Below are 72089 nucleotides of genomic sequence, written 5' to 3'. Positions count from 1 at the left end.
TGCCTAGCTATTCGAGAGGAAGAGTGGCTACTTCCGGGTTCGCTACACGGGTGTGATTATGCCTAGCCATTGGGAGGAAGGATTGCCACCGTTGAATTTCATGTTCTGGTGTGATGCGCAACTATGATTAGGGAACCTCAAAGGTCATCCCTTCGTTATGATTGATTTTTGGGCCTGTATTGGCAAGTGTGATATTCCTATCTTTTAATGGAATTGTTAATAATCATGATCAACTTAAATGGCATATTTGAAGGTTGGAACTTGACAAGGACTTAATAACCTGTTTTTGATAATTGTCTTTCATTGAGATAAACAAAATTTGAATAAGTTTTCCGTATTGTGTCACGCTATCCCTCGGGCCCGATTTCTTTATATGTTATTACACTTTACTTTCATATCAGCATTTGTCCCAGAGGCATTCCGGCAGTACAAAGTACTCGGGCGTTACCGTGTTGTTTTTTATGGTATGTTAGGTAATGAAGAAGAGCAGGTTCATGACGTTCAGAACGTTTAGGAGAACCTGATGATGATGCTGATTTGGTGAGCCCACATGCTTATTCGTGGGACACCCCATTTATTCATTCCATTTATTTATATTAGTTTCTGGGCTGCGTCCCAATGAGTTAGACGTTTATTCCTTATTCTTAGAAGCTCCTTTGTATACATTTGTATGCGGGTAGAAGAAGAGTTGTTGTTTAACTCTTTCAGGCACAATATCATGTTTTGATTGAGTTATTTAAATTATAAAGACTTCTACTAATTTTATTCTTACATCATGACTTGTTTAGATTTATTTTATAAACTGTTGGAGGTGATTATTGAACCTAGCGGGTTCAAGTGTTATTGTGTATCTTTTAGGTTCTTCCGATGTTGTTCATGACGTCGGATGCCGGTCACGTCTAGGGTGGGTTTTGGGGCATGACAGTTGGTCATGGTCTGACATCATTGTCTCAATTCCCTCCACTGAACCCTACAACAACAGTTAACCCTAATCCAGTGCTAAACATAGACAAAACCCTATCATATGCCAATCTAATTAACCCAAAACTCTTGAATCGTGACATACAGACGTCCAAAGAAGACATTGAACCTATTGAGATAAAAAAAAAAAAGTCGAGCTAAAGGATGGAAAATGTATGGCTAGATGGACAGAGGCTGAGGTTTTACGTATGAACTCCATTGAAGAACTAGACTACACTGTGGTGGGCAAATTTTCGTATGGGTGGCTAGAGTTGGAGGAACTGAGAGTGCAAATTCCAAAACAATATGGTATCAAAGGTAGATGTAGGGTTGGTTTATTTAGAAATCTTCATATTCTAATGAGGTTTGATCTATTGGAAGATTTTATTACGATGACTTCTAAAGGGGTACTTAATATTAATTCAAAGGATGGTTACTATTATCCCATGAGACCATTGATATACGATCCTATGTTTAAAGTTGAAGAAGAAACCACAAAAGCCTTGGCTTGGATCTCTTTTCCACATCTATTTCCAACATTCTTTGTTAAAGAATCATTATTCTCGTTGGCATCAGTAGTTGGCAAGCCATTACAATTGGATACGACTACTATTAATAAAACTAGATCTAGTTGTGTGAGGTTCAAAGTGTTGGTTGATTTGGTTGATGAATTCCCTGATGCTGTAATAATGGCTATTGTTGATGAGGACAATAACAAGTCTAGGGAAGTGGAGGTTAAGATATAGTACGATGTTTTGCTAAAATACTGCAAAAAATACAAGCTACAAGGTCATAATGAAGAGGGTTGTCGAATTCTTCATCCTGACTTAAGAACTGTTACAACAGCTGATAAAGAAGTGGAGGATGAGAAACAGAAAGATGAAGTGATTTTGAAAACTGATAGTAGTACATGGAATAAAGTTAGTTATGACAAATATTTAACTCGTGGGAAAGTGTTTGGAAATGCTGTCAAATTTAACCCTGTCAAAGACAATAGAATGCTGGCAACGGAAAATGTCTCAGGGAATTCCAATGAGGAGGTTCATGATCAGGTTGGGAATGTGATAACTACTCAAAACAAGTTTGATATTTTAGACAATGAAGGGGATACAAAGGATGATGGTGAAGAAGGCATCAAGGACCAAACAAGGCCTTATCTTGTTGATGCAAATGATCAAACAAGACCTGATTTTGTTGTCAAAATAGTTAAGGGATTGATAAGTGAGGTTACTCAAAGACATGAGCAGGAATGTATACATTTAGCTACTAAGGATGATGATTTGGCTGTTCAAAATATGGATCAGTTACCAGAGGAAGATAAGAAGGTGGATAGACTAGAGGTTACTCCAGTTGTTGATACTTTGGCAAGAAATACTCTATCTCTCTCAAAATGGGGTGATAGAGTAGAACATGAAATGCTGGAGGATAAGGAAGATGGTGAGCATGTGGAGGGTCTGATTAGTGCAGACAAGCAGATTAGAGAGGAAGATATTAAGGAGGGAGATGAGTTAGATCCTCCTGCAGATGTTTTGGTAAATCGGCAGTCTCAGGAATTGGTGTAGTATCATGATAATATTGGAGGTACCATTCAATCTGAATGGTTTCCTCCTAGATCACCGGAGGCTCAATCAAAAGATATTATCTCCTTTAAAGGAAAACTCTCCAATGAGAAATTTGCATGATTTGGTTTCTCATAATATAGCAGAGGAGTTCAGGCAGCCATCAGAGAGAATAGAAGATAATGTGATTAAAGACAAAGAGGCAGACTCAGCACCTGATTCTCCTTCCAAAACAGCTGTAAAGGGAGGAAAGAAAGGAAAGAAAAAAGGTCCAGCACAAGTTCAAGCACCAGTTAGAGTGCTTTTAAAGAGAACTGACTCTAAAGATAATGTTAAATAATGAAAGCTTTCATATGGAATATAAGGTTTGTGAGAACTCAACAAGCTTTTCATAGATTACAAATGTTGCACAGGCATCACAAATTTTCTTTTATTGCTTTGATGAAACCTTTTCAACAAGCAAGATGTATTGATAAATATAGAAGGAAATTAGGAATGACTCATGCTGGAGTTAACAGTTTAGGAAAGATTTGGTACTTTATAGAGGACAATGTGGATGTAGAGGTGATTTATGATACTGTACAACAAGTTTCTTTGAAACTGGTGTTTCTAGATCTTAATAAAACCTTGGTCATCACTCTTGTTTATGCAAAGTGTGATGAAGGAGATAGATTGCAGTTATGGGAGGACATTTATCATGTAGCAGGTTCCTTTAACTTTCCATGGTTAGTTGGAGGGGACTTCAATGTTGTTTTGCATGAAGATGACAAAATAGGTGGGATTCCTGTTCAGCCTCAAGACTATGAAGACTTTGCCTTTTGTGTGAATTCTTGTGAACTTTTGGAAACAGGTTTTAAGGGGAGTCATTTTACTTGGTGGAATGGTAGGGGAGGTGTTGATTGTATTTTTGAGAGGTTGGATAGAGTTTCCTTTAATCAGCAGTTTCAGCAGTGGTTTGCTGACATAGAAATAGAACATTTGGCAAGAATTGGCTCAGACCATGCTCCTCTTTTCATCACTTTGAAGGAGGGTCAGGTACTAATAAGGCCTTTTAGATTCTTAAAATTCTGGACAGACCATCAAGACTTTCTATCTGTTGTAAGCAATAATTGGGCCTCAGAGGTGATAGGGAATCCTTTTATTTTGTTTAAACAAAAGTTGAAGCATCTAAAAGGTGTTCTTTCTGCATGGAGTAAGGAGGTGTATGGGGATATCTTCAAGCAGCTGATGATTAGAGAAGAAATAGTCAGGCTCAAGGAAGCACTGTTTGAGTCTGATCCTTCTCCTATAAACAGAATGGTTCTCCAACATGCTTAGGCTGAACTCAAAAAGTATTTACATTTTGAGGAGGAATTTTGGAGGCAAAAAGCAAATGTTACATGGTTTGCAGAAGGTGACAGAAATACTAGATTCTTTCATAATCTTGTAAATGGTAGGAGAAAGAGATTACAAGTAAAATGAATTCAGGATGCTAATGGTGATTGGTTAGAAGAAGTTTCAGCTATGGCTAGGGAAGCAGAAAGTTTATTTAAAAAATAGTTCTCACGGGAGGAGGAATCTGCTGATTTTAGTTTGTTGAACCACATTCAGGCTTTGGTAACTGAGGAAGATAATTCATCTTTAGTGGCTTTGCCTGACATAGAAGAAATTAAAAGTGCAGTTTTTACAATGAATGGGGACAGTGCATGTGGTCCTGATGGTTTTTCAGGTACTTTCTTCCAAATCTGTTGGAATATAGTAGGGACTGATGTGTTCAATATTGTTAAAGCTTTTTATGAAGGTTTCACTCTTCCAAAGTCAATTACATATACTAATCTGGTGTTGCTGTCTAAGAAGAATGATGTAGAGACTTATGCTGATATGAGGCCTATAAGCTTAAGCAACTTTATTATTAAAGTTATCTCAAGAGTTGTGCATGGAAGACTGGAATCTGTACTGCCTAAGCTCATCTCTGCAAACCAATCAGGTTTTCTGAAGGGAAGAAGTATAATTGAGAATGTTTTGCTTACTCAAGAAATGATCACAGATATTAGAAAAAGGGGCAGACCTGCTAATGTGGTAATTAAACTTGATATGGCAAAGGCCTATGATAGGGTATCTTGGTTGTTCTTGATCAGAGTTCTCAAAAGAATGTGTTTTGCAGATGGTTTTGTTGACATAATATGGAGACTGATTGCTAATAATTGGTATTCAGTGATGTTGAATGGCCAGCCATATGGTTTCTTTCACTCTACTAGATGGGTTAAAAAGGGTGACCCTTTATCACTATCACCTTTATCACTATCATTGTTTATACTTGCTGCTGAAATACTGTCAAGAGCCCTGAATAGCTTATTTGAAGATCCTATGTTTAGAGGCTATGGCATGCCTAAGTGGAGTGTTGATTTGAATCACTTGGCATATGCTGATGACACTATCATTTTTGCATCTGCTGACAAGTATTCACTAGAATTGATTATGGGAGTGTTACAAAGATATGAGATGCAATCAGGTCGAACATGAATAGATCAAAAAGCTATTTTTATATGCATAGAAACTGTTCTGGCAGTTTAGCATTAGAAGTAGCTCAGATTACTGGTTTCTCAAGAGATGAATTCCCATTCAAATATTTGGGATGTCCTATTTTCCATACAAGAAAGAAGAAGATTTATTATAATGATTTGATCAAAAAAGTGAAGGACAAGTTGCAGAATTGGAAAGGAAAATTGTTGTCATTTGGTGGTAAAGCAGTGCTCATAAAGAGTGTCCTTCAAAGCATGCCAATGTATTTACTTTCAGCAATAGTTCCCACAAAATACAATATCCAAGAACCTACAGAACTTTTGCTAGATTTTATTAGAGCACCATGGAGGAGAAGAGGAATAGGCATTGGACATCATGGCAAAATATGTGTTTTCCAAAGGAGGAAGGGGGCATGGGATTCAGATCTCTATTTGATGTTTCAGAGACCTTGTTTGCTAAGCTATGGTGGAGATTCAGGACTAGTTTCACATTATGGTCCATATTCATGTGGAACAAACATTGCAAGAAACAGATTCCAACTCTGGTTAAATGGAAAGGAGGTTCACAATTGTGGAGAAGAATGTTGGAAGCTAGAGATGAAATGGAACAACACATTTGGTGGGAAACAAAAAATGGTTCATCTAGTCTATGGTTTGACAACTGGACTAAACTAGAACCATTGATCAAACTTTTACCGGTTGGCTATCAGGTCAATGAAGATTTAGAAGATGTGGATACTGTTTTATTAGAAGGAAAATGGGATTTTGATCAGTTGCACACAATAGTTCCTAAGGAAATTATAAAACACATAAGGTCAAAATTGATTCTTACAGAGGGGGAAAGACAATGTGACAAATCATGGTGGATGCTGACAAGCACAGGGAAGTTCACAGTGAGCAGTGCATGGGAGGTGATCAGACAGAAAAACAGCGGCAATGGTTCTATAGAAACATATGGATCAAAGGTCTTCCTTATAAAATAGCTTTCTTTTTATGGAGAGTATGGCATTGAAAGTTGCCTGTTGATGATGTTTGGCTTCAATGGGGATTAATCTAGCTTCAACATGCAGATGTTGTATGATATCTCAACAAGAGACTATGGTTCATCTTTTTTTAACTAGGGAATTTACAGCTGAGATTTGGCAGGTTTTTGCAGCAACAGCAGGAGTTAACGGTCCTTTTGTGTAGATCAATCAAGCTGTCACTAAATGGCGGGCAGCAAAGTGCAACTCCAAGCTGAGGCCTCTTTATCAAGCAGCTCCATCCATCATTATGCGGCACTTGTGGAAAAGGAGAAATACTATTGTGCATGGTGGGAGGATATCTAGAAACAAAGTGTTATATGGGATTAATCAGCAGCTGGCTTAATTTGCTAAACAAATATATCCAGGTTTGACATTGCCAGATAATTGGCCACAACTGGTGCAGGTATTAGAAGTGTATCAGCCATATATTACTTGCACAACTGTGCAGTGGTTAGTTCCTCCAACTGGTTGGTTTAAGTGTAACACAGATGGGGCTTATAAGAGCAGCACTGGACTGAGTTCTTCAGCTTTCTGCATAAGGGATAGTTCAGGGGACTTAGTGTTTGCATGGACATGTAAAACAGCATAAACATCATATCTTGAGGCTGAGGCAAAGGCAATTCTTGAGGGAGTAGTATATTGTGCTAGTAATCAACTATTCCCCCTTATTATAGAGATTGACTCTCTTGTCATGAGAAAGGTGTTAGATGGGGAGTGGAAAGTGCCATGGAAAGTCTATATGGAGGTTAATAAGATTCAGGAATGAAGACAAAAAGGGCAAATTCAAATGGCTCATGTGTTCAGAGAAGGCAACAAACTGGCAGATTATTTGGCTAACATGGTTGTTCATTTTGCAGGTGTTATTCAATATCATTCTTTTCAGGATCTTCCAGCTGAGGCAAATACTATTGTCTTGGTCGACAAAATGCAGATGCCAAGCTTTAGATTCAAGACTCGGAAAACAAGGGAACTGTTTGAGCACGAAATAGCGTGATATTTCGACACCATGCGGTAAGTTTGGAAATGCGACGACGAAGAAGCGAAATTAGTCTCATGCCTAATACTTAGTTACTATGGAAGTTCTATCCAATGTGTGGTATCAACCTGTTGGTTCATTCTATTAGAAGAATCTCCTTAGTAGCTTAGTTTGTTGGTGTGACACTGATGCATATTCAGAAAGCATTGTCAAAAAGGAGTTTAGCAGCAAATGCAGAAGCAAGTTGTAACTTGAAGGATTCTTCATTTGGATTTTTGATTCCATAAGCATCTGGTGAGAGCTTTGAGGTGACTTGAAATGGCATCAATCCAAGGTTGGAGCATAAGCAGCAGCATGTTATTCTTTGCTTTTGCATTTGTTTTTGCTAGTCATATTGTAGGCACTTTTGGCCAATTTTCCTCTGTACAGACTATTTTTTATGAATAAAACTCAATCAGCATCATGCTGGTTGTTTTGATTAAAAAAAATGCTATAGATAAAAGTTAAGTAATATTTCTTATATAAACATATAACTTGTCAAACATTAACGTTTTGTTTTTTATAATTAACTTTTATTTTTAAAATTGAAATATCTAACTACGTAATTACACTTGTGAACCAAATAATACACTTGTATTACAATGTCATTATGTTATGACAAACAAACGGTAAAATCGTAATTGTAATTACTAGGTTGTGTAATTACTACCTAGTACCAATTCCAATTACCATGTGGCTTTCCAAACAAAACATTTCCAAGAATTACCCGCAGCCGCACTCAAAGAAGAGACGTCCTGCAGCATGCGCTTCCATTTTCTTTGTATTTATCTAGTATGATTAATATGGTCCTTCCTTCGGTAATTCTATTCTTAGATAATTTCTCTCGTTTTAATTTCTATGATAACGATTCATAAGACACATTTTTGACAAAATTGAAAGTTATGAAGTAAACATGCCGTGATATTTTAGTTTATAAAATTGATATTATTAAAAAAAAAAGTTTAAAATTAAATTAATTTGTATTAAAAAAATGGCAATTTAGAATATACCGTAATAAGGAAAGATTAGAGGATTCGATTCCCCTCTGCCACTAAAAATTACTCCCTCTGTCCCAATTTATATGGCACACTTTCCTTTTTAGTCAGTCCAAAAAAGAATGACTCATTTCCTTATTCGATAATAATTTAACTTTAAACTTTACCTTTTACGCTCAATGAGATGATCTATAAACACACAAAAAAAATTTGGCTTATTTTAGACCACAAAATTCAAAAGTGTTCTTTTATTTCTTAACCTCTGTGCCCAGTCAAACTACATCATGTAAATTGGGACTGAGGGAGTAAATAATAAGGACAGATTATAAGATACTCTTAGTAAGGAGAAAAGGCCTAAAATAGTACATTATCTTTGGGCTTGGACTCAAAATCATCCATGTTCTTTTACTTGAAGCACTAATAGAACACAATGTTTACTAATGTGGAGCACTTTTAGTCACAATCCAAAGATTCCGTTAAGTTTTAACAGACACATCACCTAAGCAACAAAGGATGAAACTCATTCTCCTTGGGAACACGTACATTACCCGTATATTCTTTTCCTTATTGTATTAGCAACAAAATTTCTTCTGAGATAATGGATCAAGATTTTCAACTAATCGAACCATGCTCCACATCGAATGCGGTGGACTAGTAGTATTCATTCCCGAGTCATTCATGTTGATGAGCTCTTGAGATGTAGTCAAGAAAGTAGGTTTCTTCTATACCCTAATTAGTTGATTCCAAGCCACTACTCATGCATGCTTGTTTCTACCGTCAAAGAATAACCAGTCCAATGAAAGATCTGTTTCCCTTAGCTAGCAAAGATTCTGTTTTAAAACCAGTCTTTTCTTTAGTGTTGGACTTTCAAGTAATTAAAACCTTTTTAGGCGTATTGCAAATTCAACTTATCAACAAAGGTTTAAATCATTAATTACTCTCAAGTGTTGGGATTAAAATAATCAGGGCATCATACGGAAGCTTAACAATTGCAAATCTTGAATAACGATAAATCAGACAACAATGAAAATATACTAAAAAGACATAATATTATAAAACTTATTATTCTAATATGGTTTGGCCAATTGGCCTATATATGAGAAAACTAATAAAAAGCATAAAAATTGTTGAGAGAGATTTCCCTAAATAAGACTCGCTTAGAGACTACATTGTGGATGTTATTGTGTTCTGATTGAGAAGAACAAATCTTCTGTTTATAAAAGTCTAAATCTTCTCATACAAGAAAAAGAATAAATATGGTAGAATCATTTTCCCCAAAGAAAACCTTTTCTACCAAGATATCTCTTTTGAATTAAAACACAATTATGGTAAAATTCAAATAAGGTAAGAAATTCAAAGCAAACTCTAACATCAAGAACTCTTTTTTCTCTTTCTTTTTCTTGGGTAAATTAGGACTGGTGACCAGTGTTTTATGGAGATGAACGCTGGGTTTTGTTGGAAAAATATCTCACGTGATGAGCACGTGTCTCCATTTTCATCTCTTTTTAATTTTAACGGGGTTTTTGGAGTGTAACTAAAAGTGCACCACTTTAGTAAACATTGTGTACTATTAGTGTTCCAAGTAAAAGAACATGGATGATTTTGAATCCAAGCCCAAATATAATGTACTATTTTAGGCCTTTTCTCCACTTTGACTTCATGCTTTGTTTCTGAATTTTGTTGGTTATGAGCATTTGAAAATGCAAATCGTAGATCCCTTCCTGAATTGAAGATTTTTAGTGCTTCAAACTTTCTCTACTGAGTTGGGTCTTTGGTGGTTCAAATTAGTGGCTTGAAATTTCCAAAGTTGGGTGAATTTAGTATTGAAAGATAAACGTTGCTTGGAACTATGTCTAGTTCTCCACTGATTTGAACTGATTTGCTTGAGCAAAAAGCTAAAAGTTCTATTCCAGCCATTGACTTTTTTCTTTGAAGAAGAGAAGAGGAACGTAGAAATGAAAGAAGAGCGGGTCTCTATTTTTGTTAGACCTTTTGTTCTGGTGGGTAGTATTTGGGGCGGGTTAGTTTGAAAATGGGTGGGTTGGGTAATTTCTATGCACTTCTGATGATCATTACTTATCCGTTAATGCCTACATGATTACATAAGACTTATAAGTACATTTCTGGGCCATTAATACTTCCTCCCGATTAACTAAACCAGTCAATTCCTGGATGCATCATAAGCCTTTCTTCTAGCATTAAGTACCTCATTAGGGATCCTATAACCAGCATACTATACATGTTTTACAAAACATTCCTTGAGAACACATTCCTGAATTCATCGAAGTAACGTAAGGTCGTTATACCTCCAATTATCCTTATGAATCTTTCATCGTCGGTATATCTGTCACGACCCAACATAGGCTCGTGCGGGCTCCTACCTTCCCACCTTGGTAGCGTACCCTCTCATTTATACAACGCTTCAATCACATAACTTTCCTTTCAAAAGCATTTGAAAATTAAGAAAAACAACGGAATTTTATTTATAAATACTAACTCGAATGTTACATAATTTAACAATACATTTTTATAGACTCGATACAATTTTCCCATGACCTGGTCTAGACTAATACAAGAGCGACTAAGTAAATTTCAGAATGACATCATATTCTAAGACTCAACCTCCAATCCTAGAATGAAATGGGAGGAGGCCTTCCAGACAAGCACCGCATATACTTCGATCAATCACCTGAAACAATCTACACCCAAAAGGGTGTAGCAAGTGCAATATCAGTACAACCACACGTACTGAGTAAGTATCATAGGCCGACAACGGTTAGTAGTACATATCGGTAAAGAATTTCACGAATAATGATGGTAAACACTAAATCAAATCACATATTCCAAAGCAGTACATCACAACTTCAATAGAACTTAAGTCACAACTAATCTTCAACGAATTATAAGTGGTCCAAACACCTATACAGATTCTCAACATCTTTATGCCCACCTTACTTGACACTATACACTACAAGTCTTAGGCTAAATTAGCAGGCACAAGTCAACAGTATAAGTCACAAGAATCGAGTCCAAATGTTCATTATTGCCTATGTATAGCACCTAAAACCCCATATGATAAATCTGAGTATATCCGATACAACCAATCATATGCTACAGTCATCACAATACGATCATCGCAACTGAATCATCACAATCAAATCATTTCATACGTCTCGATCAATCATAATGCAATACAATGCGATAATGGTATGAATGTGATGCGATGCCATGCCATGCCAATGAGGTGGACATATGCACTCCGGACGGAAATATCGACGTCTCGGTAGCACAACCCAGCGTGACTCGTGAAGTCGAAGTGCCACCCGTCCCAGATCTTTGCCAAACAGAAAGACGAGACCCGGGCGAATTGCTCATAAGGGGAGCCTCACCAGCACCACCCCGGGGGACCCGCGGAGCCCATGCCCTAACAATCGATTCCGGAATAAAATTGAAATTAGCCATGCAACAACGATGAGCGAATATAACCATCGGACATCGACCTCCTCATAATCACTCAAATGAGTTGTCAATTATCAGTTTCATAAATCAACAATTCCGGAATTAAACCTCGGATATCGGCCTCCTCACAATCACTCAAGTAAAAGAGTTTATCAAATGTCAGTTTCATATAAACAACGATTCCGAAATGGATCTTTGGACATCGGCCTTTTCACAATCACTCAAGTAAAAGAGTTTATCAAATATCAGTTTCGCTCATCAATGATATCGGATCAACACCAGATATCAGCCAAGCATGATAAATATGAGCGAATGCGTGCAATGTATATGCCAATCACCAACAGTCAAGCGCAAAATCATAAATACCACAACGGTTATGTCAACAACGTATCATATCACAATACCAACAGTGGGTATGGCAACATATATCAATAACGCAAGTACCAACAGTGGGTACGTCCACAATATATCCAAGTACAAATACCAACAACGGGTATGTCAATCCTATCTGAACCAGGACAACAAGCAACATTTGATATCTACCAACTACACATGGCATCAAGCCAACACAATTGAACAATCAAACACACATAACAGTGTGGATAGCCCCAACACACATCAAGTCAACCATTTAACATACGGTATTACCATTTCCCTAATCATCATAGTTGCTTAGGATAAGAATCTCACCCTACACTCGAGTCACTCGCCACCATTTAATTAGGACATCATTCACTATCGTGATTCATTTTATATTCCCAGCTAGCGCTTAGATTCAATACAATAATCTCATCGAGAGGCACAATTAGATTCCGTCCGCTACTCCCAAATCACATAAATCCACCGATAATCAACAAGGCCACATCAATACCTAAGGAGTCCCTCAGGCCACGAGCCCGAACAAACATGTCACACATAACAATACCATCCTAAGATTCCATCCCATATCTCCGAATTCCTATACATGCATTCTCCGTTTCTTCTACACAAAAATAGGAAAAACTAACCGGAGTCTACCGAAAGGAAAGCCGTAACCTTCCTCATGGCCTAGCAGGTGCCACAAACATCCAACAACGCCTCAATTAATCACCACCGCGTAATCCATCTGAAAAGCTCGGAGACAACCATGAGGCCCAAGAGTAGAATTCACCTTAAGGGTCCTTTTTTAGGACTTCAAAATTGCTAAGGTAGATATGGAATTTTATCCTACCTAAAAGTTCACTATCACAATGCTAGTTGGTCAACCAACCCTTATTTAGGACATTCATGACCATATCCAAGTCACTAGTTTGGTCAAATTGCCATTTTAGGCTTATTTCAAGAAACCCATTTCCAAGATCTAAAATAGAGACCCATAGGTATTTTAATGGGATAGATGAAGGATTAGGTTGAGAATCATGTTAGGATGATGAGCATAGGAAAATATTCCAAGGACTTTATATCAAGAAGGACAAGGGTTCATCATTTTAGAACTTAAGAGATTTGGAATTCCCATTTGTGACTCTAGGCAAGGATCCTTAATGAGAATCAATATTGGGAGAATGGATGGAAGAGGTTAGGAAAATAAACTTTCCCAAGGAAGTATCATTTTTTGCTCTAAAATTACTCCAAAGGCGGCTGGACTCTCTAGGGTTTTGAGAAATGAAGTCACTTAAATAGGTGGAATTCATCATGCGAAACCGCCCCCGACGTAGGTGTACGGCAAGCGTCGACCGGGGCGTCTAACATGCCGCTATGGCGGTTGAGCAGTCACGTGCGATTACCGCTACGGCTGTTGGTATACCGCCACAGCGGCATTGCTGTCGCGTTCACTCGACCGCTATAGCGATCTGGCTCTATTTGTTTGCTCACACTTCTATTGCTTACGCGATGCGGATGACGATCTTGGTTTGGCTTGAAAGGTTTCCAAGATGCGAGAAGTTGGAGACGTCGTTAAGCCCCATAGTTGTCGCCTTCCTTAGAATTTCACAGTAACGACGAAACGGGTCGTTACATCAGATACCAATTAAATAATCGTTCGTCCCCGAATGGTAAGGGAGCGAACCCATGCTAACGGTGATACGTCCAATGGGCTGGACTTACTAGTATCATCTTACCCTCATGTATTCGAGTCCGACCGAGAGGGATATGTCAAATAGCGTAGTCGGGGAACTCCTTGTAACTTACATAATTTGATGGAATTGTCGGGTCCTCATGGCAAGGTAATTCAAATGCTGGGGTGACTTGTGAGAGGTCCACTGCGGGACGTAATGCTTGAGTATACCCCCAAAGTTTTAATTTTTTTTTTTTACGGGAGGAAGTCGCAATCGCCTTAGTGGCCATATTACCGCCAGGACGGCACCGCTATGGTGCCATATTGGTCATTACAGCGGTACCTCAACATATCAAGGGCACCGCCATAGCGGTCCCTATACCGCCCTGGCGTAGCCGCTGCAGTGGACCCGTCACCGCAACAGCGGCCCTGCTACAGAATTTTAAGGGACCTCAGTCCTTCTTCCTTTCATTAACTCCCGATCCCACTTCAAAAACCCCTCTATATTCCTCAAAACTCCTACTCCCATTTCACTCCTAATCATACCACAACTCTAGCAACCATCCCCTCTCCCTACTTAACACAATTTAGCCTCCCCAATCACTCACTTTTTCGTACCCACAAGAAGAGAAGAAAGAGAAGAAGGAGAGAAAAAGAAAAGCCAACACAAGGGATCTATCTCCCCCTACCATTGCACTACAAGATCAAGTAAATTTTGTACTCCCCCTTGTCTCCATTGTTAATCCATCAACACTGCATTCTAAACAATAACTTAAGGGTTTTTTTGGTAACACAAGTTGGGTTTCTGAACTTTAGGTAAATACACAATTTGGATGAATTTTTGGAGTAATTTGAACTAGTTAATCATTAGGATAGCTTTCCCTTCGCACTTAGCGTGATTATAACACAGATTTGAGGCGCAAAACTTGAGCATAGTAAAAAAACATTCTTGAAATAGATTCTAGTGTTTATCAAGAATTTTGGGCTAGTTTGTTGTTAGAATGGCACCTAAATGGGTTTTAAAATTCATGCATATTGGTTTTCTCCCCGATCCGTGCTTCAAAACACATTTTTAATCCAAAAAGTATAACTTGAAATTTGAGAATTTCGGTTCATTGCTCGGTAAGATGATACCGCTGCAGCGGTACACTGGCCGCTACAGCAGCACCACCGTGGCGCTCGAGGTTGCAAATCTATATTCAAGATGATTCACACTAAGGTTAAGTCGTTAAAACGCTTATAAGATCAAACTAGACTGTTAGGTGGGCTAACGAAATTTGGGCAAAGATTTCCCCTATATCACGTACTTCCATCAAACTCCAAAATAACTCCCAAACATCATTAACAACATCACAATAACATAGCCAAGAGATTACATTCAAACTAGATTCAAATCCTTCCAAAACTTCCTTTCAAATTCAATCCATAGCCAAAACTTCAACACAACATCTTATGACCATTCCACCATAACTCTTTTCACTTTTAAGACTTGTTAGACCTTCAAAACAACTCAACATAAGAGATCGAGTGAAGAACATACCTTATAGATTGAAGAACTTCAACCCACACAACTTACTCCAAAACTTAGTTACCATAACTCTAACTAGAAGCAAGAACCAACACCTTCTATGAATTAGTTGAGGATTTTAGAGCTTGATCTTCTCTTGCAATGATTTGGGATGTTTATGGATGATGGAGAGAGCTTAGGGGGTCTCTAGGGTTATATTTTGGTGAACAAATGAGCCCCAAGTCGTGGGCAATATATTTATAGTCCAAGAAAAATTTTCCACCGACATAAAGTGCGCCCAAAATGTTCGGGACGTACTTCAATGTACGTCCAATATTTTCAGCCCTTACTTGGTTCTGGAAAATGAGGTACGGGACGTATAATTTTGTACGGGTCTTTCTTTATCCCTTATTTCTCAGAATTGCGATCTATAAGTTGCATTGGAAAGAAGACTCGCTGAACTTGAATTTACATAGGTTATGCATTTCATAACTCCTCATATTATAGGAGATATACCTCTCTCAAGTTGGACCAAAAATCCTTTCTAAAATTCTGCCAAGTTTTCCCAAACTTTCGACAAACTTAATTTCTTCGATTCACTTGATCCCGGAACCTTTAGACACTTGCTTAGCACTTTTTAAAAGTTTTCCTTAACCTTATAAGGGTTCCATGACCTCTCCGGCTTATGTTAGTTTACCTACGACGCAAACGACCCGAAAATTTTCGAGGTGTAACAATAGGTAAATGAAGGACATTTTTAAAACTTTTAGAGTAGTCCAGGGGCATTTTTGGCCCTTTTCCGAATTTGCAAAAAAAAACTTTCTTACTTTTAGTAAATGAACTTCTATTACAGTTTAACTAAATTTTAGTTATGATCTTTTGTTGACTATATTTTTTGTTTGTTATCAACTTACAGTTTGAGAACCAAGAAAGCTAACCATTGTTGTAAGTTATTTTGGATGCAGAGCAAAGCATAAAATAACGAGATGCAAAACAACGAGATTGATTGGTAAGTTTGAGGCGAGTCATAAAGAGATCAAGACTGTTGACAATGCAAAATCATGTGAGTAATCATGGATTTTTCGGTCTTTGCAATTTTCTTTCACTTCAAAAGTGAATGGACATGTAATTTAGTGGTCATTGTTCCTCGGATCCAATTACATATGGATTAAATATTATAAACTTTTTTTAATATGATTTTTTGAAAGACAAACTAACGATAACTTAGTTTAGGTTTCGAAAAATATACTTTGTGATTATTTTAGTATTTGAATAACTAAAAAATTTACTCTGTAAGTTTAAAGAAGACTTACGACAACGCGAAGTGCGGACAAATTGACTAGTTGAATTATAAAGTTGGATTTACAAACTAGTTATGCAAGTTGGTAAGTGGTGAGATAAAGTTGGCAATTTTTGCTCACAAGGAGATCACTTCTTCCTTTTCTTTTCAATCAAAGCTTGTGCAGTGATGAATGGAGAAACTATTGCAGAATCAAATTAAGTTTTCTATTTTGTGTTGTAAGAAATTCGTGAAAAAGAAAAAGAGTTATGAGAAAACAGGTGTGGCCTAGTGGTCAATTATAAATGATTGAGAACTATGAGGTCTTAGGTTTAAATACTAGCTGACTTCTTCCCATTTGTCCAAATCTTAGTGGACAATGTTACCTAATGAAAGTGTTACGTAAACTTTTGGGCCTTAATTTTTCTATTGTTATCACTATCTTATTTTGTTATTTTAATCAAATGTATCAATTGATTATGTTTGTGGGGGAACGGATTTCATGCGCCGTTGTATCAATGTTTTTCACAATACAAGAAATAGTTTTGTGACTTTACTAATATAATGCATAAATTTCAGTGATTAATGATATGTTTTTTGACTTATACTAATAGGAGGAGTAAAGTTCAGGCTTGAAATTAATCTATCCCTCTAACCACTGGAACTTCATCAATCAAGAGAAGGCAATGGAAAATGTCCAAACAGATTTTAAAACTGCCTTCAGAAATCAAGTCAAAGTGACACAGATTTGTTACAGAATTCTTGCCAATATCTTACATATAGATTCATCCAAGAATATGACTTAAGGAATCTTGCAGCTTGAACTATTTATGTGTATATATATTTATGCAAAAGAAACCATTTAAGATGTATAACTTCAATCTGAACCAGCGCTAGGATTTTTAAATCATGGATGCTCAACTACTTTGATGGGTTACTACTGATCAGATTGCGTGATCAGTCAATCGATCTGTATGCATTACTAGTTTCAGAAAAAAATAAATAGTGTTTGGGTCCGAAAACAATGGGTGTTGAGCATCCAACACTGCCAATGTAGGTCCACCATTGTTCTAAACCGACTGGCTTTAGATCTTGAATTCGCATATAATCTTGACAGACCACATTTGCAACCCACCAGATTACATCTTCAAAGATTAGATGATCCGACTGTTCACTGCAAAAAATACATCAGGAAGGGAAAATCTTACCATATTCACGATCTGCAAGATAATCTGAATCCAAAAAGACCTTAGATAAAGACTGTACCTTGTATGGAGGCTCATTAACACTGGGAGTAGAGATTTAAAGAATATCAAGATGCATGGCATGTAAAGCAGCCACTCAAAGAACCTAGTTGGCGAGTCGGATGGAAAGACAAGGCCGTATCAGCAGATTTTGCAACTTCACTTCCCTGGCTAGCTAACATTGAGTTTCTCATTTCTTTGGCCTTTCTTTGTGCTGATCTAAGTTTTTTCATAATTTTATCCATAGACGACGATCTCTTTTTCTCCAGTTTCATCTGCATTATAATTCAGAGTTAGCATTACTTGAATTTCAAAGAGAAATCATTTTTCTTTTATTGGTGCAACCGCAAATCCCAGAGAAATCCTTCAGCAGCAAGATTTCCACATCATAATAATGTGTCACCTGATCACTTCAGTTATTTCTTGGACACCCAGAGAGAAAATCCATCGTTCACCACCAATTTTATCTGTTTTTAACATAATTAAATCATTTATAGAATCCATTGCTCATCTATCAACTTGTAGGTATAACCATAAACCTTCATTTCTACTAGCCTAGTTCTCTAGGCCAACCAATCTTTGAATGCTGCTTCACTTCTTGAAAATAGAACTTATCTCACACTAGGAAGCAGTAAGGTTTCACTTGAGCAGACAACGGATGGTTTAGTGGTTCAATAAATTGCCTTTCCCAGTTTACAAAGTTAACTTTTAACCTTTCAGACACAACTATTATTTATACACTAAATGGAACCATAGAAATATTGATGAATCGTGAATGTAGAAACCAATATAAGAAACTTGCAGTATTGAAAATGCATCAGGGTGGTATGAAATTAAGACCAACCTCTAGTTTCCTTACTGCTGCCTCTGCTTTTGCCTTTTGCAGGTTCTCCCACGCACTAATTTTGGCCTCTTCCCTCTTAATCCTTGATTATTTTACAGGAGAGATAATAAATAACAAGAATAGCTTAAGGATATTTTTGATAAGGACAACAGATTGGGAAATCAAATAGACTGAGTATACCAATTTAATGGCAGATAGAAGATAACAGTTTTAGGACCCTTGTAATATTTAGTTGACAAGGAACTGCGTACTCATCCCTTCCTATTTTTGAATACTAGTAGCATTTTTTATACATAAGAATGATCAGATTTGAAACTTTTCCTATTTTAGTTTACATGAAAAATAGCATCACTTACTTTGAGATGCTCTTCGTGGTGTCAGAATCTTCCCAACTTGAAGAATGGATTTCCCCAGCTTTCAGTTTCCAGTCTTCAATTTCGAGTCTTTTTGACCATGAGGTCACAGTAACCTGTTCATCAACTGGCACATCTCTCACTTGTGCTTTGGAGGAAGTGAGGCTCTGTGATTCTTCAATTGATAGCACAGATGGAGTTGAGTGTGAAAAGGATGATTGTCTCAATGGAGATGAAGGAAGACTTTCTTCAGGGCTCATCTGCGTGGCCATATCCCTCCTTGAGATCACTCCAGTGGCTGCATCCTCCGTAACACCACTGGCCTCATCTACAGAAAGAAAAATTTAGTGACAAACACTATTAAAAGGGATTATACGACTCACAATTCTCAAGATTCCAATAACAGAATAGCACATGGAGGGAGAAAAACGGCAAACTAAAGAATAGGAAATTGCTAGTGGCATAACAAGTTCCCACAGTTCTAGACCAGCTTATGTTATAGCAAAGCTGATCATGTTGAATTACACAATGTTGGGTGTGTGTGAACAAAGTCTCACATGGAAAATTGAAAATAAAACTAGACTACTGATAAAGTGTTTGATACTCTTAATGGTGTGAGGCTTTTTGGAAAACAACATGCTGGTTTGGCCCCAAGCAGACAATATCACACCATGTTAAGAATATCTTTGGGTTGTTTTAGCCCAATAACTAGTATCTAATATCACGTTGTGGTTTTATGATTTACAAACAGATGGTGCAGAATCTATAGTCTGGAATATATGAATGCTTGGCTGGCAATCTCTCTCATGTATCTTAGTAAGTGGTATTCCGAATAGCAACTCTACACAAAGGAAGTTGATGTTTAGCTTGATGCAAGGTTCTAGAACATATTCTACACAAAGGAAGTTGATGTTGAGCTTGATGCAAGGTGCTAGAACATGTACCATATATAATTAATGAAGAGCAGATCCCCCGGACCCCAACAACTTCTTAATTTATTCGCACTTCTTTGATAAACCATAAGACTTCAATTTGGATCAACTTCTCAATCATCACTTATTTTCAGTTCAGCAGTGGACTACAACTTCTTAATCAAGGAATCTATTAGATATAGCTAAGTGATCGTTGAAGCAAATAATAACCAGATTCCAACTCAACTTGGTAATATTAGTATTCCAAATACTCAACAAGGAATTACAATAAAACTGAAAGTAAGGATAGGGGAAACCATTGAAGGTTTAACAGAGGGATGAGAAGAAGAAGATTAGAAAGGGGGTGAGAGATAGACTAGAAAAGGGGATGAGGAAAATAGAGAAAATACTCAATACAGCAATGATTCCTACTGCTCTGCTACTAACAGCTATTTGTAACAAACACTGTCTTCTCATGCTCCTCCTCACGTTTTTGCCCTCTCAGTTGTCACTATAAAATCTGCTAACTTTCTAGAAGGAGCTTTTACACGTGTACTTCTTCGTAATTCAATTGCATTGGGCTGAATAGTTTTTTCCACCGTGGCTGTTGAGATGTCACCCACGTCATCCTATAATTCATAACAATCGTTGTCGAAGATTTTCTGTCTCAAGGCCTCAATTTAAGATAGATAATTATGAATTTCTGAAGTAACAACAGAACAATACTTTTCCTCTTTCAATATCTGGTCACTGTTTCTTTGGATTATTATAGGCATACATTCAACAAGACACCTTCCTTCAGACAAAATTGTGAAATCCCTTCAACTATGACTCTTTGAAACAAGGAAACTGAACTTAACCTTTTAAAGATTTCATTAAGAGCCTTCAGATGTAAACCACCTTCCATTAGTAGAAATGCAGATCCTCTATCCTCCACACAGAAAAAAAAAAAAAAGGCAATCTAGTATTATAATCAATTAATCTGTCTGTTCTGTTTGTTTCTCCTGCCATTTGTTCTTCCTTTTTCCTATTTCTTTTGGGTATTAACACATCATAAATTATGATACATTGCCACAGGCTTAGCCTGACAAATGGTGATGCTACTGTTTAAATCAATTTTTAACTTTCTAATGAGATTTAACAAGCACCAAACCAACCAAACAATGGTAAATAATACCTTGGGGTTCCGACAGTGCTGATAGACCGATCAGTTCAGAACATCCATGTACAGTAGCTGATCTTGCAATGCACGGCTCCACATTTGTAGGAAAGTTTCCACCACCTAAGTTGCTTCCAGTACAAATTGACAAACCATCAGTAGCCATCACTCCACTTGAAAATGGAGAGTCGGCTAATAAGTCCCCGCCATTTCCTCCCTTCAAAACAGGAGGTGCTGGAGCATAAAATGAATAGTAAGCACGACCAGGGCGAATAAGAGGTCCACTTTTGGATTTAGGCCGCCTCTGTGGCTGCTGAACAGAACTATATCCTGACATTGGACTAAAAATCCATCTCTCTGCATCTTCCCATTTGAAAGGTAATGCCCTTCCAGTATTATTAGGCAACAATGCAGTATTGCGTTGACTCCAATTATTGGAAGCCGAATACAATGGCACACGCTCCGAACTCCAGCCTTTCTGAATGCCAACACTGGAATGCCGATAATTTGGTGTTCCAGGACTAGGAAATGTACCAGCTCCACACATAGTAACAGTTGTGTTCTTCATGACTCCAGTACGCGGAGAAGAAGAGTGTTTTGCGTTAATCACAGCATTGTTTAGATCTAGCAAATACTTTTTTCGCCTATCTGATTTCTTCAATAGAGATCCGGACCTAGACCGTCGGTCTTGACATTCTATTCACATGAATACACAAACCACCAAATGAAAAGAAAAAGTAATCAGAGTTCCATTTTGTTATTGGCTTGCTTTGATCGAATTACATGATGCTGAAGAAGGAGACAAAACCTGAATTAAACTTTTCTTTCGAAAACCTTTATAGGTTTGAAGTACCTTTGAGAGCTTGTGAGAACGACTTTCGTGCTGAATTTAAAGTCAGATTTTCATCCACTGTCTCAGCCCCGCTGTTGTACACCTTTTGAACTGGAAAACAGTGAATGTGTGAATCCTTTACTGAAACATTGAATGCCTAATCTCTAATTCTTTTGAAGGAAACTATACTGAGTATAGCAGCAAAAGTACCTTTTCTATTCTTGTGTAGCACGGCTTTGTTTAGATCTGGAGCTGGACCACCAAAAGCTTCACAAAATTCATACCCTGCCAAATGCTGCTACAAATCAAAGATTTCAGGCTCTTTGAATTGGATAAACTTCATACCTTGGACTAGTGCAGTTAAACACCAATTATTATTAAAAGAACCAAAATCAATTAATCAAGTAAAACTCAATCCCAAACTAGTTGATAGTGCCTGGCTATATGAATTATCTATATCCGTCTCTCTCAACTCAGGCCTTATTCGTCTTGTCATTTTCCAAGAAATAACATTTTTAGTACTTACTCAATCGTTTTCTCTCCATCAACTTAATAGGAGAGTATATTACTAGAAACATCAAATGAAAGAGAGACCAATTATTTGCATGATCCAAACTCATAAAAGAAACACGCGATGAGATCTGAATAGACGATTCATAGCTCTCCTTAATTCAGACGTATCTTTAGCTCTTGTATAAAAAGTAGAGAATATATAGGAGTAATAAAATTGAGAAAATGGTGAAGAAAAGTAGACGAGAAATTAAACCAGATAGTGAGATTGAGAAGTGAAGCAGTCGGGGCTAACATCATGATTATTAAAGATAAAAGCCAATCTCTGATCCTGAAATCTTAGCTCCGACATTGTCACTTGCCTTCACTTCTTCTTCTTCATCCCCATTAGTTTACATCATATATAGTGTTTATTTCTGTCATCTACATCTAGTACTCTACTTCTGTAGACTACTGTGGAAGATTTAATGACGTGTTTGTAAAGGTCGATGCCATGACTATTAGTATGTTTTTAACAATGGAATCGTCAAGGAAAAGACAAAGCAAGCTTAAGTGGGAATGTGACTTCATCATCATCTTTATGTTCTGTTCCCACTATTAAAAAACTGCGATTCGTTTCTTTCCATGCAGTGACCTTTTTCCCTTAATTTTAAGTTTCTTTCTGACTCTAGTGGGTTGTAAATATGGGACTCTGCATTGAATTTAAGAAAAGAAATTCTTAATATTTGTGATCTTAAATATATCATACTCTCTTTCCATTTATGCAGTATTTTTGGTTTTTCGAGATTAAGAATATGTAAATTTTGACTAACATTTTAAATGGTTTTTTTTTCATCATGTTAAGATAAGGAGAATTGCACCTAAATTAATGAGTTAATCTAATCTAATTTAGCTTAAAAATTAGTCAAATCGACTCTCTGGAAGCGAAAAGTGTCACATAAATATTGGGACAAAGGGATTAGTGTCTACTTTTTATATGACTATTGTGTTAAGTCTGTGGCCTGATCGGCTGCGAGGGTTGCAGGGGGCAGCAAGCCCCTGCGATGGACGAAGCAAGAGGCCGAAGGCCACGATAATTTCCAAAAAGTGGTTTGTTTCCTACTTGGAAAATAGCTTGGAGGACATCCGATTTCTACTGGGTTTAGGGTCTTTCGCAGCCTATATATACATGGATTTTCACATAATTATGTATCCTGTAAAAACATCTTTCATTGAGAAATAAGAGCTGGTGATGACCATGGTTTTCTTCCCCTTGAGGGTTTTCACGTAAAATTGTCTCTTCTTCTATTTCGTTATCATTGCTTTAATCTCTTTGTCTCATAAAAACTAGTATCAGAGCTTGGTTCGAGTGGGAGTAATGGGAGACGAAGAGAAGCAACGTATCGAGAGATTCGATGGAAACAATTTTGGCTTTTGGAAGATGCAGATAGAGGATTACCTCTACCAGAAGGATCTGTACCTGCCGCTCGGAGGAAAGAAGCTAGCAGACAAATAACAAAAATGTTGTCGGATGCCTTCAACATCTCCAAGGAGAAAACATCGAAGGATCTCATGGATGATTTGGAAAGGATGTATGAAAAGCCATCGGCTTCAAACAAGGCATTCCTAAAAGCCTATTTAATATAAAGATAAGTAATGACAAATCTGTGGCAGCGCACTTGAATGATTTCAATATTGTCATGAGACAACTGGAGTCGGTAGGAATAACCTTTGTGGCTGAGATCATGAAGTTATTGATTCTGTCAAGCTTACCTAGTTGCTAGGATAGTTCGGTAATGGCCAAAAGCAGTGCAGCAATTGCAAGGCTAAAATTTGAAGATGTTGTGGGTGCTCTATTAATTAGGGAGTCACAACAGAACATTCAACCGGATAATGATAGTCTTGGTATTTCATAGGCATAGAGGATAGAGGCAGATCCAGTTAAGGAGTGACAATAACTGAGGGAAGTCACATTCAAAATTTAGAAATCGATTGGTAAAGGAGGTCCTACTTTATGTTGGAATTGCCGACAACCAAGTCACAAGAGGCGCCAATGCAGGACACCTCCTAAGCAGAGAGAAGAACAACAAAGGTTCATCATCAAGTTTGTTTAATTATGTTGTTGAATCGTATCATTCTGACGAAACTTTGGCACTTCTCTCATGTGTTTCAGATAATGAATGTTGGGTATTAGATTCTGGAGCATCGTTTCACGCTACTTCAAACAAGGGTACTTTTCTAACTATGAACAGGGTAATCTCCGAAAGGTGTATCTTAGCGATGATGAACCCTGTAAGATCATTGGGAAAAGAGATATAAAAGTCAGTCTGATGAAGGGTGAAAAACTGAAGCTAAAGCAAGTCTGACATGTACCAAAACTAGCACGAAATTTAGCTCATGTTAGTCAAGTGTCAGATGCTAGTTGTGTTGCCGTATTTAATACAGATTCGTGGAAGATTACCAAAGGTAATTTGGTGATAGCATGAGGAAAGAGAGATAGGACTTTGTATATTACATCCACTAAGGATGTCTCCCCATGTAACATTAATATGACTTATTCAGAAAATAATACAGGTTTATGGCATAAAAGGCTTGGCCACATGAGTTTAAGGGGAATGAAGGTAATGGCTCACAATGAGAAATTAGATGGAGTAACATCTATTGATTTGCAGTTTTGTGAAAGTTGTGTGTTGGAAAATAAAAGAAGGTCATCTTTTCTAAGGGAGGACGAGATCCAAGAAGTAAGAAGTTGGAGCTTGTTCATATAGATGTTTGGGGACCATTTCAGGTTCCCTTAATTAATATTTGTTAGTATTATGTCACTTTTATTGATGATTGTACTAGAATGCTTTGGATTTATTTCATTAAAAACAAGTCTGAGGTATTTGACATCTTTAAGAAGTGGAAGTCCCTAGTTGAGAACGCAACAGGACTGAAGCTTAAAAGCTTAAGGTCAAATAATAGGGGCGAATACCGCAACAAGGAATTTGAAGACTATTGTGCTGAACATGGAATCAGAAAAGAGCCGACTATTCTGGATACACCACAACAGAATGGGATAACTAAACAAATGAACAGAACCATTGCTGAAAGAGCTAGAAGCATGATGATCAGTGCTGGATTAGCTAAGCGGTTCTGGGCTGAAGCTGTGAATACTGCTGCATACTTGATCGACAAAGGACCTTCAACCGCCATAGCATGTGAACTGCCTCAAGAAGTATGGACTGGTAAGGAGATAAAACTCTCACATCTTAGTGTTTTTTGTTGCTACTTATGTTCACATGAATGTTAATGAGATATCTAAGTTATACTCAAAGTCCAAAGTTTGCACTTTCTTAGGCTACAGTGTTGATAAGTTTGGGTACAGACTTTGGATCATGACATTCAGGAGATAATCAGGAGCAAGAATAAGGTGTTCAACAACAATGTTCTACATAAGGACAAGTTCAAGGAGAAATAGGTAGAACTGGTGTTTCTTGAATTTTTTGGATGATGAGAGTAGGGTTGAACAAGATAACACACAAGCTGGTGCACATTAAGAGAACGATTAGGAAACACATACGGAAACTATTCTGCTACGAAGGTCTGAAAGACAGAGGCTTCCTAACAAACGATACTCTTATTCGCTTGATTATCTGTTACTAACAGATGGCGGTGACTCTACTTGTTTTGATGAGGCAATGCAGGTTGATAGCAAGTCCAAATGGGTTTAGGCTATGAATGAAGAAATGGATTCACTCCATACAAACCAAACCTAAGACTTGGTCAAATTTCCAGAAGGAAAGTGTTAGGATTGGGCTACTCCTATACGCTCTAGGAATCAGATTCTTAGAACAGTTTGCGCAAAATGATAATATAGTGGAAAGTAAAATCAACACAAGAATTTCACATGGAAAGCTCCTTGCTCAATGGATTAAAAAATCACGACCTATCTTCCTATAGTATTTCCCAAATTCTTCACTAAATTAGGAACCCTTAACGGTTACATTAACCTAAGGACATGTTCCCTGAACAGCCTGCCCAAATCACAATCTAAGCACTGTTTAACCAACAAACATCTATTACACAATACTTGCAAGTTTAAATACTATATTGATTAATATAGCATGAACGTGATGAGCTTTTATAAAACATGAGATGTCATAATAATTTAATGAAATACTTGTTTAAATCATGACTGCGGAAATAACATAAGTTGAGCCAAAGATGGCTAAACACCTTGCATGTCTAACATAACTAAAAGCCTAACTAAACCTTACTAAAAAACGAGATGTCAATAATTTAATGGAATACAAGGCAAAGATGAAACACCTGTCTATGAAACCTCTAATCGTGAATCCCCCCGACCGGAAAACATACTTTGCATCATGGGACAAGGCCCCCGTGATGAGCATACCTTTAGATGCAAAACTAATTAAAGAATGACAATGTCTAAACCCCGAATGAGATGGGGCTCACCAATAAGCGCTAATTAAAAAATGACAATGTACGTGCGATGATCCTGCGAGCGAGAGGTCGTCCTGTAAATCCGTACCGCATCGTGAAATGCGGGCCCCGGGCAATAAAAGGGGACGTCGGCACATTGAATGTCTTGGTATGTAAAGCAAGCCGAAAGAAATAACATGGGACATGGAATAACATGATAAGAACGAAACGAAAACCTGGACATGAACATGAGCATGAGTACATGAGTATATATATATATATATATATATATATATATAAAAACATGATAAGTAGGGAGAGCATTTCATAAACCGACCATGTGATATCACCACGTGGGTACGTGGAGTCCTCGCCGCGCCGACCGGTACCTCGCCGGACCAGCGAGCCCCCCTATACCTTGCCGAGGGTATAAGATGGTAACGTGCATAACGATGGATCCATTCGGTGTAAAATTAAGGTATCGTCCTAGGGGTGTTCATGGGCGGAGCGATCCTTTCCTACGGTGGCTACGTAGTTTCGGGCTATTGTCGAGCCTTCTCGGTAATTTATGACGTGCAACTCCTCTCTAAAAACATGAACATAATATAATTGGCTAAGAAGCCCATGATTTTCGTGAATTAACTTGTACTTGTCTTGTAATCATGATTTCACGAAATAACTTGTAAACATGGTTTCATGAAATAACTTGTAATACATGGTTTCATGAAATAACTTGTAAAAGCATGTATGTATCTTGAGTATGTATCTTGTATGAACATAATTATATAATACAATTGCATGAAAACTTGTTGACATGTAGGATATTCATGAAATAATCATTTTTAGTTAAAAACATGCATGCAAGAACCCATGGAATACAAGATATGGGTTTTCATGGATTACGGACGGATTCTCAATAATCATAAAGAAATATTAAGAACTCAATGATAGAATTATAACAATTCATACATAATATAATCATGGACATGGACCTAGGGTTATCATGAGCATGGTATAGAAACCCTAGTTTTAGTAGAGAATCATAATTTATGGATTATGAGGCGTGGGGAAGAAACAATGATGTTCCCACACGTAGATAGTAACTCTACATACCTTAGTCGCTCCAAAACTTGAATTAAAGACTTGAGCTTTGAAGAAGATTTCCAAAATCTTGAATTCTTGAACCTTGAGATGGGTTTTCTTGAAAACCCTAGTTTTAGGAATGATGATTTCTTGTTTAGATCATTAGAGTATATATATTAGAATTGAGTTGGAATAATTAGAGTAGGCTTACCTTGGTGTTCTTGATGATGGGAGAGGGTAGGAGGTCGTTCTAGGGCTTGAAGGAATGAAAAATAATGATTTGAACTGATAGGGACGAATATATACTGTTCGGAAAAATTGATTTTACGTCCGAAAATACTGGCCGTATTTTGAAATACGGGCCGTATTTTGAAATACGGTCCGTATTTTGACATATGGACTGCACTGCGTCTCTTCAGTAAAATGGCCATAACTCTTTGCACAGATGTCCGTTTGACCCCCATAATATACCGTTGGAAAGGTATTTCAAAGCTCTACAACTTTCATCAAGGAAGTTTTCCCAAATTCCAAATACGTTTTGAAATACGGGTCATATTTTGAAATACGATCCGTATTTAACAATGTAACATCCAAATGCCAAATTCCAAATGCTCGAAATCTTGGTTCAGTTTACGTTTTGAAATACGGGCCATATACTGAAATACGGTCCGTATTTAACAATATAACATCCAAGTGTCAAATTCCAGAATGTTCAGAAACCCTTGGTATCAGTTTACGACTTGCTTTACGGACCGTATACTGAAATACGGTCACTGTTCATGGGCGTAAACCCCCATATTACAACTGAACAGGAAATTTCAATTCTCACATCCTTTATCTGATTTTCTAAGTCTAAGATCATGGTCAAAGCTTAGGTCAAAGATACGAGGTGTTACAATATCTCCCCCTTAGGATCATTCGTCCTCGAATGATGGGTCATGGTTAAGAATATGGCTGGGCATGGCTTGAATACACGAATGTGAAGAAAACATAACATGAAACATGAGACATGAAATGATGTGATTACATGAAAACATGGATACTGACATGAGACATGAAACATGAGCGCTGGATACATGACATGAGCGTGAAACATGAGACATAACATGACATGGGTTATGGAAAGTTACCTTGAGAGTTCTCTGCTTGCTGTTCAAACAAAAATGGGTACTTGGATTTCATATCCTCCTCGGCTTCCCATGTAGCTTCCTCAACCTTCTGACTCCTCCACAGGACTTTCACTGAGGCTACTTCCTTAGTTCTCAACTTGCGAACACGACGGTCAAGAATGGCTACGGGGATCTCCTCATAAGTCAAACCATCCTTAACTTGTTATAGTATCAGCAGGAACAACCAACGACGGGTCTCCTACACACTTTCTCAACATGGACACATGAAACACGGGATGTACAACAGCCAAATATTGTGGCAACTCAAGTTCATAGGCTACTAGACCGACCTTTCGCAGAATTCTGTAAGGTCCAATATATCTGGGACTGAGCTTCCCTTTCTTGCCAAATCTCATAACACCCTTCATGGGTGAGACTTTAAGGAACACCCAATCATCGACTGAAAATTCTAAGTCCCTTCGCCTCACATCTGTGTAAGACTTCTGGCGACTCTGAGCCGTCTTCAAACGCTCCTGTATTAACTTGACTTTCTCCATAGCCTGATAAACCAAATCTGGTCCTAACAACTCTGCTTCACCAACTTCGAACCAACCAATTGGTGATCTACACCTTCGCCCATACAGAGCTTCAAACGGTGCCATCCCAATGCTAGCATGATAACTGTTATTATAGGAAAACTCGATGAGAGGCAAGTGATCATCCCAATTACCTTTGAAATCCAAGACGCATGCTCTCAACATATCCTCCGGGGTCTGAATAGTACGCTCTGCACGGCCATCGTACGGGATGAAAAGGCTGTCTTGAGGTTCACCTTGGTACCCAATCCTTTACGAAAGGATTTCCGGAAGTTCGCCGTGAACCGAGCACCACGATCGAAATAATGGACAACGGGGTCCCATGCAATCGACAATTTCATTAACATACAGCTTGGCATAATCTTCTGCTGAATCTGTGGTCTTGACTAGTAAAAAGTGCGCCGACTTAGTAAGCTGTCAACGATCACCCAAATAGAGTCATGTCTCCTAGCTGAACGAGGTAGACCTGATACAAAGTCCATATTGATCATTTCCCATTTCCAGACAGGAATATCAATATTCTGAGCCAGGCCACCAGGCCTCTGGTGTTCGGCTTTCACTTGCTGACAATTCGAACACTTAGCTACAAAATCTGCTACATTCTTCTTCATATCATTCCACCAATAAATCTCCTTAAGATCATGGTACATCTTAGTGGAACACAGGGTGAATGGAATACACAGGAATTGTGAGCTTCGACATGATTCGCTCTCGAGCCCATCTACATCGGAACACACAATCTACCTCGGTACCTCAAGGTACCATCATCTCCCCCTTGTTCAAAGCCGTCGTCTTATGCTTGTGAATCCCCTCTCTTACTGCAACAAGTAGGGATCATTAAACTGTTTCTCCTTGACTTCAACGACTAAAGAGGAAAGAGCTCTATTCTGAACAACCACACCACCATCCTCGGAGTCCAAAAGTCGAACTCCAAGATTGGCTAAACGGTGAACTTCCTTTGTCATAACTCTCTTATCTACGTCCACGTGGGCTAAACTTCCCATGGAACGCCGACTAAGAGCATCAGCTACAACATTCGCTTTCCCCGGATGGTAAAGAATATCCACGTCGTAATCCTTAAGCAATTCGAGCCATCTCCTTTGCCTAAGATTCAGCTCCCTTTGCTTGAAGATATCTTGCGGCTTTTATGATCGTGAAAATATCAACATGCACTCCATACAAATAATGACGCCATATCTTAAGTGCAAAAACTACAGCTGCCAACTCTAGGTCATGAGTCGGATAATTCTTTTCGTGAACCTTGAGCTGACGAGATGCATAAGCTACAACCTTACCATGCTGCATTAAGACACATCCGAGACCAACTCCCGAAGCATCACAATAAACCACGAACCCTTCGGTTCCTTCTGGTAGCGTCAAAACTGGAGCAGAAGTCAATCTCTTCTTCAACTCTTCAAAGCTTCGCTCACAAGCATCGACCATTGGAACTTAACCTTCTTACGGGTCAACTTAGTCAACGGAGCAGAAATAGAGGAAAATCCTTCAACGAAACGTCTATAATAGCCTGCCAGACCCAAGAAACTCCTTATATCGAAAACTGAAGTGGGTCTGGGCCAACTCCTTACCGCGTCAATCTTCTGAGAGTCAACTTTAACACCTTCTCCGAGATCACATGGCCTAAGAATGCCACGACTTAAGCCAAAACTCACACTTTGAGAATTTTGCAAAAAAATCGCGATCTTTAAGAGTCTGCAACACTATTTTGAGATGTTCTACATGATCAGCCTCATTACGGGAATGCACCAAAATATCATCAATGAAGACAATGACGAATAAGTCGAGATAAGAGTTAAAGACCCTATTCATAAGATCCATGAAAGCAGCTGGCGCATTTGTCAACCCAAATGACATAACAAGAAATTCAAAATGGCCATAAAGGGTTCTGAAAGCGGTCTTCGAATATCAACTTCCTTAACCTTTAATTGATGATAGCTTTGATGCGAGGTCAATCTTGGAATAACATTGGGCGCCCTGAAGTTGGTCAAATAAGTCATCTATTCTAGGAAGAGGGTACTTGTTCTTAATGGTGACCTTGTTCAATTGATGGTAGTCTATACACATACGTAAGGAACCATCCTTCTTTCGGACAAATAAAACTGGCGCACCCCAAGGCGAAACACTGGGCCTAATAAACCCCTTGTCAAGAAGATCTTTCAACTGGGCTTTTAACTCTTTTAACTCTGTTGGAGCCATTCTGTATGGCGGAATAGATATCGGCTGAGTATCGGGAAGTAGATCAATTCCAAATTCAATCTCCCTGTCAGGAGGGACTCCTGGAAGATCTTCGGGAAAGACCTCTGAAAATTCATTTACAACTGGTACGGACTGGAGAGTTGGAGTCTGGGCATCTGAATCCTTGACTCGAACTAGGTGATAGATATAACCCTTGGAAATCATTTTTACGGCTTTTAGATAAGAAACAAATCTACCCACAGGTACTACTGAATTACCCTCCCATTCTATGACCGGCTCATTAGGAAACTCGAATCTTACAACTTTAGTTCTACAACATACTGTGGCATAACATGAAGCTAACCAGTCCATACCCATGATCACATCAAAGTCTACCATTTCTAATTCCGCTAAATCAGCTATGGTTCTGCGGTGATAGACTAAAACTGGGCAACCCCTATAAATACGTCTAGCTATGACTGACTCTCCCACTGGGGTGGACACTTCAAAGGGTTCATGCAACTTTTTCGGTTCAAACCCAAATTTCTTAGCAACAAAAGGGGTTACATAAGATAAGGTGGATCCTGGGTCAATAAGGGCATAAACTTCAAAAGTGAAAACTGTGAGTGTACCTGTGACAACATCTGCTCTAGCCTCTGTATCCTGACGACCTGTCAATGCATACAAACGGTTCTGACCACCGCCTGTATTTCCGGACCTTGCTGTTCCACGCCCCTGCTGGGCCTGATTGTGACGAGGAGCTGCTGAATTTATGGACTGCGTCACATTACCTCCAGTACCTTGTCTGGCTGATGGACAGTCTTTCTGAAAATGGCCCTTCTGACCACATCTAAAGCAGGCATCAGTACCCACACGACACTCACCTGAGTGTCTCTTGTTACACTTACCGCATATCGGATGAGTATAAGTCGGCTGACCCACACTAGCCTGAGAGTAAGAACTTGATGGCCTGAAATTCTGCTTCTTATCATTACGGAACTTGGGGAGTGGGGCACTTGCTGTGGACGGAGCAGGTCCTGCTGACCTGTTCTTAAAGAATTTCCTATTTCCGTTCCCGCTGAACTGTCCGGTAGACTTGACCCTCTTGTTGAACTCCTTGTCTTTCTCTTTCTGCAAGGCTTCCTCCTCCTTTAGCCTTGTCTCATTGCCCTGTACGAAAGCAACCATCTTGGAGATGGTCATTCCCCCGTTACGTGCGGCAATGTTGGCCCCATCATACAAATGGGAATCAAGTCCTCCAACAAACCTCCTCACTCTCGCCCTCATATCCAGGTACCATATTTGAAGCATGCTTGGCCGGTTGACAAACTCCAAATAGTAGTCTGAGCCGACACTGCCATTACGCTTAAGCTTCGAAATTGCTCGGCCTTAGCTTCCCGACCTCTCTTTGGCATGAAGTGGTCTAGGAATGCACTTGCAAACTCATCCCATATAGCATCGGGTGCATCCTCACCTCGGGACAATTCTCAAGATTCATACCACGTGTTAGCAATGCTTTGCAGTTGATGAGCTCCAAAAGTAGGCGCTTCGGTTTACGTAGCTTGTCATAATCTGAAGATTTTCGAAGAGCATCAATGTAGTCTGAGGGTCTTCGTCTTTCTTTGTCCCCGTGAAGGCGGGGGATTCATTCGAGGAAATCCTTAGTCTTAGAAGACTCTCCATTATTTCTGAACTTGACCCAGTTCCGACGTTGGGCACAGTTGCTACCGGTTGTGTGAGCATATTGATAGCATTCCTACCATCCGAATCACTAGGAGGTGTAACTGTAGGAGCGGTTGGGGCTGCTGTCTGAGTCGGAACGGTCTCTTCGCGAGTTGCTTCCGCAGTAGCCCCTTGGCTGGTGGCTGTAGCCTTTCTGGTGTATTTCCTTTTCGCAGGCATTTTCTGAAAATACGTACACGCACGAATTAGAAAGGCATCCTAAAAGTACTGCTCTAACTGCACGATCTAGAATATGAAAGAAGTGAGACAATCCTGAATGTCTTGGTGGTCAACTATTTATATGTGTGGGGCCCTCACACATATAAAAGTGACCCTACTGGACACGGTTTCATAGACTCCCTAAAGACACTTGAACCTATGCTCTGATACCAAGTTTTGTCATGCCCCGAACTATGGCCTAGGCGAAACACTGCACTCGGTGCCTTACTGCATGTGACCGAGCGAACCACATGGCTTGCTGAATCATCATGAGGCATACATGAGCGGAAATATAGCATGAACGTGATGAGCTTTTATAAAACATGAGATGTCATAATAATTTAATGAAATACTTGTTTAAATCATGACTGCGGAAATAACATAAGTTGAGCCAAAGATGGCTAAACACCTTGCATGTCTAACATAACTAAACTTGACTAGTCTATGAAACCTCTAATCGTGAATCACGATTTGGAAAAAAAACATACTTGCTTGGGACAAGGCCCCCGGCATACCTTTAGATGCAAAACTAATTAAAGAATGACAATGTCTAAACCCCGAATGAGATGGGGCTCGCGATAATAAGCTGGTACGTGCGGATCCTGCGATGCGAGAGGCGTCGTCCTGTAAATCCGTACTGCATCGTGAAATGCGGAGCCCCCGGCAATAAAAGGGGACGTCGGCACATTGAATGTCTTGGTATGTAAAGCAACGAAAGAAATAACATGGGACATGGAATAACATGATAAGAACGAAATCGAAAACACGGACATGAACATGAGCATGAGCATGAGTATATATATATATATATATATATATATATATATATATATATATATATATAACATACGTAGGATAAGTAGAGCATTTCATAAACCGACCATGTGATATCACCACGTGGGTACGTGGAGTCGGTCCTCGCCGGACCGGCGAGCCCCATACCTTGCCGGGGTATAAGGTGGTAACGTGCACGATGGATCCATTCGGTGTAAAATTAAGGTATCGTCCTAACGGGCGGAGCGATCCTTGTCCTACGGTGGCTACGTAGTTTCGGGGCTATCTGAGCCTTCTCGGTAATTCGTGCAACTCCCAAAAACATGAACATAATATAATTGGCTAAGAAGCCCATGATTTTCGTGAATTAACTTGTACTTGTCTTGTAATCATGATTTCACGAAATAACTTGTAAACATGGTTTCATGAAATAACTTGTAAACATGGTTTCATGAAAATAACTTGTATTTAGCATGTATGTATCTTGTATCATGGCATGAAAATAATTATATAATACAATTGCATGAAAACTTGTAGACATGTAGGATATTCATGAAATAATCATTTTTATTAAAAACATGCATGCAAGAACCCATGGAATACAAGATATGGGTTTTCATGGATTACGGACGGATTCTCAATAATCATAAAGAAATATTAAGAACTCAATGATGGAATTATAACAATTCATACATAATATAATCATGGACATGGACCTAGGGTTATCATGAGCATGGTATAGAAACCCTAGTTTTAGTAGAGAATCATAATTTATGGATTATGAGGCGTGGGGAAGAAACAATGATGTTCCCACACGTAGATAGTAACTCTACATACCTTAGTCGCTCCAAAACTTGAATTAAAGACTTGAGCTTTGAAGAAGATTTCCAAAATCTTGAATTCTTGAACCTTGAGATGGGTTTTCTTGAAAACCCTAGTTTTAGGAATGATGATTTCTTGTTTAGATCATTAGAGTATATGTTAGAATTGAGTTGGAATAATTAGAGTAGGCTTACCTTGGTGTTCTTGATGATGGGGGAGGGTAGGAGGTCGTTCTAGGGCTTGAAGGAATGAAAAATAATGATTTGAACTGATATGGACGAATATATACTGTTCTGGAAAAATTAGATTTTACGTCCAGTTAAATACTGGCCGTATTTTGAAATACGGGCCGTATTTTGAAATACGGTCCGTATTTTGACATATAGACTGCACTGCGTCTCTTCAATAAAATGGCCATAACTCTTTGCACAGATGTCCGTTTGACCCCCATAATATACCGTTGGAAAGGTATTTCAAAGCTCTACAACTTTCATCAAGGAAGTTTTCCCAAATTCCAAATACATTTTGAAATACGGGCTATATTTTGAAATACGGTCCGTATTTAACAATGTAACCTTCAAGTGTCAAATTCCAGAATGCTCAGAAATCCTTGGTATCAGTTTACGTTTTGAAATACGGGCCGTATACTGAAATACGGTCCGTATTTAACAATATAACATCCAAGTGTCAAATTCCAGAATGTTCAGAAACCCTTGGTATTACCAACAGGAAATTTACGACTTGCTTTACGGTCACAAAGATACGTATGCTTGAAATACGGTCACTTGTTCATGGTAGTTAGTAAACAGGTCCTAAGATCTAATGTCTAAGATCAGATTTTCTTTGGAACAATGTTAAGATTGTTCTTTATGAAATTTAGAGTAGTTAGATGTAAAAACAACCTTTCTCCATGGAGATCTAAAAGAATATGCAACAACCTAGTACATTGAAAGGTATCTGAAGAGGTTTTTTGCAAGCAAAATGTGGTAAACCAAGATGACTATTGGTTTTACTCACTTCATGGTGACATTGTTAAAAATTCGTAAATTATTTTGCTCTTATATGTGGATGAAATGTTAGTATCAGGTTCTAACATGCGTGAGGTCACTAAGCTCAAGGAGCAAATGGCTAGCGAATTTTCAATGAAGAATCTTGGTCCAGCGAAGAAGATTTTGGGGCTGAAAATTGAAAGGGATAGAAGCAATAAGCTGTCTTTGTAAAAGTAGTACATTGAAAAGGTATTATGCATGAAAATGCCAAACCGAAATAACTCCTTTGACCTGATATCTTAAAGAACTTAGTCCGAATCATGAGGAGCCGAATGGAGAAGGCACCAGATGCAGAGATATGGTATGTACAAGACCTGATATTTCTCATGAAGTGAGAGTTGTGAGCAGATCCATGTCAAATCCTGATCCAGAACACTGGAATGCCGTGGAGTGGATTGTGAGGTACATGTTAGCAACAAAGGAGAAATCTTTGCTCTACATAGGTGCTAGAATCAGGCTGCAAGATTTTGTTGACTCAGATATGACAAGAGATGTTGATGATCGGAAGAGTACTACAGGTTATGTATTTACTCTTAGAAGTGCAGCAATCAATTGGATCTAAAGATTGCAAAAGGTCACTGTCATATCTACCAAAGATGTAGAATATATTGTTGTAATAAAAGCATATAAATAGATGATTTGGTTAAAAATCTTATTGAAGGAACTTGGGCAAGCGAGAATAGAATGCAGGCTACGCAACGACAATCAAAGTGTGTCACGACCCAAAATCACAGTCGTGATGGCACCCGCACTAACCCCCCTGGTGGGCATACCATCCCCTTAAACCAATTACTTAATCAATTTACGCATCAACATAAATAATAAGAACAACCATTAATAAGTCTAAGTCATTTCATAATTACTGAAAGTGCGGAAGATACTAAGTCATAATACATCCCCCAAGAACTGAAGTCTAAGTTACTGAAAGTGCGAAAAATACTAAGTCATAATACATCCCCCAAGAACTGAAGTCACGCATACAAGAATGACTATCCAAAATCATGTCTAAGAATAATACATAAGAAACACTATCTAGTGGAATGAATAATATACAATATAAAGATAGACTCCAGGGCTGCAGGCAGGCAGGTAGCTCACCCTCAGAATCTCAGCAGAAATAGCCCCAAGGCTAGAATCGTGATCTCGGCGAGGATCTTGGCTCAAACACTACACTTCGAAAAAGTGCAGTAAGAGTAGTATCGTACACATACGCACCGGTAAGCATCATAGGCCGACTAAGATTAGTTCACGCTTATGGAAACACATAATCAACAAGTCAACAGATAGACAAACAATAACCATCAAGAGTTAAAGAATATCATAAAAACCAAGTCATACCCTAAGGTTAAGCTTCTACACCACAAGTCTATCAAGTCCTCAATAATTTCTCAAGTAACCACAACACGAATATAACCAACAGTCCAGTCAATCGATATATGATGTGATAATGAGACATGCAATGCAATGAGATGGATGTCGTGCAATGCAATGGCCAATAACTCAAACCTGTACACACATGCTATGGACGAAATCTCAACGTCTCAATAGTCATGACCCATGGTGTCACGACCCATTTTGGCATAAGCCGTGCGGGCACTTACCTTTCCCACCTTAGTAAGCGAACCCTTAACCCAACGATAAATAAAGACATCAATAATTAATCAAGCAACGGAATAGAATAAATATGTAAGTCTCACAATAATATATATATATATATATATATATATATATATATGGTAGAATAGTGCGGAATAATAATACCCCCAGGGTCTAGTCTGAATAATACAAGAGGATCTAGAGGGAATAAATACATGTCTAGAATAATAATACATAAAAGTATCTATGTCTCTGAATAGGAATAAGACATAATGATAGAAAGTCTTCAAGGCAGCGAACGGCCATACTCACTCTGGAAACTCGAAGATAATGTTGAAGAGACTATCAGCCACGTGTAACGGAAGCAGATCCAACTTGATACTCTGCATTCATAACAGAATGCAGCAAGTGCAGGTCAGTACAAAACAACAGTACTGGTAGGCATCATCAGCCGACTAAGCATAGCTAACACAATTCAGATAATAAAGCCAGATAGACAGATAAACCAACAAGTATAAATCAAACATAATCGAATCCAAGTACACGTCATCGCCTAAGTAGAGCATCTAATCCCAATTGTGCCAAGTCATGAATATACCAAGTCCGAATCCAACATCACAAGTACAACACCAAAACATCTGAAAGTAAACCATGGTGAAATGCAATGCTATAATGTATGGATGCAATGCCATGCAAATGTTGTGTACACATGTACTCCGGACGAAAATATCGACATCTCGATAGCACAACCCAGTGTGACTCGCGAAGTCTAAGTGCCACCCTTCCCGGATCTTTGCCCAACAGACAGACGGGACCCCGGATCTTTGCCCACGGGGGGTTCTCACCGGCACCACTTTGGGGGACCCGCGGAGTCCATGCACTCACTCAATCAACGATTTTGAAACTAACATCGGATATCGGCCTCTCACGTCACTCAAGTAAAAAATGAGCCCAGCTCATCATAGTGTTTCATCAAGTATCATCAGTATCTCAACAACATATGATGAAGAATGAGAGTGCGTGAAAAGCATGTTTCCACATCAATAATCATGCTCTATATCACAAGTACCAACAATGGGTATGCCAATAATATATCCGAATCACAAATACTAGCAGTGGGTACGCCAACAATATATCTGAATCACAAGTACCAACGGTGGGTACGCCAACAATATATCTGAATCATAAGTACCAACAGTGGGTACGCCAACAATATAATAATCAAGATGCAACAATAGATGTCAATATCTACTAACACACGTGGCATCAAGCCAACACAACAGAATAATCAATCACCACACAATGGGATGGCTAGTCCCAAACACACAACAGGGCCCAACCTAAGACAATATCTATCCCAACTTCATACCCGAAGGTTCACATGCTTTCTCCAATGATATAATCTAAATATATGCTTCGCTATGCGAAATCTCACCAAAGGTAAGCCATAACCTACCTGGACGGCTGAACAAAGAACACCAACAAATCACTCTATCGCCTTCCCCTTCCGCTAAGCCTCAAGATCAATAAAGTCTAGGCATAATCGAAATCTAGATTAGAAATCATGAAGAACGATACTAATATTGCTATCATTCTATTTAGGTCAAAACCAATCCTAGAATTTGGGAAAACAGGGCCCATAAGGTCAAAACGGGAAATTCGGGTGCAAAATATCAAATTAAGCACTAGATGATCATAACCCAACCACTAATTGCTAAATTAACTCATAGATTTACCCAATTTCGATTTTGAAGCAAAACACCCAATTTGGGTATAAACCCTAACTCTTTGATTCCGAATTTCAACACTAATAATGGAAGATCTATGATTAACAACCTTAGATTCATCAAAATCTAGCATAAACTCCATCAATTCCACCATTAATAAGCCTAGATAGAACATTCACTATCTCCACTTTTATCTTCCATTACTAAAGAATTACTAAGGAAAAGAGGAATCTAGGATGATTAGGATTAATGAAATAGTAAAGGGATAGCAAGATTTACCTCCAAGAGTTTTCTCCAAATATCTCTAAGAACAGTCCTCAAAAGCTTTAATTTCCAAATGGAAATAAATGAGGGACTAAAGGCTTATTTAAATCACACTTAATGAAATAACAGGCCCGTTACTGTCACAGCGGTAACGGAGCCGCAACGGCGGCGCTGCTACAGCGCCTAACAGGCCGCCCCAGCAGTCTGGGCCAAACATACTTGACCGTCCCAGTGGCCATTACGCCGCAACAGCGGCGCCGCTGGGACGGCACTGGTGCCGCCAATGCGGTTACCAGGTACCAGAAATCCCCCAATTTTTCTAAGTCTCGATCGAAATCCCAAATCACTCCTGAGGCCATCGGCTCACAAACCACATACACAGACCCATATAAAAATACGCTACGAATGCACCCGTGGCCTTGAAATTTCCAACGAAGGTCTCGTTGACCGAGTCAACCTCCGATGCCTCATTTCCAATTACCAACCCAAGTCCCAACATGCATCTGAGTGTATTAGGAACTGAACCAGATACATACACAAGTTACAAACAATCATCCGGACCTCTCGGAATCGATGGAATTTCGAAAAAGGTCCGTTTACCCAAAAGTCAATTTTGGGTCAACTCTTTTTCACTTTAAGCCTATATTTCACAAAAGTTGCCCGAATCCGGTCTAGACACCTCAGGAAATGTGCCAACTGTTCCCTCGGATCAAAAGTGAGCTAATCAATGCTCGAAAAAGGGCAAAATTACCGGAAAGACTATAACGACCAAACGGGTCATTACACATGAGGGACCCGCGAAGTCTATGTACCGTCTGAATTTACCTCCAGACTGTGACCCTGCCACTATACGTCCGCATATACCTCGGATCGATAACAATAAGAATATAACTTTCATCTTTCTCTTTCTTTTTTTTCCAAACGTTTCCATAACCTTTTCCATCAAACTGTTCCACAATTCTTTCATCAACTGATTTTCACAACATTTCCATCATGTATGAACGTATGAATGCAAGAATAAGAAATCAAATGCAATCAATACCAATGAATATGCCATGGAGATCACAAAGCATCATAAGCCAAATCAATTCTTGCATGAATCATCAATCATCATGGAAACGTATCAACTATTAAGTTCCAATTACTACAAATGAGTCTATCATATCCCACAACACCAATATCATGTAATTAAATACACCACATGCCAATCAATACATAAACAACGGCGACAAGCCTACGTAATCAGAAATCATTCCAACCTAATTGGTCACAACTCCACACTATGTCTGAAGACCTATCATGCTTTCCCTGTCAATACTACATAACACATGCAAGTCTCTAATCAAAGTCTAATAAGATAAGCCATAACCTACCTCGACCGCCGACCGGGTTTCACAAACAATTAGACCTGAGCTTTCCCCTTTCGTAGCGCCTCAGAACGCTCAAAGTCTAACATTTAAATGATCTACATTAGACTACGAATCCAACGATATAAATATTGCTATACTCTTAGAAAACCCCAAAATAACCCTAAAGGTGACTACGGCTTTACAAGGGTAAGATGGGAATTTTTAAGTTGGGAATGGTCAATCCGAAGTTTAACAAGTCCAGTTACTCATTATCAACACCACTTAGTACCCAATTAGCCTTAATTTCATCAATAAAGTAAAGCCCCAAATTAGAAAGGAACCTTAATTTCCATGATTTTGATTCTTGAAATAAAGGAAGATTCAAGCCTAGAAGCTAATTACCCAATGATTAGATGGTAGAAATCAGTAATTAAATCAATAAAACCCAATTAGATAATGGGAGCACAATAAGTTTCTCATATATGGGAGAATATAGAGCCAGTTTTGCCACAATCCAAAAGACACACTCTCATTTTGGTAGGTCTTGAGTGAGAACAAAGACTTGATTTATATTTGTTTGGAGCAGTCTAATATTTAAGCCACACTAAGAGTATCCTTTTTTACTGCCTTCTCTCACTCAAGCCTTTGGGCAGAATTATTTACCAGACTTAGGAACCCAAACTAATTTGTGTCCCCTATCATGATAAAATGGATGAATCAGATCCCTCTTTGCCCATGCAAGCAGCACCTTCTTCTTTATCCAGGGACCAGGTCCCTCTATTTTGAATTTCCTTTTGATGGATTTTTTTCTTTTCTGAAGATACTGATGTTTAGTTCTCTAATTCAAGTTGAGCCCCACAGGCTTCTTCCTTTTCTTTTGGAGTATTCGTCCATTGCTTCTTTTGATTCTTTAACAGAGAGTTTTCTCTTGTTACTTCAACAATTTGATTTTCAAGATCTACAATGGATCAAGTTCCAAGCCATTGATTTCCTCATACAGAGAACTCTTTTCTTTAACAAGACTATGAAAAGCGTCGATTAGAGCATTGGCCAAGGACATCAACTTTATTTGAGAGTAATTTTTTAAGTTCTTCTGAACTTCAAAGAAGTTTAACTCAGCATCTTCATCTTCACTATCTGAGTCAGATCTAGCCATGAGTGCACACGTTGGTTCATTTTCAGAAGCCTCATTATCGTCTATCATGAATGCATTGCTTTAGACGTTCCCATATTTAGATCTGCCGAAGATATCCTTCCAGGCACTCTGATTGTGAGAAGGACAAGTTCTAATAACGTGGCCAGGTTTCCTATACTTGAAACAACAGCGTTGTTCTCTTGATTTTTCTGAGTTTTTTTTTTCGAGACTGACTATACCTTCGAGCTTTCTTTTGATGTCCTTGATTTAACCAATCTGGGATAGACTCCTCCTCACTTGAGTTACTTTCAGCAGCTGCCTTATGGTTCAGACTCTCTTCTTCTTTAAACTTTCTCCTTTCTGGATCTTGCACGGTTTCGTCATTTTTATCTTGAGAGGTTTTAACTTTGTACTGAACTTGTCAAATCCATTGTGTGCACTTTTGAGAGCCTCCCAGATATCCTTTGCTGTCTTACAAAAGGCAACTAAGTTGTATTGATGTCACGACCCAACCAGAGGGCTATGACGAGCACCCGAAGCTAACCTACCGAGCACCTCTTAGGATACTTCTCATAATCATATCTAGGTGGACCACAAAAGATGACTAATTAATATCATAGTCTGTAAGGGCATGAGTCCAAAAGATAAATGCACATCTATATAACCATCATCAACTATGCCCATATGTACAAACCGACAAGGTTGCCAAAATGATATATACAAAAGTATGAACCGATGAGGTTATAAGACATCTAACTATATGCATCTATCTACAAGTCTCTACATGGAGTATATAACATCATAAAGACGGTACAGGACCCCACCATGCCCATATATGTACACAAAAGAATAATATCAGCTAACTGTAGCTTCGAAACAAATGGAGCGCTACAGTACAACCGCTGATTGGCCTAGGGGTCTGGTCCGTCTCCCTGTCTACTTGCGCGCATGAACGCAAAGGACCACAAACAAACGGACGTCAGTACGAATAATGTACTAAGTATGTAAGGCATGAATAACAACATAATAAAGATATGAAGAAGCATGAGATAAGAGATAACATGTACGTCTGACTTCCTCTTAAGGCAGGTGTAATGCATGCTTAGCCATTTTTTTTTTTTAAAAAAAAAACATTTTCATACATACATATATAATATAAGTATTAGTGTTGCGGAACGTGCAACCCGATCCATATATCATATCATCCCGCGTCCGGGGCATTCCGTCCGGGGTAACATCATAACGTACCCACTGCAGTGGTATGCCAATCTACGTGGTGTACCCGGCCAACTATAGAGCGGCTCGGTGTGAGAAAATAGATACATATATATGAAGCATGCATGAGAGCCCAAATAAAACATTACAACTCTCTCAGAGTGACGTAAGGTCGGTAAACCTCCGATTTCCATTATGGAATCATCATCATCGCTATATCTCACTTTGAAGGAACAACTACCATAAGATGATATCAACAACAATGAACAAGGTCAATAATCATATAAAAAATATCATTAATCATAAGACAATTATCAACAATATCATATGAACCTCAAGAATCATAAGCTTTAGCTTTTCTAGAGATGGAGTCATCATAGAGGACATTTGTATGTGTGTTCATATTGAAGTGATCATGCCATAAGAAAGAAAGGATTAGATTTAACATACCTTTTTGCCTTCTTAACTACTTAACATTCTCCTCCCAAGCTCGCAAATCTACATTCAAGAGGATTCGTACTAAAGTTAAGTCTTGAAAACACTCATAAGTTCAAACTAGAGTAATTTGTAAGCTAGCGGAATTTGGGCAGCACTTCCCTTATTTTGTCTACTTCCACCAAATTCCACAACAACTCCCAAACAACAATAACAATACCAAAAACACCATAGTCAAGGAATTATATTCAAATTAATCTTAAATCAATCCAAAATCTCCTTTCAAATTCAACCCACAACCATCAACTTCAACTTAATACTTTATGACTTCTCTACTATGATTCTTTTCTCTTCAAGACTTGCTAAACCTTTAAGTTAACTGAATCATAAGAAATCATATGAAGCACATACCTCTTGCTAGAAGAACTTCACCTCACTCAACTTCTTTCAAGACCAAGTTCAACACATCATTGAGTAGAAGCAAGGATAATCTTCTTCCGTGGATTATCTTGGGGTTTTGATGTTTGATCTTCTCTTTTAATGGTGTGGAAGGTTGTGAATGTTGGATAACCTTTAAGAACTCTCTAATAATGTCAGGAGAGAAGTGTGGGAGGTGAATATGAAAAATTGGATCTTTTGGAACTTAAAAAGGTTTTAAAATCGCTCCTCCACTCCAAGTAGAACTTAAAAAGGTTTTAAAATCACTCCTCCGCTCCAACTTGCATTAGAGATGCAGCACCACATACTCAGAATGCGGCTGCATCTCCCCTCCTCTCCTTGGGGAAGATGTTGGGCAGTGAGGTACCCAAATTTTGGGAGTTTACGGCCAGTATGCTGCACAACATACTTGATATGCGGCCGCATATTGCCCCAAAATTCCAATTTTCGCGAAAATGCGTTCTTCTCGATTTGTTTGACCACCAACCCTTATGGGACCTTCTTGGCACTTGTGTAAAACTTCATTAACCATCTAAGGAGCCCTATAACTCCCCCTCAAGGTAATGTTAAACAATTTATAACACAATTGATACGAAATCTTCCCAAAACATGACTCCAATTCCAGTCCTTCAACGAACTTACTTCCGCTGATTCCTTTAACTCTGAAACCTTAAGGTACATACTTAAAATTAGTAAATACCCTCCTTGACCTTATAAGGGCTTCATGTCCACTTTGCTCTTACGTTAGTTTACTTATGATGCAAACAACGCAAAATTTTTCCAAGGTGTAACAATTGACCTGATCCAATGCTTCGAAGAAGAATCCTTTTAGCCTTTTTTTTTATCCTTTTGCAGGGTATATCTACCTTGTGCAGGAGTAAGAAGGCCATTAGAGAACGTCCCATAGCTTTAGGTCCTCAGCAGTGGTGAATTCTTCCATTTTAGCTTTCCACCAGTCATAGTGTTCTGCACTGAATCTTGGTGGTTTTGACATACACTCACCCTTCGTTTGGTTTGACGAGCTAGCTATGAAGAGGATCCTTTCTAGTTGTTAACCTTTTAGAAAGAACCTGCTCTGATACCAATTGATGTAGGCTGTGCGTCCACCAAACACAATAAATGAGGAACTTGGTTGAGTACCAGTTCCCTTATGCAACACAATAAGTACAGAAAGCAAGATATTACCGTGGAAAACTCCTTGCTCAAGGGATTAAAAGCCACGGCCTACCCCAGTAGGATTTCAACTCCACTACACCGAGCAATTTCAGGTTACAACTCTATTGTAAGCTAGGAACTAACTCCCATAATCCCTCACCCTTACAATAATGCTTATGTAACCAAGGAACTAACTCCCATAGTCCCTCAACCCTTGCAATACTCCTATTGCAATCAACTCCACTTAGCTAACTCTACCTAAGGACACTAATGCACTTAGACTAATCCGAGCCTAATGTACCACTCAACAGCTTGAGGAAACACACTTCCAATAAGAACCCTTTGAGACTTTTGATCTACCTACAAACAACTTCATTTAAAGAGAAGAATAGGTTTACAGTTTAAGCACAAACGAACAAAGACTCACAACAATGTAAAGAACTTAGACTAAATCTTGTGTCTGGATCAGGTTCTTCAACTTGTAGGTGACTTTGTTCTTGAGAGATCTTGAGAACTTGTGTCAGCAACTTTGCACGATTAGATTAGGTTTTCAAGTTGCTAAATATGTTGCTATCATGTTACATATATAGTGGGAGCATGTGGGGGTGAAAAGAGACCACTCTTCAATTTAGACCTAAAGCATGAGCCAACTCACTGCTGTACTTATGCAATGAGTGGCATAGCAATGATTGTCTTCTCGACAAAGGCAAGGTGCACGAGAGCGATCACGTACTGTGTCTCTATCCGGGTATCCGAAATAGTTTGATCATCATCAAAACATGAATGCAATTGGAACTATCAGATATGATAATGAGACATGCAATGCAAATGAGATGGATGACGTGCAATCCAATGGCCAATAACTCGAACTTGTACACACATGCTAGGGACGGAATCTCGACGACTCAATAGTCATGACCCATGGGGGACCCCCGAAGTCTATGTACCTTCACTGTACCGCCTGACTTTACTGCCAGACTGTGACCCTGCCATTATACGTCCGTATATACCTCGGATCGATAGCAATAACAATATAACTTTCATCTTTATCTTTCTTTCTTTTCCAAACGTTTCTATAACCTTTCCATCAAACTGTTCCACAATTCTTTCATCAGCTGATTTCCACAATATTTCCATCATATATGAATGTATGAATGCAAGAATGAGAAATCAAATCTAATCAATGCCAATGAATATTCCATGGAGATCACAAAGCACCATAAGCCAAAATAATTCTGGCATGAATCATCAACCATCATGGAAACGTATCAACTATTAAGTTCCAATTACTACAAATGAGTCTATCACATCCCACAACACCAATATCACGTAATCAAATACACCACATGTCAATCAATGCATAAATAATGGTGACAAGCCCACGTAATCCGAAATCATACCAACCTAATTGGATCACAACTCCACACCATGTCCGAATACCTATCATGCTTTCCCCGTCAATACTACGTAGCACATGCGAGTCGCTAATCAAATTCTAATAAGATAAGACATAACCTACCTCGACGGTCGAACGGGTGTCACGAACAATCAGACCTGAGCTTTCCCCTTCTGAAGTGCCTCAGAATGTTCAAAGTCTAAACGATCTACATTAGACCACGAATCCAACGATATAATTATTGCTATACTTTTAGAAAACCCCAAAATAACCCTAAAGGTGACTTCGGCTTTACAAGGGTAAGATGGGAATTTATAGGTTGGGAAAGGTCAATCCGAAGTTTAACAAGTCCAATTACTCATTATCAACGCCACTTAGTACCCAATTAGCCCTAATTTCATCAATAAAGGAAAACCCCCAAATTAGAAAAGAACCCTAATTTCCATGATTTTGATTCTTGAAATAAAGGAAGATTCAAGCTTAGAAGCTAATTACCCAATGATTAGATGGTAGAAATCTGTAATTAAATCAATAAAATCCAATTAGATTAAAAGATATTTATAATCAATATCCTAGGGTTCATGAACCCATCTTCCCCAAATAGCTCATTAAACTACCATGGATTCCATTCTTAAACCATAATTAAATAATAAGAGAAGGTTATGGAACTTACCCCCTAGATGATTTCACCCAAAACTCTTCAGAATCGCCCACAATATTCCTTAGGGTTAAGATTTTAGTGAATGGGAAGAACGGTTCGAAGCTAGGAAATAAAAGGAAAAGTTTATGTTCAGCGATATCCTTGTCCGCTGATGCGAACTCGCCTCCGCGAAGAAGACTTCGCATCTGCGGAGTCACTTAAACAGTCAGCATTTCACGTCTACGGGCCAAGTCCCGTATGGGCGGACCTGCAGATGTGCACAAACACCCATAGAAGCGGGATATCAGACACCAGCAAAAATCTAGTTTTTCACCAAGTTCAACCCAAAACTCGACAATCATCCGAGACCCCTCAGATACAAACCATATATGCATCCCAACATAAAAACACGCTTCGAATCCACCCATGCCCTCGGAATTCCCAACAGAGATCATTTTGACTCAGTTAACCCCCAAAGTCAAATCTCCAACCAAAGACCCAAAACGCTCCCGATTCCCTCGGGAACTGAACCAATCACCCCCTAAGTTATAATCGAATTTTCGAACCTCATGGAATTGACGAAATTTCCAAAAAGGTTCGTTTACCCAAAAGTCAACTATTGGTCAACATTTTTTGCTTTAAGCCTCTAGTTTCCTCAAAACCAATCCAGATCGCCTAGGGAGCCGCACTACCCATACCTATGAGTCAAACATGCTCTAACGGAGCTAGGGGAAGGGTCAACAGGGGTAAAAGAGTCAAAAGGCCTAAATGACCAAACGGGTCATTACAAAGTGTAATTCATTTGGAAAAGAACTATGCATATCATTCAAGAACGAAGCACATTGATATTAAGTATCACTTCATTTGGTCAATTTTGGAGGAAGGTTCATTCAAGATGGATAAGATCCACATTAATGAGATTCTTGAAGATACGTTAACCAAATCAATCACTACTGAGAACCTAGAGACATGCTCGGTTTCTCTTGGCCTAGCTAACTAGGAGTTAGCTGAAGTCACCAATTGTATGATGATCAATATGGAAGATGGATCAGTCGCCCTCGACGATTATGGACGAAGCAAGGAGCCGAAGGCTACGACAAATTTTTGAAAAGTGGTCCGTTTCCTACTTGAAAAATAGTTTGGAGGACATCCCATTTCTATTGGGTTGAGGGTCTTTTGCACCCTATATATACATGGTTTTTCACATAATTATGTATCCTGTAAAAACATCTTTCATTGAGAAATATGAGTTGGTGATGTAATTATGTATCCTGTAAACTTGTGTGTTCTTCGTTTTCGTTATCATTGCTTTAATTCTCGTTGTCTCATAACATATTAAACTATGTGGTCTTAATTATACATTAATATTTGTCTGGTTATAAAAAACTTAAAGGCAAGTTCTACAAAGTGGTGGTTGGACCAACTATGTTGTATGGGGCGGAGTGTTGGCCAGTCAAGAAATCTCATGTTCAGAAGATGAAAAAGTGGCGAAAATGAGAATGCTGCGAGAAGCTGGCTAGCGACGGTTTCAGAAGAGGGAGAGGTAGGCCGAAGAAGTATTGGGGAGAGGTGATTAGACAGGACATGGCGCATTTCCTGCTTACCGAGGACATGACCTAAGAGGGTATGGAGGACTCATATTAGGGTAGAAGGCTAGTAGGTAGTCACGTTTATCCTTTCTTACGAGTAGTTGTATTGCTCTATAGTTTCTTGTCCCTTGATTTCTGTGAGTATCACGGATTTATCATGGCTTATTTACTTTCATTATTTTCATTTTCATAATTGCTTTGAATTGTCTGCCCGTATTTGACCTTTCCTATGCTTTTTCGAGCCGAGGGTCTTCCTGAATAGCCTCCCTACCTAAGGTAGGGGTAAGGTCTCAAGCAGACACTTCTACCCTCCCGTATTTCACGTTGTGGGATTCACTGGGTATATTGTTGTTGCTGTTGTTGTTGTTGTTAAAAAAATTCACTAAGGATAAAAAATAAATAAAAAATATAATTTCAAGTTAAAATGCTTTCAAACTTAGAAAGTTATTATTCTTTTCTGAAAGGACAAATAAAAAAACAATGACATTCTTTTTTGCAAGGAGGGAGTACCACTCAGTGTGGTGTTATGATTAGAATTCATTTCCCTTCACCAAAAAAGGATTCGAAATTTAAATTTGTCTGGTCGGCCTTTAACATTTATATGTTCTAAAAATTATTGGTTCAGATCTAAGTCGAAACTACTAAATTCGAATCAATCCATTACCCAAGAGCTATATCTACCACTCTCATTAAGTTGGTCTTGAGTAATTTTCTTAAACTCTTCGTGTATTAAAAAAATATTAAACTTAAGATATCTTAACTCAACTTTCTCTACTTTATAGTATAGCTAAGGGTAAAAAATGTAAATTAAGTATAGCTTAATGGCTTATCAACTAAATCGATATAAATATTAAATAAATCACTAATCGAACCGACAACTTATTCATATATTTTAAATTGATTCTGAACTGTTAATTCGATAACTTAGTACTAATAAATCAATAACACTTTTTCCATTTAATTTATCAATAACATCCCTACAACTAAGTGACGTTTCATATGAATGTGAATCCGCGACTTTAGTAGCACAAAAAACAAAAAGTTGAACCAAACTAGCACAAAAAAAAAATGCATTAGTAGGTTTCACGCACGAATTTCGTGCGTGAATGGGGTCAACTGTGTTTTTTTTTTTTTTTTTTTTTTTTATGTTACCTTTCCAATCACGTTTTTTTCCATACTTTGGGCAAAGATTAGTCATGTTTCAAAACCCCAAAATATCAATATTTTATATAAAACTTAATATCTTTTTTTGCTACAATAATGTCAGCTCATTACATCAAGTCCACCTAAACGTTTGGATCGTCGTTTTAGGGGTTCTAAAGTGTCTCGAAGTAAGTTTTGAAACTTGTCATATTTATAGGGTTTTGATTTAAGTGTTTTATTATATTTGAATGTACAAATATAAATATTTGATTTAATAATAATTCATCCAATACGAGAGGTTTATACTAATTAAAAAATAATTCATTCCATTTAATTACAATACTAATTCAAAGCAATACAATAATAAATTACAATAACAATACAATCTTCAAGTTCTAGAGGCTCTATTACTTCGAGACGTGCTTGTACTACCACGGCCTTGTTGCCGACACGAACGCTTGTCATGGCCATATTGCTTACATGTAGAGCACTTGCGAGAGTAAGTTCTTTCACTAACATCCATTTGATTGGGTCTACGACTCCGTGAGTTAATGCCCAATTTTCTGATGTAATCCTTGTTAGCAACCATCGAAAACGGCTCGTTTGGCCAATAAGCTTCATTACCAAGTGGGTGGAATTGGCCGGAATATGCTCTAAGGTAACTGTGGACCTTGTATTCCCCTGCCACATAATTTGTTACCGTTTTTCTCATTCTCTCGAAGCACTTGACAGCATGAGAACACAGCATGTGGTACGTTTGCCACTTACCACAAGTGCATGTTCTTATTGCCTCATAAACGGTATGCACGTTTCCACCCTTACCGTTGTAATAACCCGTCCTAACCATTTGGTGACGCTCACATTTTTTTCTATAATGCTCCATAGTTTTGAAGGGCTTTGGCATCCATGTCCCGCCGTCGGCTAATATCGCTCTGGCCTGCCTTGTCCTAACCACAAATCGCTCCACCACCGCTTGAAAGTCATTCTCACCATCATGCGGTGACAGTAGTCCTCGAGCGATTTCAAAGAAGCCATTGAAAGACTCGAGCGTTTTTTGTGAGAGCATGCCCCATCTTTTGCCTCCATCACATGAAGCGTCCATTTTTCAACTTCGAGCTTCATCAACCAAACGTATGCGGTTCACTCACCGCCCGATCGTATCCATTTTTGCGGTACCATTTTCGTTGTTGATGCTCCATCGCAACCCCCACATCAATTTGTTTAGAGTGCCATTGTGAAACGTTGATTGCAAATTTGCCTTCAAGTGCCTAAAACAATAGCGATGGTAAACAAAGGGAGGTCACACTCCGGTAAATTATCCATATTATGCAATATGCCTTTATGACGATCGACAAAGACGCATATGCCGGACGATCCTTAATAACATGAGTTTTCAAATGGGTCAAAAAGATCCCCCATGTGTCGTTGCTCTCATTAGCGGCAATTGCGAAAGCAAGAGGAAATATTGACCCATTGGCATCCATTCCTATTGCAATTAGGAGCTTGATGTCATAGGCACCATATACATGCGTACCATTTATGGATATCACTGGTCGGCAGTGAGCAAAACCATCAATGTATGGTTTGAATGTCCAAAATACGAAGTTGAAGATTTTACCCTCTATAAGCCGCCACTCTACAACAGTACCATGATTAAAATGTTGTAGAGCTGCCATATACCTTGGCAGCGATTGAAAAGAAGTATGCCAATTTCCAAAGACCATCTCAAAAGCAAGTCTACGCTCGAGAAATCCCTTACTGTTGCTTATAGTTTTACTATATACGGTTTGACTAGAACGTGCTTCTTCTTGGGATCTGGTCCAGCTGGCACGCTCAGAACCTCAAGCTGAGTTAGGTCTGGTAACTCGACCTCTTCCTCGTCGGGAGTCGCCACCTCAGGCGCCGAAGGATGAACCTGAAAAGTATATAATAATTAGTATCATTTATTACTTATATTGAATACATTAACGTTATTTATTTAATCGAACCTGTGTATCAACGGGCGCCTGAGTAGGCTCCTGAGATGGGTCTGTAGGCTCCTGAGATGGGTGTGGTGATGAATATGAGGTAGTCTCCTGGATGGCTCGCTCCTGTGGACCCACAGGCATAGAACAATGAACCTGAAATAATATATAAATAATTTAGATTTAATTTATTCTAAAATGAACCTGAATAAATAAATAATTAATAAATTATTTTACTTTATTCTAAAAGTCAAACCTGTGTGTCGACGGCCTCCTGAGATGCCTGGTGAGAGGGCTCATGAGCGGCCCCTAGAGCAGGAGATGCAGATGGTGCCATATCAAACACGAAATCCTTGAACATGGAGTCGTCGAAGTGCAGATGTAGGCCACCCTGTAGAACACGAACCAGCCGCTCACCCTGTGGATCACGAACTGGTGGATGTGAAAGTGAAGGCCGGGGCACATAACCTCGAAAAGGGTCCGGCGTATACGGAGGTGTCTCGTGAAGTCGACGGCCGGAACGAGAAGTCGATGGGATATCCGTAGTTGTCGGCCGGAAGAACCCCGGGCCGGATCTCTCGTAGTCGACGGAGCCTCATCACCTCTCGCCGCCCTACCACTTCGCGACGGCCACCGGCTCCTCGGCGACCATGACCACCGTCGCCCTGTGGGGGGCACCGGGAACACGCTCATGGAGACGCTCAAAGTCATGTGCCTATCTCATACCAGTCTTGGCAAGCTCAATCATCCGTGCTGCATACTCTGCCGTCTCGGGGGCCTTCGTACGGGCAGTGCTCTCATAGCGTATCGTCTGAACGGTCCGTACCTGCATATGTTTGCAAATATTAACAATTGAATAAATTTGTAAAGTAGTACATAAGACGATGGTTTAAGTTTAAGACTAATAAAACTTACCGCCGCCTCACACGTTCCCTGCGAGAGCTACATATCCCGGCCATCCGGACGACGTTTAGTAGGGGTTGCCAACAATGACGCGAGTGATCCGCGTACCACTCCATGTACACACGGATGGGGAGTGTCATGTCCGACCACCGCTAGGCTCGCCATCCTCACATCCCAACTCTGGACCTGCTACTGCATATGGAGTCGCCATGCATCATCGACGCCCGCACGCTCGTCCCTCGCATAGTGGTCATGCTCTCAAACCGTAGCCGCGGGTATATTCTGTACATACCCAAACTGCCGTAACACGCGGTCGGGCGCGTGATACTCAACGATATCCATATGTATCAATGGACACCGCGACATCCACATGTGCTGACCAGCCCTACAAAACTCCGGCAGATCATCCAAAATATGATCATACGGCGTCCATATAAAAGCCTGTAAAAAGAATTGAACTAGTTAACAATAAAAGACTAAAATAGTAGCTATATGGTCTAGCGTGTGGATCCAAAATATGAACATACCGTCTGCGCCGTCATGCAGTCTAGCTGATCCCTAAACGGGAGAAGGCTGTGGTGCGTCTCCACACGTCGACGTACGCCTCGCGACCATCTCCACGCGTATGGCATCGGCACAGTAAGATAGTCAGCGGGAGGGTGAGTCGGTATGGGAAAAGGTCTCAACCTAGTCCACACCCATATCTGATATAGTCATTTAAAAAATATTTTATCAGTCGTCGTTTTAAAAAAAAAAAAAATTTGTGTTTAATTACACACACTTAAATATATTACCTGAAGGAGCGAGCAAAATGCAGGGACCTCTACCCTCGTGCCCATAGAACATCGGCAGAATCCTCGATACATGTAGCCCAAAGACAAGACCAGCCTCCTAACTATAACATCCTATTTCGGCGAGATCGTCGATATACCGAAGATACCTCAAGCTCATATGCGAACCCGAAGTGTTCGGGAACAGGATGGCCCCGACTATGATGAGTAGGTATAGACGCGCACGTCGGTCAACATCGGCCGAGGCGTGTCCTCTCCAATCGGATGCCGCATGTCCGCGAGGCGCAAGTGAGCGTAAAGGGCCGACAACAAAAGCCGACTTCGGCCGAAAATATGACCATCCGTAGCCGCGAAATCGGCGAGCCTAGTCAACTCATCCCGTAAAGGCGGCGCACGAGGCTCCTCAATATACAATGGGCGTCCATCAACCTGTAGCCCATAAATGACCTTCACATCCTGAAAGGTAATAGTAGCCTCACCGGTGCGGAGATGAAATGTGTGCGTTTCCGGTCGCCACCTCTCAATCAATGCCGTCACTAACGACCTATCGTGCTGTACCCGACCAACTTCGACGCACCGGTAGATACCGCCCCGACGTAGTATATCCAGGACACGAGGACGTAGGGGGCGGCGCCTAAGATCTCCCATGCCGAGTCCCCTAACCGGGTACGGACTCCGAGACTTAGGCTACGTGTCGGATGTCCATATATGTTGCGACCTATGCTCGGCCGAAGATACGGAACTCTCGGTCGAAGGGCCCCGGATCAAGAGGGTGGTGATCCATCTATTTTACGCATTTTAAATCAATCATTAACAAGTAGTATTAGTATTAGTTATGTAATCTTTTATAGAAAATTTTATTAAGGATTGTGATGACCCATCTGTTTTACGTATTTTAAATCAATCATTAACAAGTAATATTAGTTATGTAATCTTTTATCGAAAATTTTATTAAGGATTGTGGTGACCTATCCGTTTTACGTATTTTAAATAAATCATTAACAAGTAATATTAGTTATGTAATCTTTTATAGAAAATTATATTAAGGGTTTTCAATCCTAAGCTACGGGTTATGAATCCTAAACTAAGGGTTTTCAATCCTAAAATATAAAGATAAGTCAAATAATTAACAATTAGTTAGCATACAATTAGTATAAATAATTAATAAATAAACAATTAACTAACTAATCAAATAATTAACAAGTTATTATCATATATTTAATAAATAAACAATTAAGTAACTAATCAAAAAATTAATAAATTATTATCGTATATCTAACAAATAAACAATTAATTAACTAATGAAACAATTAAGAAATTATTAACAAATAAACAATTGGCTTAACAAAAACTAAATAAAGAATTAGCCAGTCTAACAATTAATAAATACTTAAGTCGCTAATCGAACAATTAACAAATACTAAATAAACAAGCAATAAATAATTAACTAATTAACAATAGATAAACAAATAAAATGAAAAAAAATGAAAAAATGGGCAAATCCAACAGTGCATACGGACTGCCCAAAAACGCACAAAAAAATGCGCAAAACGAGCAATCCACCACAGTTACACAATGACCATGCTTGTGGTAATAATATATTTAACAATGTAATAGAAAATTCGTAGTGAAATACCTAGATTGAAGCTTTTTTTGAGTTTTTGAAATGTGTTCTACGCCGCTCTATTCCGAAATCCAACCTTAGAAACTTGTTCCTACACTTCAATATACCAAGAATATTGAGTTTTGGATTGAAAAACAACACGAAAATAGCGTTTTAAGGAGGTTGGGGACCACTGAATCGGGTTTAATGGCGGGTTGGGGAACAAATCGGGTCTGTGGTAGGGAAGGAGGGGTCACTTTAAGTTGACCCCATTCACGCACGAATTTCGTGCGTGAAACCTATTAATGCATTTTTTTTTTTGTACTAGTTTAGTTCAACTTTTTATTTTTTGTGCTACTAAAGTCGCGGATTCTATGAATGTAGATGAAAGGTAGAATATAATGATCACTTATTGAATTCAAATTGCAAGTTCTGAGAATAGATGAAATGCCTAGCGCCAGCTAAATTCAAACATGTTGAATGATAAAAAAGATATTTGACTTATTGAGCTCAAATTGCAAGCTTTGAAAACTGATGAGGTTTCAAGCGCCTGCCAAATTCAAATACTCCCTAGGCTCATTTTTTTACTTGTTCACTTTTGACATTGCACACCCCTTAAGAATTAGCAAATGAAGTATATATTTTACAATAATACTCATATTAATTGGTGTATAGTGTCAATAGACTTGAGAAATGATTTGAAAATAAGTAACTAATGCAAGGGTAAACCAAGAAAAACAAAGTTTATCTTTTTCTTAATATGCTAAAGTGAACAAGTAAAAGTGAAAATTTATATTTAGTATAGTGGACAAGAAAAAGTGAATGGAGGGAGTATATAGCTAATCATGGTAAAAGTATCCTTGAACTTCCCTAAATTAACCGCTAAAAGTTACAGCAGAATGGTAATTATTTCTCTATTCTTAATTAGAGGTCTCGAGTTCGGTTTAAAAAGTATTACTCCCTTCATTCCATAATAAGTGGTTTTTAAGGTTCATGCACACCCCTTAAGAAATTGCTTACTCTTAGAAAATTAGGAGTGTTTTTACTAACTTACCCCTAATCAAATTTAATTACTTTCTATATAAAGCAAACGTAGTTAATGAATCTTGACTATTTAAATAAGGATAATCTTGGAAGAATCTGCCCAAAGTCTTCTTGAAATTCTAAAGAACCACTTATTTTGAAAAAAATGAAAAGCCTAAAAAAAAACACTTATTATGAGACGAAGAGAGAGTATCACTTTTAGTAGAAAATATTTATTTTTCAAAGTGAAAATTCTATTACAATCTTAATTAATTGAACCCAAAATAAATATCCGATCAAATGGAAAAAAAGATTCCCTTGATTTAAGGAGCTATTCGTGCCCACAAGAGTATTAGACATCTTTGACTTTTGACTTATCTCATGGAAACCAGAGGTAATTAAAGTACATTATCACCAAAAAAAAAAAAAAAAAAAAAAAAAAAAAAGGTAATTAATGTACATCCCATCCCATGGAAACCAGAGGTAATTAATGTACATTCTGTTTTTAGCTTTTTTGAATGTTTGACTGGTCAGTTTATTAGTCATTTTGTGCTAAAATAAGCCCAAAAAGATAATTGAGCCCGTTTAGCTTTAGCTTAACTTATCTAAGCCCAATAAGTCAAAACAAATAAGTTGGGGTACCCCAATTTTTTTTTTTTGGCTTATAAGCTGTTTTCAGCTAATAAACTGTTTTTTTTTTAAACCCATCCAAACAAAGCTCATTATCAAAAAAAAAAAAAAAAAAAAAAAAAAAAGGTAATTAATGTACATCCTTAAAATGTTGGGGAAATAAAATCAAAAAGAAAAATGTCTTTCACTCAGGCTTGCAAAACAGCGTGTTGTCGTTAGCTGTAACAAAGAATTTTGGGTGATCCCCAGACCACCAGCCAAAGCCAACAGCTGCGCCGAAATTTGTGATCCCCTCATGGGGTTATTATAATATGGAGTATAGTATGATGTTTCATGGTATCACGTGGTTCCTCCGTTTCAATTTACCTTAAAGGAGTTTGAAACTGTATGTATTTATAGGACTAGTGAATTTTTCCGCACTTCACGCGGGCATAAATGACCTTATTAAAAAAAAAAAAAAAATCTAGCTCCCGAAATCGAAAGTAATAACAAAATACATTTGTGAAATCTAAAGTCTTCTTTAATGTTTTTTTTTCATTAGATAAACTAAACGTATATGTTTATATATTCAGCTTATATCTAGTTTTCAAAACTTAAATATTCAAAAGTTGAATTAACATCACCAACAAAACACAATAACAAAAAAGCTACAATTAAAATCTCAAATATTTCCCTCGTCATCAATAATGTATGTGTATATTGAATGATCAATTTGTCTCGTTTGGCTTATATTACTCTATTTAACTAATAAAAAAATGAATAACTAATCAGTAATAAAATGTATGTCATATTAATTAAAGCATAATTTACCTTCTAAAATACTCCATTCTTATTTCAAAAAATACAGATTATTTCAAATTGAATCTTTTTTTAAAAGCTTTAGTGAACCAAAAACATACAAATCAAATTTCATGACAGTGCTAAAAAGATTTTATGACAAATAATACTCATAAATAATGCTCATAGATTTAAAGTAAAGAAGAAAAGAACTTCACTGGTGAAAATTTTCATTGTGAGACCGCACCTTCTTTGTTCTCGCCCTTCTCTCCCCAGCAAGGAAGATACTTTCTATAAAGCTCATGGAATACATTCTAATCTTGTCAACGTGTATATTCGTTTACTTATTTGAATTAGAAAAATTATTTGAACACAATTCACTCTTTTTATTATAGGAACTAAGTCTTGAAACTTTAAATGTGACCAAATTAAGTTTGAATCTTTTTCTCAATTAATTTAATTCTGTCTAAAAGAAAGTATGATGTCAATGACATTATTTTTCAAAGAGTAAAACCCAACCGTAGCTTTTGGTATTTAAATAATGGCAACGAAAGAAATAGTCCGCTAACATCTACATGATGAGAGAATTTTCTTTTCAATATCACAATTCGCGAACAATTTATCATTATATGTATCCTCCGACAAAAAAACAATTTATCATTATATGTATCCTCCGACAAAAAAATACTTACATAAAATAATGAACAAAGAATAAACAGAAAATAAAATATCAAAGGGACAATACATATCAAGTAAGGCTAGTTAGATACCTAAACTATAAAAATGAGGAAATACCTTTGCATGTGGTAAATTTAGCAAGCCATATATTTTATTTTGATGGAGATACGCAACTCGTTAGAGACACTTCAATTTTACCCAAAACCATTCTAGCACTAATATTTCTTCTTCAAAAAGTATACAACTAATTTTTTTTTTTCATACGAAGACTCTTGTTTTTATTTTTAGGAAGACGATTCCCGACCATTCTTCGAAGCTGATTTGAAAACAAAACATTCGTTCCGTGACGTGAGGCTCCAGCTTCAAACTTTGAAAGCATCGATTGCTTCCACCTGTAACCTTCTTCGACCGCCTTGACATCTTAATATCAAGGAACCCCTCCTATTCCACAAGTAGGTGGAGATCTGGAAGGTCAGAAACCCCAACGGGAAACCTTTCACCGCGCCACACGATTAAAACAAATATATTAGGCAATACACACACAAGAGAAACAAACATACGAAAAAATATAACAAAAAAAATCCAAAAGTGAAGAATTACATATCTTCCTGAAGTTTAACAATGAAATATATATAGCAACAAATTGACTGAACATGTCTACAGAATTTCAAGAACGTATAGGAAGGCAATGATAAGTTACATTTCATGGTGTGAGTAATGAAAATTAAATAGCAAGTAAATGATTAGAATTTAATGCCAAGTAACGGAGTACACAAAATAAAAGAATGCCGGCAACATAATTTCTTGTAATATGGACTCTTTAGAACCAAGAAATTAAAGGAAAAATGTCCAAAAAAAAAATAAAAAAATTAATAGATGATATAGCAACTTGGGGAGGGGAAAAGGTAGAATAGCACATAAATGTATATTAAGTTAAGATATCTAATCAAGAAGACAATTATAGTGCGAGGTGAAAAATTGACTAATTGACATTAAAGATTTTTTGGGCTATTAAAAGTAAATTAAATAGATAAATGGAGGGGAAAATGTCAAAAAAGGCGAAAAAAAGATAAATGATATTCTAGGCCATACAGAGGTGCCACATCAGCTTGTCTATGTCTTAATTTATATTATATATAGATTATAAATCACATTATTAAGGATAACTGAAAAGTTTAAAGTTAACTTATTAATAAATATATTAATACATCATTCTTTTTTTCAACTAACTAAAAAGAATAGAGTATCATATAAAAGAAGAGAAATTTAAAAGCATTCATGGGAGTTTATAAGGAGTACAATATATTTTCTACTCAATCTATTATATTTATACGATATTTTTTTCTTTCTAGTATGTGTTGAAACTTTTGGATTTGTGAGAATTTTAATACTATAAAATATTAAATTAAAGTGCATGACTTATTAGTGGCCATAAAGTGGTGTCATTATTCTTGTAACTCTTGTAACCACTCTAGCATGTTCTCTCACATTATCTCCTACTAATTACCCCACTAAACCTCAAATGCCTATCCACTTTCTTGATATTTACATGCGGAAGAAACCCTACACCTATATAAAGGATGTTTACTTCCTTGTACTAGATGGATAAAAGGTAGATGAGAAGCGGATAAAAACTATTATGTTGTGTTTTTGAGGTTAGTGTAGAGAAAGAGAGAGCTGAGACAAAGAAAATTATTCTAAGTCTCTAACTTATTCACTACAAAAGAGAGTAATTTTATGTTGAAGGAATGTGTTCTTATTGGTGGAGCTTTGGACTCTTCAACTAGTCCGGAGTTGTTTGAGTCCCCCGACATTATCGGGTTGTTATATCCTGGAGGAGACAAGTCAAAGAACATTACTGTTGGACCGGTGAAGATCATACCGCAGTGGACTTGAATCCCCTTAAAGAGAGCGAGATATCTACGCCTCAGCCTGAATGAATATTTATTTATTTCACATCATTTTATTTTTCAATTGCAATTTTATGGTATAATTCACCAACAGAAACAAATGAAATATCTATATTTAAATTTTTCAACTTTATCTGCTAATGATTTTGTGAGCAAGACAGGTGGACAATAAGTATTTTTAAAGGATCACCACTATTTTATTAGGGTCAGTCTATAATACTTATTGAGTACATGTTATTTTTGTAGTCACGCTAACTTGCTACACTTTTTATGCAGATTTGGATGTGAGTACTAGTGGAGGTCGGATGGTATCTAGAGGCTATCTATTTGGAATTACAGGGTGAGCTCCTGCCTTATCTGCAGCACTAGACTCTGGTTCTGTTATCGTATTTATCTATCTTTTTATTTTCATACATTGTATTGTTTCAGACTTATGTATTTACTTTCAGTCTTAGATTCTCTTGACTCATATCACCTGTAGGATTTGGAATTTTCGCTTGTATTGTTCAGCTTCATGACAATTGAGACGTTTATATTACTTATCCTTATTTTAGTGCTTACTTTGTTCATTGTAATAACATAAATGGTTTTTAAATTTTTGGGAATGGTTCGTTGATACAATCGGACTTGGGATTTCATGATTAAAGATAGGAAGAAATCAGTAGATGAGAATGAAGAAATAGGAGATGAGAATAGACTAAAGAAAGGACTAATTCAACTAAATCCACATTGAATCAATCCAAGGGAGAAAGGAAACTCAAACTCATACATGGACATCTGATCCAAGAGAGGCACAAGATAAAGAGTTCAGGGAATCCACCCTAATCCTAACAGTAGCTAATCCTAGCTAAACCTACCTCCGTACAAGGAGAAGTACACACTCAAAAGAGTTTCATCATAAATCTCAAAACCAAGCTAAGAATGAAAATAGGCTAAGGCAAGCTTATATAGTTTTTCGTTTACAAGCATAGCCACAATTATTTAATTAATAGTCACATTTGACATTTAACTTACCAAGGTTGCAATTGTAGCCACACATCAAACATTGGGGCTTCTTTAAGAGGCAAGCTCTTGGGCACTTGAACTTTTCCTCCATGCTATCTCCCATAGCTTGAAGGTCCTCTATTCGTTGTCTTCAAGTGCTTCCAACGCTTCATTCTCCACGAGCTTGGCTTGTAAGGCCTTGAAGTTCTTAGCTCGGATTCTAGTACAAGGCCTTGGGGAGAGTTGAGTGTTTGAGTCATCCGATATCGTATCATCCTCCCTTTCTTGAAAAGGATTCATCCTCTAATCCGTAGCTTTCAAGTCATAGAAGAGAATGAGTACATGCTCTCGCACAAAACACACAAGGTAGTCATCATAAGGCAAATGATAATACCTAAAGTAAGCATAGCATGCAACCAACACACTAAATGGCTCACTCTTATGATATAACCAAGCATCATAAGGATCTAGAAAGAGTAGGTATCCAAATAATGGCCTAGACACTTGGCTATTCAAGACAATGGGACAAAGGGGTAAATCAAAGGAACCAATGCATTTAGGACACCAAACATGCAAGTTCACATCGGTTCTAGCATTAAATAAGAACATACCTCCCTTTAAGTCACAACACAAGCGATATCCCTCATGGCTAAGTGCAAGATCACAAATAAGACCAACCCTAGTTATAGCCCTATCCAATTCACTAGCCCACTTCAATAAAGAAGTCACTAACGAGTCAACACCGGGGTCAAATACAAAGGTATCTCCCACATTATTTTGTTCACATTTGCCATGTAAACCCAAAATGAAATCAAATAATAACACTAGAAAATGAATTTATAGAAGTGCTACTACTATACTCACCACACAAAGAACTTACCTCCGTGACTTTAGAAAGCCCAAGAATAAGCATGAGTCTCGTATACATACCATCCTTGAAGGAAGTACAAGTTGTGACTTCATACCAAAGTGTGGTCTAATGAGGTCTCCTCCCATGGACTTCCTCAAGACTTCTCCTTTGATGAAACTTCACAAACAAGTTAGTCAAATAACCAAGTTTATCGAGAGAGAGAGAGAGAGAGAGAGAGAGAGAGTTTTACCTTTATGCTCATCAAAACCTATGCCAAGCTTTGAGTAACATCTCCTCACCCTTTAGGTTAGAAGATCTAGCATATTCCTTCCAAATTGTAGGTTCTTTTCCTTTCACATTGCTCCTTTCTTTAAAGGGCACTCTTCGTTTTTGGAAGCCTTTTCCAAACTCGACGCTGGTCCATCAAATGGGCTACAAACCCTCAAGAAGGACTTTTCGTCTTTGGGAAGGGTATCGACAAGCTCACCCATTCCACGCTTGTCATCATGACCAATCATCACCTCACAATCCCTCAAGAAGGAAGTTCCTTCGTCGGGAAGGGTATCATTACCCTATAGTGGAGATTAATAAACACTTTGTAGCCTCCGAAGGTGGCTACATTTTCAACATACCATACATCCCACTAGGAAGATCGTTTTCAATAGTTATGTCAATATCAAATAAGACATTATCTTGAAAGAGAGAACAATTAATAAATAACGAGGATTTAAAACATGTGATTTCACCCTAAAAAAGATAAAAGTCATTTTTCAAGGCACTTTCCTTCATATGACTATCTACATGACACTCAACACTATCATAACCTTGAGCCTCATCAAATGTCAATAAGGTAAGATCAAGGGACTCATCTTCATACGTATCAAATAAGGGTGATGTGTCATATTCACATTCTTTCACATTATCAACTAGGTCAAATTCATCACCAAATTGAGGCTCATAAAACACATCACAAAATTCCTCAATTAGTGGACTATGGTCACTAACAAGTTGATCAACACAAATATCCACACTAGTTGGTCTCAAATTAATCTTACAAGAAGAGTCAATTCGGTCATCAATAGGATCAACTAATGTGTGAGCAATACTTTCACAAGACAATGCACCAACAACCTTATCACAAGTGTCAACACTAGGTGGACACAAATTGATCTCACAAGAAGAATCAATCGTCATCAAGAGGATCAACTAGTGTTGGAACACCCACATCAACGACATTGTCAATATTCATTAAAGATCTAAGTTCAACACATGGTAAAGATTAATTAAGCTCACATAAGGATAAGCTATCACTTACACTCAAGTCAAAAACATGATCATTCACATTACTTAGAGTATTGAGATTAGCTACTTTACCTTGAAGTTCACACAAAGTATCTTCTTTACCTTAGTTTTCAACTTTGGAGCACATTTGCTTGTTCGGGAAGCCTTCAACTACCTCATGATTTTTCAATGTTTGAGGTTTGACATTCAGTTTGCTTTCAAAAATACCGGCACAATTATCAAGATAACTAGGGAATAAAGCAAAGTTACTTGAGTTAGAATAGGGTTGTGACAACCCTCTCACATCGCTCCTCACAACCTCCCTTTTTCCGCTCTAGAGTTGTCACTTTTCTCTCTCTTAATTCTCTCAATATTTTCTCTCTCAATTTCGTGGGAATTGGAGCAAGTGCCAAGAATTCCTTTAGTAGGGTTGGGTGAACCCTTCACTTCTAGCTTCCACTTGGCTTCACAGGAAGTGGCTTTCTCTTCCTTCACTTGTTGCTCCTTGGTCAAGCGGTTCATGATTAGGTGTATATATTTTTCAATTGTCTCGAAACTTTTGTCCATCCTATCCCATAGTGAAGGATCGAGATCTACCACCCTAGGAGGTAGTTCACTTGCATTTTCTTCTTTTTTAGGGGGTATGGGTGGAAAAAGAAGGTTCCCTTTCTTGTCCACTACATACTTGCACCATTCTTGCTCATATGGAATCCTATGTTCTTGGAACCAAGGATGTCCCAAACACAAGTGACAATTATCCACGGGAACTACATCACACCAAACCTCCTCTTCATATTTACCATGGGCAAAGAATACCTTCGCGCTCTTATCAATCAAATACCCTCTTTGATCATGGTAAGGGTTCCGTGTCTTCGCATAAGGTATCCTCAACTCTTCAACCGCTCGAGATGTAATGTAGTTGGCATAACTACTATCATTAAGCATAGGAAAGCACCCCGTACAATCAAACACACTTAATTTTGTTTCAGGGATTCGCCTCTTCAGGTCAATTCTTCCTTGAAACATTGAATTTCCTCTACTTCTATTGCCTATCGATGCTCCCCTTCTACCTTCAACATCATACTCATATTGAGAATATGGAACACTTCTACTAGGATAAGAGCACGATTCATTATATTTCTTAAATTAGGAAATGTATACCCTCTTTCTCTTCTAGGATGACTCTGACTTGGTCTAACCCACACACTCATACCACCTCACTTGGGATAGGAAGTATCACAGGGCGATGCACGTGAATATCCACTAGAAGGCTCTTCACAAGTATCATGTTCAAAAACACTACCATCGTGGACATATTCACCACAAAGAGCATAACCACAAGGTTCATATTCACCACAACTTCCTAATTTAAGAGGGTCTTCATCAAATGACTCATAAAGTATGTGTAGAAAGAACCATACCTCACATCGCCTCCACATCCATGGTGCGTAACTACAATGGTCGCCACGAATCATCGCCACAAAAAACCTTATTTCTTGTAGTGTGTGTAGTATGAGAACCTTCATAGCTTTCATTTTCACAATAGGACTCTTCATAAAGTTTTTTTTTACTCTTTCATCTTCTTCATAAGACCCATGAGAACCATTTGTCTCATATTTGCTTCCAGAGTAGTACTCTTCACCATCATCTTGTTCATGATCATGATCGTATTGGCCATCATCAATTCCGTAATCTCCATCGCCATCATAATCATAACCTCTATTATTAGAGGCATAGCCATCCATGTAGTCATCACAAGAATCTGAGGCTATGGATGACATGATTCCTTATATCTCCTTTCCTTATGTCTCCTCTCCGTGTACCAATAAAACGAGCAACCAAGGTTGGTAATAAAAGCTCCTCACCAACACTCGTATTTGCGCTCGTTTATGATTGGCTAGCACCCCTCGAATATTCTCACCCTCTTGCCTTTTACCACTCTAGATGTATCCCTTAACTCGTGAACCACCAACTCGAATAAGATCTAAGATAGCACCATGTATCGGTTCCGAATGGAGTTTATGAGACACCAAGAAACAGACTAGTAAAAGCAACGGACAAGAGCCAAACCATTCACAACGAGATAAACGAGAAAACCATAGAATGAATTGGTACGAAAGAAATATGGACTCAAGAACTAGCTAACAATCAAGTACGGACAATTACTAGTCGAATTAGCTTGGAGAATCAAAGAAACGAGATGAAGACTCGACCCAAGACTACGGTAGACTTACCTCACTATACGGTCTGCATATGAGATATACGGTAGGACCTTTGCACTTATACGATCCATAGATTGTTTCACTGTTGCAATCTACGGTTAACTCTTGAACATATACGATCCCTAGATGGTACGGACCGTAGATCAGCAACAGTTTGTACAATTTTTCATCTTCAATCTACGGTTGGTACTTTGGTAATTATATTGTCCATCAATGTATATACGGTCCATGAAACTGGACCGTAGATCAATTATAGTGTACACTTTTCATTGATGTAATTTTACGGCTTCGATATACGGTCCGTATATTGTGACCGTATATCACTTCAGTGATGATGTTTTGTACGGTGTACCTCGAACTTTGGGTCAAATTTTTTGAATTTTGCTGACTTGTTGGGCCCACACAACCTAGTATTTCCCTTTTTGGGCTGGAAAAACACCTTTTTACACTAGTTAGAAAATTTTGGATCCACACTCCCTTTTTGCTCCTTCTTCCTTATGAATCTATGAAGATCCTCAAGAACATTCAAATTTTCACCCCTTTCAATTTCAACTCCAATTGCTCCCAAATTTAAGATCCAGCTCCTCTCAACTAGGAGAACAAAGCCCACTCCCAAATTGAGTCCAATTGACACTAAATTGAAGACCTACTTGCTTGTTCTTCAAAAGCTTCAAGTTCAACAAGGGTGATTGAACCAAAACTTCTCCAAACACCTTGAAATTGTAGATCTAGGTAGATGCGATCTCTAGTAACTCAAATCTACACTTCAATCCACACAAATCAAACAACACCACCAATTTTTTTTTGGGATTTTCAAAGTTTTCAATTTTTTTGTAATTTTCAAATTAAGAAGAACCTACGATTAAGAATTGTAGAAACAATCTTTTAGCCTACGCTCTGATACCAAATGATACCATCCGACTTGGAATTGTATGACAAAAAACACAAATGCGTAGAAATTAAAGATAGGAAGAAATCAATATATGAGAATGAAGAAATAGGAGATGAGAACAGATGAAAGAAAGGACTAATTCAACTAAAATCAACATTGAATCAATCCAAGGGAGAAAAGAAACTCAAAATCATACATGGACATCTAATCCAATAGATGTTCAAGATAAAGAGTTAAGGGAATCCACCCTAATCCTAACAAAAGAGCTAATTCTAGCTAAACCTACCTCCATATAAGGAGAAATACACACTCAAAAGAGTTTCATCATAAATCTCAAAACCAAGCTAAGAATGAAAATAGGCTAAGGCAAGCTTATATAGTTTTTCCTTTACAAGCATAGCCACAATTATTTAACTATTAGTCACATTTGGCATTTAACTATCCAAGGTTGCAATTGTAGACACACATCAAACATTTGGGCTTCTTTAAAAGGCAAGCTTTAGGCCTTGGACTTTCTGGCTCTTGAACTCTTCCTCCATGGTATATATATTCCATAGCTTGAAGGCCATCCATTCGTTGTCTTCAAGAGCTTCCAACACTTCATTCTCCACGAACTTGGATGGTATGGCTTGGAAGTTCTTGGCTTGGCTTCTAGTACAAGGCCTTGGAGAGAGTTAAGTGTTTGAGCCATCCCATATAGTGTCATCCGTCTACTGGGTTTTGGTTATAAGTCTCATCATGGCTTAGAGAAATTTGGGTCTTAATAGGTGTCACGACCCATTTTTCATAGGCCGCGCGGGCACTTACCTTTCCACCTCGGTAAGCGAACCCTCAACCCAACAATGAACAAATACACGAAGAATGAATTTAAAACAGCGGAATAGAACAATTACGTAAGTCTCACGATATATATAGATAGATAGTAGTAAAAGTGCGGAAGACTATAAACACCCCAGGATCTAGTCTGAATAATACAAGAGCATCTAAGGAGAATAGTACGGTCTGGAAATACTAATACATAAATGTCTATGTCTCTGAAATAAAATTAAGACATATGATAGGAAGTCTTCAAGGTCAGCGGACGCCATGCTCAGCCTAGAAACTCGAGAGGAAGCTGAAGAATTGCTCAGCCATGGGTCAAAGAGGTAGATCCAACCTGGTACTCTGTATTCATAAAAGAATGCAGCAAGTGCGGGCAAGACAAACAACGATCTCGGTAGGCATCATCGGCCGACTAAGCATAGCTAACACAATTCAGAAAATAAAGCAGATAAGTAAAGAATCTAATAGGTATAGGACAATATGATCATAACCAGGTATCCGTCATCGCCTATGTAAAGCATCTGAACCCAAATACGTCAAGTCCGAATATATCCGATCCAATCCAATCATCACAATCCAATAACTAAGAATCTCAATCAAGTCATAATGCAATGCAGTGCAATGATGGAATGAATGCTATGTAATGCCATGCAGATGAGATGTACACATGTACTCCGGACGAAAATATCGACGTCTCAATAGCACAATCCAGCGTGACTCGCGAAGTCTAAGTGCCACCCGTCCTGAATCTTTGCCCAACAAACAGACAGGACCCTAGTAATTGCTCACAGGGGGAGTCTCACCGACACCACTCTGGGGACCCGCGGACTCCATGCACTAACAACGATTTCGGAATATCATCGGAATCGGCCATGCAACAACGATGCCGGAATAGATCATGGGGCATCGGCCATCTCACAATCACTCTAGTAAAAGAGTCTGTCAAATATCAGTCTCACATAAGCAACGATTCCGGAATTGAACCTCGAACATCGGCCTTCTCACAATCATTCAAGTAAAAGAGTTTATCAATTATCACTTTCATACAATCAACGATTCCAGAATTGATCTTCGGAAATTGGCCTTTTCATAATCACTCAAGTAAAGAGTTCATCGAAATATCAGTTTACTCAATCAACAATACCGAATCATCACTGGGTATTGGCCATGCATCATAAATGTGTGAGAATGCGTGCAATGCATGTATCAATTATGCACAGCCAAGTTCAATATCGCAAGTACCAACACAGGGGTACGCCAACAATGTATCATATCACAATACCAATAGAGGTATGCCAACAGTATATCAGTATTACACGTACCAACAACGGTATATCAATCCTATCTCAGTCAAGACAACAACACAGATTCTGATATCCACCAACTACTCATGGCATCAAACCATCACAATAGAACAATCAAACACACATAATGGGGTGGTTAGTCCCAACACACAACAGGGCCCAACCTAAGGCAATATCTAACCCGACTTCGTACCTGAAGGTTCACATGCTGTCTCTGACATTATAATCTAAATATGCACTTCGCTATACGAAGTCTCACCAAAGGTAAGGCATAACCTACCTGGACTGCCGAACCGCAACACCAACAAGTCACTCATTTGCTTTGCCCTTCCACTGAACCTCGGAACCAAAGTAGTCTAAGCATAATCGAATTCCATATTAGAAATCATGAAGAATGATGCTAATATTGTTACATTTTAATCCTAAAAATTGGGAAAACGGGCCCACAAGGGCAAAATACCAAATTGAGTACTAGGTAATCATAACCCAACCACCAATTGTTGATTTAGCTTAAGGATTAGCCTAAATCTGATTCCAAGTAAAAAATCCCAAATTGGGTATAAACCCTAAGTCTCCAAATCCGAAATTCAACATTAAAAGTGGAAGATACTTGATTAATAAGCTTAGATTAGTCAATATCTAACATGAACATCACCAATTTATCAATAATAATCTAGGGAGGTGTTCTTGCAAAACCCTCTCTCAAATTCCATCTCTAAGGGATTGTTAAAGGGAGGGGAAAATCTAAGATAATTGTGATTAAGGAAGAGTAAAGGATTAGGCAAGTTTTACCTCCAATAATTTCTTCAAATTATCTCCAAGAACAGTTTCCCCAAGCTCCAAGATCGAGATAAGAAATAATGAGGGTCTAGGACTTATTTAAGACACATTTAATGAAAAATCACTACCCGTCACCGCTGTAGTGGTACCTGGACCGCTCCAGCGGCGCCGCCCCAGTGACCACCTGGACGCTTCAGCGGTAATGACTAAAAGTCATTGACCGCTCCAGCGGTGCCGCTACCGCGGTGCTGGTGCCGCTAAAGTGGGCACTACACACCAGAAACTTAACCTAAGATTTCCTTTTGATCCGATTTTCTGACTAATTCCCGAGGCCATCTGCTCACATACCAGACACGTAGTCCCACATACAAATGCGCTACGAACGTGCCTGTGGCCTCAGAATTCCCAACGGAGGTCTCGTTGACCGAGTCAACGCCAAGTGCCTTAGTTCCAATTTCTCATCCCATGTCCGAAATGCATCCAAGTGCATTGGGAACCGAACCAATTACACACACCAGTTCTAAACGACCATCTGAACCTCTCGAAATTGACAAAATTCTGAAAAAGTTTGTTTGCCCAAAAGTCAACTTCGGGTCAAACATTTTTCACTTTAAGCCTATATTTTCACAAAAGTTGCTCGAATACGGTCTAGACACTTCGAGAAGCGTGTCAACATCCCTTCGGGTAAAAAATGAGCTAATAAATTCTCGAAAACGGGCGAAAACGCCGAAAGAACTATAACGACCAAACGGGTCATTACAATAGGATTATTTAAATAAGTTGATAGAGATATTCAACTACCTATAGACATATACAGTGAAAGTAAGGCAACAATTCAAATAGTTGTTAATCCTTTGTATCATTAAAGAACCAAGCATATCAAATTGATTGTCATTTTATAAGGGAGAAACTTCAACAAGGTTTTATTTCTACTTATTATGTTCTTGCTTAAGATTATTCTGTTGACCTTCTCACCAAGAGGCTTAGTAGAGTTCAACACCAATATCTACCTTCCAAGTTAGGTGTTTTAAACATCTTCCAACACTAAACTTGAGGAGGAGTGTCGGAGTGAATGATATAAGTGAGGGTAGTTTGGTAACTCACCAATATAGATGATTAGTTATTAGTTAAAACAGATTAGTTCTTATGTTTGTTAGATTACTTTTTCTTACTGTTACATTGATTACTGTGCATATAAGCACAGTTATCCCACTTTTTATCATGTTGAGCTGCTTTGATCTGAATCTTAATTCAAAATCTTATAAAGTTTTGATGATTGACAATTAATATACTAGTGACAATCCATATTCAAGAAGGACGGACAAATATGTACAAGAACCAGGTCCTTAATAGATTTTCAAAATGAACTAGTGAAGATGGCAACAAGGAAGCAGAACAGTTTGGAAGAACTAAGTCCTTCTGAAAAGAACTAGAGAATGTTTGGTCTACACACAAGCAGCTGTCCCACACACATAAAAGGAATCCTTTGAGAATTAGGATTAAGGTTTAATCCAACATAATTTCGAGACATGGAAACATTACTATAATTGAACACATGGAATTAGGTTGGAATTAGGAGAAAACAAAATGAGGCGGACGTGTGATACAAACCAAGTCAAACAAGGATTGATTTCTTGTATTCTTGAACCAAGTCTTGATTGAATTTGTAGAACAGCAAAGCGGCCATCCTACTCCTATATAAAGCATTGCATTGATGCTTTTGGGATTACCACAAAAGAGAGAGACTATAGATCTTATAGAGAGAGATCTATATGAGGGTCTTCAAAAAGAGAAAGTCTATATGAGGGTCTTCAAAAGGAGAAAGAATCAACTGCAACGAACAAGAACATGTTCCTATCAAGTTATATTCATATTGATCTTGAGTTGTAATAGTTAGTTTCATGTGGTCCCTAACTGGAACTTTTACATTCTTAGTGAATTTGTATTAGGTGTAGGTTTTGTTTTGTAAAGGGCTTCTTAGACTGGATAGAGTCTTTGAATCAAGGTGCCAACAATTAGTGAAGAATTGCTGAGGTTGGGGATAATGATGTAAGCGGTTCTATTTTTTTCGATTCGTATTTGCACTTGCCTCATTTGAAAAGGAAAGTGTCCCGGGGAAGTACGGTTGTCAATCGTACCAGGAAAAAGAAAAAAATATACTTCTACGTGGATGGTGCTCTAAATGGACTTATTTTAGAGTCGCCACCTAATTTTTAGGAAATTAGGAGAAACCAGTTCGAAAAGGGTTCATTTAAAGCAGTTAAGTCTTAAAAGAATCCTAATCTAACCAAAGTATGGGTAAGGGTTCTGGTGATCCCCCGGGAAAAGTGTCAGGCACTCCGGTATTAAGGATCCTTAAAATACGGTTGACCTACGAGTTCTAATAATATGTCTATGTGGATATAAATTGATTGTGATAAAAACAGTTTTTGTTTCT

The 72089-nt window shown here is 38.3% G+C and overlaps 3 protein-coding genes across 5 annotated transcripts; 1 reads left to right on the top strand and 2 right to left on the bottom strand.

The window, feature by feature from the left end:
• Nucleotides 1–3014: 3014 nt before the first annotated feature.
• On the top strand, nt 3015–5021 carry LOC132042777 (uncharacterized). The gene is made up of 2 exons (XM_059433295.1): nt 3015–3818; nt 4110–5021. Exons 1-2 carry the CDS (start codon nt 3015–3017, stop codon nt 5019–5021), a joined length of 1716 nt encoding a protein of 571 aa, XP_059289278.1.
• Nucleotides 5022–17026: 12005 nt separating this feature from the next.
• On the bottom strand, nt 17027–22734 carry LOC132042773 (uncharacterized). Of its 3 annotated transcripts, none has more exons than XM_059433289.1 (8): nt 22442–22734; nt 21886–21973; nt 21697–21786; nt 20862–21539; nt 18777–19101; nt 18421–18502; nt 17599–17851; nt 17027–17506 (listed from the first exon to the last, which is right to left on the bottom strand). In XM_059433289.1, the coding sequence occupies exons 1-7, from the start codon at nt 22535–22537 to the stop codon at nt 17645–17647; spliced, it is 1566 nt and encodes a 521-aa protein (XP_059289272.1). In that variant the 5' UTR covers nt 22538–22734; the 3' UTR covers nt 17027–17506; nt 17599–17644. The 3 variants fall into 3 exon arrangements, with proteins under 3 accessions (XP_059289272.1, XP_059289274.1, XP_059289273.1); XM_059433291.1 differs by having other exon boundaries at nt 21886–21970; nt 22481–22733; XM_059433290.1 differs by having other exon boundaries at nt 21886–21970; nt 22442–22732.
• A 3417-nt stretch (nt 22735–26151) lies between these two features.
• On the bottom strand, nt 26152–33472 carry LOC132042776 (uncharacterized). Its single transcript, XM_059433294.1, has 3 exons — nt 33128–33472; nt 32203–32701; nt 26152–26180 (listed from the first exon to the last, which is right to left on the bottom strand). Exons 1-3 carry the CDS (start codon nt 33470–33472, stop codon nt 26152–26154), a joined length of 873 nt encoding a protein of 290 aa, XP_059289277.1.
• Between the last annotated feature and the right edge of the window lie 38617 nt (nt 33473–72089).

Source organism: Lycium ferocissimum, unplaced genomic scaffold (genome assembly GCF_029784015.1).
Source record: "Lycium ferocissimum isolate CSIRO_LF1 unplaced genomic scaffold, AGI_CSIRO_Lferr_CH_V1 ctg1784, whole genome shotgun sequence".
Classification (NCBI taxonomy): domain Eukaryota; kingdom Viridiplantae; phylum Streptophyta; class Magnoliopsida; order Solanales; family Solanaceae; genus Lycium; species Lycium ferocissimum.
Note: the sequence above shows the minus strand (reverse complement) of the source record. Positions and strands in the feature narration are given on the sequence as shown.

Coding starts and splice junctions, on each gene's coding strand:
- LOC132042773 (XM_059433289.1), bottom strand. CDS start 22,537: ATGTCGGAGCTAAGATTTCAGGATCAGAGATTGGCTTTTATCTTTAAT. Junction 21,787..21,885: donor GCTACACAAGAATAGAAAAG/GTACTTTTGCTG, acceptor ACTGTTTTCCAG/TTCAAAAGGTGTACAACAGC. Junction 18,503..18,776: donor ACCACGAAGAGCATCTCAAA/GTAAGTGATGCT, acceptor AAAATAATCAAG/GATTAAGAGGGAAGAGGCCA.
- LOC132042777 (XM_059433295.1), top strand. CDS start 3,015: ATGACTCATGCTGGAGTTAACAGTTTAGGAAAGATTTGGTACTTTATA. Junction 3,819..4,109: donor CTTCTCCTATAAACAGAATG/GTTCTCCAACAT, acceptor AACCACATTCAG/GCTTTGGTAACTGAGGAAGA.
- LOC132042776 (XM_059433294.1), bottom strand. CDS start 33,472: ATGCCTGCGAAAAGGAAATACACCAGAAAGGCTACAGCCACCAGCCAA. Junction 32,702..33,127: donor TTCAGATTATGACAAGCTAC/GTAAACCGAAGC, acceptor GAAGCCTTGCAG/AAAGAGAAAGACAAGGAGTT. Junction 26,181..32,202: donor TAGAGCAGATGTTGTCACAG/GTACACTCACAG, acceptor TGATTTGGGCAG/GCTGTTCAGGGAACATGTCC.